The following is a 71,938-nucleotide window of genomic DNA, read 5'->3' as shown; positions in this document are numbered from 1 at the left end:
TTTCTTTGAGCTTTCATTATCAGCATCTTTCTCCAACCTTTTGTTCATCCATTCATTCATTCAATCGTATTTATTGAGCACTTACTGTGTACAGGACACTGTACCAAGTGTTTGGGAGAGTATAATAGAACAATAAACAGACACATTCTCTGCCCATAACAAGCTTACAGTCTAGCAGGGGAGACAGACTTTAATATAAATAAATAAATTTCAGATAGGTTCTTAAGTGCTGTGGGTCTGGAAGAGGGAGATGAATGAAGGGAGTAAGTCAGGTCATTGCAGAAGAGAGAGGGAGAAGAGGAAAAGAGGGCTTAGTCAGGGAAGGCCTCTTGGATGGGATGTGCTTTCAATAAGTCTTGAAGGGAAAAAGAGTAATTCACTATCAGACATGAGGAGGGAGGATGTTCCAGGCCAGAGGTAGGACATGGGCGAGAGGTCGGCAGAGAGGTAGATGAGCTCGAGATAAGGTGAGAAGGTTAAGATTAGAGGAGTGAAGTGTGAGGACTGTGTTGTAAGAGAGTAGTGAGGTAAGGTAGGAAAGAGCAAGCTGATTGAGTACTTGAAAGCCAATGATAAGGAGTTTTTGCTTGATGCAGAGTTGGATGGACAACCACTGGAGTTTCTTGAGGAGTGGGGAAACATGGACTGAACGTTTTTGTAGAAAAATGATCCGGGTAGCAGAGAGAAGTATGGCCTGGAGTGGCGAGAGACGGGAGGCTGGGAGGTCAGCAAGGAAGCAGATACAGTAATCAAGTTGGGGTAGGATAAGTGATTAGAACCTGACTTTCCGATCCTACTCATTCAACCCCAAGGGCCTGGTACCTTTTAATTTAGCTGCCATAATCCCAGAATCACTTTCCCTAATACTTGCATTAAAATATTATGAATCCTATTTAAATGACAACTTCTCAACAACCCCGCACCTCTCTCCTCCCGATGTCCCACTGTGAACGAGGAAGAATTTTGACTTGGGAAGGGAGTGTTAGTTGTTTGGCTTTGATTTTCTTTTTAAATTCCCTGTTGCTATTTCTCTCCGAACCCTTCAAGCTGGAAATGATGTAAGTTTCTAGATTTGAAAAGAAAAAAAACCCCATAAAAGAAATGCTGTGGAAAGCACAATAGAAACACAACCTTTTACACCTCCATGACCAATGGGACTTCTCCTATTTGGTAGCATGATAGTTGAAATCCCAGAGGAGACCATGGCTATTTGCTATTTATTGTTGCAGACAACTAGGTGACCAGAGGGATTTAAAGACATTTAGCAGAACATATGCACTTCATTCCCCAGTGCACGTGCCCTTTTGCAAATCCATCTTTACCTCTCAGTCCAGCCCCGGGCACTGGCCCTCCCAGGCAATGCTCCTGTGGAAATTATTGACACCTGTTAAGGAAGGAATGGATATTTTCAGAGTTCCTGTCATTTCCAGCTCGGCCTGCCTCCTCACCTCCTCCTTTCCTAAGGGCTCTGTCGCCCTACATCCCATTTGGCTTAAGGACAGAAACCGGAGCGGAGCGGGGAAAACCAGACAGGTTCCGTATCGAGCCCTGCCAAGGTTTCTTCAATCTGTTCTTCAGGGAAACCGTATGGTGGGATTGGGCTAGACGGAGAAGGCGCTCCACAGAGACAGCAGGGATAATATCTTGAATTTACAAAACACTTCTCTCTTCCAAAATGCTTTCACATTACGAAACTTATTTTTGTCCTCACGAACTTCCCTATCTTTAACGGGTGAGAAAACTGAGACCCAGAGAGGTTCAGTGCCTTCCCCAAGGTCACACAGCTTGGGAGAAGTGAGACCATAAGCCAGTTACCCTGGCTCCCCGTCCTATGTTCTATCCACTAAATCCTGATGCTATCAATGATTCCAGCATGGGAAACCTCTATCACTCCATCAGTTGATGGCATTTATTGAGTGCTTGCAAGATGTAGAACACCGTACTAAGCACTTGAAAGTACCTCAGAGTAGGTAGATACAATCCCCCCTCTCAAGGAGCTTATAATGTAGCAGGGGAGAAGGACCTTAAGATAAACTACGGTAGGAGGAAGCAACAAATCATAAGGATAGGTACTTAAATGCTGTGGTGACTGGGGAGGGGTGAGTATCAATTCCTTAAGGGTTACAGACTTAAGTGCATAGATATATAGAAGGGTGGATAAATAGGGAAGCAGTGTGGCCTAGTGGAGAGAGCACGGGCCTGGGAGTCAGAAGGGACCTGGGTTCTAGTCCCGGCTGGCTGTGTGACCCTGGGCAAATCACTTAACTTCTCTGTGCCTCACTTTCTACAACTGTACAGTGGAGATACCTGTTCTCCCTCCTACTGTGAATCTTAGGTGGGACAGAGACTGTATCCAATCTGATTAGCTTGTTCTTACCGCCGTGCTTAGAACAGTGTTTGACACATAGTAAGCACTTTAAAAATACCATAAAAAGGATGGTAGGGTGATGAGAGATTAGTCAGGTAAGGTTTCATGTGGGAGTTATGATTTTAGGAGGACTTTGAAGATGGGGAGACTGGTAATCTGTCAGGTATGAAGGAGAAGGGAGTTCTAGGCAAGAGGGAGAGTGTGAAGAGATTGATGGTGAAAGAGATAATAATAATTGTGGTATTCTTTAAGTACTTACTTTGCGCCTAACACTGTATTAAGCACTCTCATGGCTACAGGCAAATTGGGTTGGATATAGTCCCTGTCCCACAGTGGGCTCACAGTCTTAATCCCCATTTTACGGATGAAGGAACTGAACCTCAGGGAAGTGAAATGACTTGCCCAAGGTCACACAGCAGACAAGTGGCAAAGCCGGGATTAAATGACCTCCTGACTCCCAGGCCTGTGCTCTATCCACTACACCATGCTTAGATCGGTATTAGAGGAGCAAAGTGTGCGGGCTGGGTTGTAGTGAGAGAGGAGCAAGGATAGGCAGGGGAAAAGATTGCTGATTGAGTGTCTTAAAACCGATGGTCAGGAGATTCTGTTTGATGTGGAGATAGATGGGCAACCACTGGAGGTTTTTGAGGAGTGGGGAGCCAGGAAGCAACCCTGGAAGAAAAGATTGGATTTCTAAAATAACCCACTGCTGGCAGGATAGCTGGTGCTAATGCTTAACCACCACAAGACACTCAAGACCTGACCCGGAGAGCCTCAGGAGTGATGAGCGGAGAAGCAACATGGCCTAGTGCGAAGACCTCAGGCCTGGGACTCAGAGGACTTGGGTGCTAATCCCCTATATGCCACTCATCTCTTTTGTGACCTTTGGTAAATAACTTTAGTTCTCTGTGCCTCAGTTACCTCTTCTGCCAAATGGTGATTAAGACTGTGAGCTCCATATGGGACAGGGACTGTGTCCAACCCTCCATTCATGAATTAGGTCATATTTTATTGAGTGCTTACTGTGAGCAAAATACTATACTAAGTACTTGGGAGAGTAAAATATAACAATAAGCAGACATTCCCTCCCCACAAGGAGCTCACAATCTAGAGGGGGAGATAGCATTAATATAAATAAATTACAGATATGTACATAAATACGTATAATATATGTATTAATATATACCATAGAAAAAAACTGTTTGGGGCTGAATTGCCCCCGGTAGCCTCATTATAATGATTAGACAAAGACAAACGCAAGGATGACATATATATACATGTGGTATATATGTTATATATATGTTATAAATATATATATATATATTAAGCTCTTACAATGTGTCAAGCACTGTACTAAGTGCTGGGGTAGATATAAGATAATCAGGTTGGACACAATTCCTGTCACAAGGGGCTCACAGTCTTAATCCCCATTTTACAGATGAAGTAACTGAGGCACAGAAAGGTCAAGTGACTTGCCCAAGGTCACACAGCAGACAAGTGTCAGAGTCAGGATTAGAACCCAGGTCCTTCTGACTCCTAAGCTCTTAACCTATCCATTAGTCCACGCTGCTTCTTGCTAAGTGTATGTAACGAACAAGCACACACTGAGCCTGTTCAGTAGACCGTGTGGGTGGGAAGCAGCCTATAATAATAATTATAATAAAGATAAATGTGATATTTGTTAAGCGCTTACTATGTGCCAGGCACATAAGCACTGGGGTGGTGACAAGAGAACGAGGTTGGACAAGCCCCTGTCCCAAGTGGGGCTCACAGTCTCAATCCCCATTTTACAGATGAGGTAACTGAGACACAGAGAAGTGAAGCGACTTGCCCAAGGTCACACAGCAGAAAGGTGTCAGAGTCTGGATTAGAACCCATGACCTTCTGACTCTCGGCCCTGTAGTCTACCTACTAGGCCATGCCTTCTAGGAGATGCTCACATACACTGAAGGTGGTGAGACCAGCTGTGGGAAAGGCCACCTGTGGATGGAGACAGTGTGGTTATAAACTCTCAGCTCCAACCCAGGCTGCTGTCGGAGAACCGGGCTAAGGTCCATTGGGGACGTGAACTAATTTGATCTACTTCATGCTTGGATCAGAACTAAGGGCTTTCCACCCATTCATTCAATCGTATTTATTGAGCACTTACTGTGTGCAGAGCACTCTAAGAGCTTGGGAGAGTACAACAATAAACAGATACATTACCTACCCACACTGAGTTTACAGCCTAGAGCTGGGGAAATTGACATCAGTACAAATAAATAAATGATAGATCTGTACATAACAATAATGTTGGTAATTGTTAAGCGCTTACCAGGTGCAGAGCGCTGTTCTAAGCGCTGGGGGGATACAAGGTGATCAGGTTGTCCCTCGTGGGGTTCACAATCTTAATCTCCATTTTACAGATGAGGTACTGAGGCACAGAGAAGTGAAGTGACTTGCCCACAGTCACACAGCTGACAAGTGGCAGAGTTGGGATTCGAACCCATGACCTCTGACTCCCAAGCCCGGGCTCTTTCCACTGAGCCACACTGTGGTGCTGTGGGTCTCGGAGGGGCAAAGAACCAAGGGAGCAAGTTAGGGTGATGCAGAAGGGAGTGGGAGAAGAGGAAAGGAGGGGCTTTCCCTGCTGTCTGGCAATCTGGGGAGGATCCGCAACAGATCCTGTCTACCGGCAAGCTCGCGACGATTTTTTTAGAAGAATGATCTCGACAGCAGAGTGATACGTGGACTGGAGTGGGAAGAGACTGGAGGTAGAGAGAAGCAGCATGGCCTAGTGAATAGAGCACGGGCCTGGGACTCAGACGCTCATGGGTTCTAATCCCAGCTCGGCAACTTGTCTGCTGTGTGGCCTTGGGGAAGTCACTTCACTTCTCTGTGCCTCGGTGACCTCATCTGTAAAATGGGGATTGAGAGGGTGAGCCCCATGCACTGCCCTGCAGACAGTAAGTTCTCAATAAATAGAGAAGCAGCGTGGCTCTGTGGAAAGAGCCCGGGCTTGTGAGTCAGAGGTCATGAGTTCTAATCCCAACTCTGCCACTTGTCAGCTGTGTGACTTTGGGCAAGTCACTTCACTTCTCTGGGCCTCAGTGACCTCATCTGTAAAACGGGGATGAAGACTGTGAGCCCCTTGAGGGACAACCTGATCACCTTGTATCCCCCCAGCGTTTAGAACAGTGCTTTGCACATAGTAAGCGCTTAACAAATACCAACATTACTAAAAATATGATTGACTCAGGAGCCCAGGTAGATGGAGACCGGATACTTAAAATGAAAATATCAGACTTACAGGCTTCTAATGTCTTAACAGTAGTGGATGAAAACCAACCTGCTGAAACAGGACGGTTCTAGTGCAATCCTGACTTATTCGTAGATCTGTTATTTATTTACTGATTTACACAGATTAAGGTCTGTCTCCCCCTCTAGACTGTAAACTCACTGTGGGCAGGGAATGTATCTGTTTATTGTTATACTGTACTCTCCCAAGAGTTTAGTACAATGCTCTGCATACAGTAAGTACCTTCGAATGAATGAAAGTATAACTGTAGCTCCTTCTCTTTCTTGCAGCTGAGGCGGTGCCATCCAGGGTTTTAGAGCAGAGAGGGAGTGGTGGGAAAGCTGTGTGGCCTGCTGTGAATTCTAAAGTACCTCTGAGCTGGGATTTACAGTGCTCAGTGCCTGTGGAGTCTCTCTTCAGAAACCTCCCCCAGGCACTATTGACAAACCTACATTTTACCCCCCATCTGCCCACTTTGTGGGGCGAGAGGTTTCTGTCCCCACCAATTTCCCCTTTTTATTGGCATTTTCCTATCTCAACACAGGAAACGTATCGACAGAACAATCAACTGAGTAAACTGATGAAGGCTGCAGGTGTCCTAAATAATACTCAGGTTATACTGGGCCAGGATGCAGAGGAGGCAGGCCCCAATCTCTCTCACCAACACCTGCCTCCAGAAGCTGAGCATTCAATCATTTGAAAGCCGGCTCTGGCAGCCAGCTAGGAAAGACCACTGCCTCGGTGTGGGCAGGGAATATGGCTGTTTTATTGTTGTGCTGTACATTTCCAAGTGCTTAGTACACTGCTCTGCACGTGGTAAGTACTCAATAAATATGATTGATTGATTACGGGTCTCATAAGAAGCCCAAGGAGCAATGTGGTCTAGAGGAAAGAGCACCGGCCTGAAAGTCAGAGGACCCAGGCCCTGCCCTTTGTCTGCTGTTTGGCCTTGAACAAGTTACTTAACTTCTCTGAGCTTCAGTTACCTTATCTATAAAATGGGGATTAAGACCGTGAACCCAATGTTTACCTACCCCAGTGCTTAGTACAGTACCTGGCACAGAGTAGGCACTTAATGGATATGATAAAAAATACAGACACAGAAAGGACCCTAGATTTCAGATAAGCCTCTTGTCTGCAGGAATGAGGACTCTACATATGAGCTGGGCCAATCCAGCTGGAGGACATCTGACAGACCCCGCACTTCAAAGCCTTATTGAAGGCACATCTCCTCCAAGAGGTCTTTCCTGATTAAACCCTCCTTTCCTCTTCTCCCGCTCCCTTCTGGGTTGCCCGCACTTAGTCCCTTTATTCATCCTCCCTCCCAGCCCCCAGGACTTATGTACAAATCTATAATTGATATATCTAGATTTTTGTCTGTCTTCCCCTCTATCTGTATGCTCATTGTGGGCAGGGAATGTGTCTGTTTACTGTACTCTCCCAAGTGCTAAGTACAGTGATCTGCACGTATTAAGCTCTCAACAAATGTGATTGAATGAATGAACATGTGACAAGGCTGAACTGGGAGAGACGGGGAAAAAGATGAACTTGGAAGAAATCAGCTCCAGTTTGGGTAAGATAATTAGCCGAAGAAGACCACGGAGTTGCCGGGAACATACCTATAGGTGATTAGAGACCAGGTTTGGGCTCCAAGAGGAAAGTGATGGCCAGTGAGAATAGAAACAAAATTCACAATAGACTTGTCCGGCTAGGGGGAGAGTCTTGTTCCTCTGTATTAAAGGACTTTGAGTTTATCACCTTCTCAGATGGCCAATTAACCCTGAAAGTTTCCATTCCAAGAATGGTCAAAGTGACCCTGGAAGTGTCAGAAGTTGATTAAAAGTCAGTCGTCAGTCAACCGTCAACAATCCAGCTATCAGCAAAGCCAATCTACACCTATCCCAAAGCTAAATCTCTAACCCTAATTCTAATACCTGGCCTTAAAACAAAATCAAGATCGTTAACGGATTCAGGCAGAGAGGCCATCCTCTGTCCTGTTATTATCAGCCTCTGATCTATGGCCATGACTGGAAATAAAAATAGTGGTATTTGTTAAATGTTTATTATGTGCCAGTCACTGTACTAAGTCCTAGAGTAGGTGCACAAGGGACTCACAGTCTTAATCCCCATTTTACAGATGAGGAAACTGAGGCCCAGTGAAGGGACTTGCCCAAAGTCACACAGCAGAGAAGTGATGGAGACAGAATTAGAACCCAGGACCTCTGGCTGAGGACTGTGACTCCAGGTTACCATGGGAGCAAACTGAGGTGAAAATGGCCAGTTCACAAGTTAGCTTCCTCCCTACAGTGTCTTCTCTGATGTAAAGGAAGAGCAACAAGCTATCCTTCATACAACCAGATCGGTTTACTGGAGTGGAAAGCCTAAATCTCAAGGGATTTGACATCTCCATCCTAAAATGTGACCCATTCTATCCCCAAATGTATATTTCTTTTAGTGGCAACATTACATTCTACACATCTCCAAAGACACCCATTTTTCTATGATGCAAAGAATGTTTTCCATCCTCAAAAGAAAATATACCTAGGAAGAGGGAGAGATAGAAAGTGATTCTTCACTTGCAAAGATGTTACTACAGAAATTAAGATCCTTTTCATGTGGCAATTACTCAAGCAATATTATTTACTCCATTGCTGCTGGGTGCAGAGTACTTGGCTAAGAGTTTGTGAGTGTGATAATAATGATAATAATAATTATGGTACTTGTAAAGTGCTTTCTATGTGTCAAATACCCTTCTAAGCACTGGGGTTGGAGTCACGGTCCCTGTCCCACAATGAGCTCACACTTAATTCCCATTTTTTACAGATGTGGTAATTGAGGGCCAGAGAAGTAAAGTGACTTGCCCAAGGTCACACAGGAGACAAGTGGCAGAGCTGGGATTAGAACGCAGTACAGATCGAATTAGTAGGCATAATCCCTTCTCTCAAGGAGCTTCTATTCAACTCATAGCGACTTCACGGTTACATTCTCTCCAGAACATCTTAGTCCGTAGAGTTTTCTTGGTAAACATACAGAAGTGATTTACTGCTGCCTTCTTCCACGCGGTAAAAACTTGAGTCTCTGTCTTTGATCAACATTATGATCACTTGATCATCCACCTTAGCAAATGCCATAAAAAATTTAGCTGCTCTGGTTTTTATCGTTCTTACCCGTACTCTTAGTCTTTTAACTACTGTATTTGCAATTTATGTTTGCTCTTCTCCCATTTTGGTTTATAAGGTCTTGGAGGGAAGAATCTTGCCTTTTAATTCTATTGTATGTGAATGTGGTATATACTTCTGCTGCTGTTTGTCTTCTCCCCTTTGACTCTAAGCACCTTGAAGATAGGAATCATATCTACTGACTACTGTACTCTCCTAGCACTAAGTACTCTTTTGTACTCTCCCAAGTGCTTGATACAGTGTTCTGCACAGAGTAAAAGCTCAATAGATGCTATTGATTAATCGCTTGATTTGCTGTTGATGATGATGATGAACTCTAGAGGTTCATTCCTTGATCACTATTTTATTTTTATGGTATTTATGCTTACTATTTGTCAAACACTGCTCTAAGTGCTGGGGTCGGTATAGGTCAGTTAGGTTGGACATAGCTCTGCATGGACTCACAGTCTAAGTCAGAGGGAGAAAAGGTATTTAATCCCCATTTAACAGTTGAGGAAACCGAGGCACAGTGAAGTAATTTGCCCAAGGTCACCCAGCAGACAGCTGGCAGATCCAGTATTAGAACCAAGGTCCTCTGACTCCCCAGCCCACGTTCTCTCCACTAGGCTTCCCGTGCTGCTTATCACTAGTCTAAGATTCCTCGATTTAGCAAGTCACAAGCTTGCTTTTTTAATGGTATTTAGGTGCTTGCAATGTGCTAGGCACTGTTCTAAACACCGGGGGTAGATGAAAGGTAATCAGGTTGGACACAGTCCACGTCTCACATGGGGCTCACAATCTTAAATCCCCATTTTACAGCTGAGGCAGATGAGGCACAGAGAAGTAACCTGCCCAAGGTCATACTGCAGACAGGTGGCAGAGCCAGGATTAGAACCCAGGTTCTTCTGACTCCCAGGCCCGTGCTCTCTCCACTAGGCTATGTTGCTTTCTTGTTTTGCCACATTGAGGTTTACACCTTTAAATAGAGATTCCTGGATTTTTTAAAAAAATAGACAAAAGATAAAAGTCTGATTTCACAGCATAGGAATACTCTGAACTTTACTTGATATAGAAAGCTGCAACAGAAGCCCTGGTCGTTCTTGCCCAGGCCAGGAAATAAATAACCCAAACCCAAAGCCTCTAGACAGGCCCCTCGAGCAATTCCCCAGCACAGACATCAGGACATCCCTCTAATTACCCGTACGTAGCGATGCCATGAGCTATAAGAACGGGAGAGTTCTGCGCCTACCATCTGCTCCACGTGGAAGCTTCTGAAGGAAGGAGCACTTGAAGCTTCTCCTGGGGTTTGGATTTGTCAGGAAATTCCCACCCTCAAAATTCAGCGGTTTTATAGGTTTCTCCCTGGCTCATAACGCTACCGCAGCCTAACTTTGGTCGGTTTAAAATGGCCGATTGTTTCCTAAAGCTCACACATTTCTCCAAAAGGGAATCGTTGTTATAAAAAGTTTTACGACTCTAAAGGCTCTTCATCCTCCTGATTAATCTTATCCCACAATGTTCTGAAATGAAATGACTCCACAGTGTAGTAGAGTTTAGTCTCTCTCTCCACCATATGTCTGAGAGGAGGGATTAGCTGGTAAATATTTGAAAAGGGCAGGCTGTTGTTAGAATAAGAGGAGAATTATGAGTCCGTATGAAACTTTCACCGAGGCCTAACGCCGAAGCCACAGCTGTTGGTGCTATGACAGAAGAATCGACTCAAACGAATCGACTCCCTGAAAATTCCCAGGGAGACGGGGATTCAATCCTTTATTTTCAGGGTCTAAATTAATCTTTTAAGGCATAGGCTGGACCAGGGTGGCCAACGGCTGAGGAAGCTTTTTTTACCAACAGAAGGAATATAGATTACTGAAAGGTAAACTTTTTCACTGACAGATCAGGAGTGACGGAGAGCAGGCATTCCAGGCGGAAGGTGGATGGGATGGCACCTGTTCCATTGGGAACACGTGGAACTCAGATACTCAGTCACCAGGGACTTGGCCACTAGGTACCAGGAACCCACCCTCTAAAAAAAAAAGGCAGCAGCGGAGTCATGGTCATGGCGATGATGATTGTCCCAGAATTCCTCCTGTCTCTAGCCAGGGGTTCACCTGCCTGTATTTGTGAAAATCGAAACATTTTCACTGCCTTTTTGGACACAACCTAGGATTATCTGTAATTTGTATCGATGTCTGCCATTCCCCCCGCCAGATTGTAAAATTGCCATTGCAGGGAATGTCTGTTTATTGTTATATTGTACTTTCCCAAGCAGTACAGTGCTCTGCACTCAAGTGCTCAATAAATTCATTTATTCATTCAATTGTATTTATTAAGTGCTTACTGTGTGCCGAGCACTGTACTAAGTACTTGGAAAGTACAATTCAGCCACAGACAGAGACAATCCCTATCCAACAACAGGCTTACAGACTAGAAGGGGGAAGACAGACAACAAAACAAGTAGACAGACATCAATAGTATTAAAATAAATAGAATTATAGATCTATGCACATCATTAATAAAATAAATAGAATAATGAATATTTACATATATGCACAAGTGCTGTGGGGCAGGGAGAGGGGTAGAGCAGAGGGAGGGAGTAGAGGCGATGGGGAGGGGAGGAGGAGCAGAGGAAAAGGGGAGCTCATTCTGGGAAGGCTTCCTGAAGGAGATGAGCTCTCAGTACAGCTTTGAAGGGGGGAAGTGAGCTAGTTTGGCAGATATGAGGAGGGAGGACATTCCAGGCCAGAGGTAGGGCATGGGCCAGAGGTCGATGGCGGGACAGGTAAGAACGAGGCACAGTGAGGAGATTAGTGGCAGAGGAGCAGAGTGTACGGGGTGGGCTGTAGAAGGAGAGAAGGGAGGTGAGGTAAGAGGGAGCAAGGGGATGGAGAGCTTTGAAGCAAGAGTGAGAAGTTTATGTTTCATATTGGAGGTTGATAGGCAACCACTGGAGGTTTATGAGAAGGGGAGTGACATGCCCAGAGCATTTCTGTAGAAAAATAATCCAGGCAGCAGAGTGAAGTATAGACCGAAGTGTGGAGAGACAGGAGTATAGGAGACCAAAAAGGAGGCTGATGCAGTAAACCAGTCAGGATACTGGTTGTACCAACAAGGTAGCTGTTTGGATGGAGAGGAAAGGGTGGATCTTGGTGATGTTGTGAAGGTGAGACCAGCAGGTTTTGGTGACAGATTGGATGTGTGGGGTGAATGTGAGAGCAGAGCAAGGATGACACCAAGATGTGGGCTTGTGAGACAGCGAAGAGCCATCCACAGTGACGGGAATGACAGGGAGAGGACAGGGCTTGGCGGGGGGAAGATAAGGAGCTCAGTCTTCGATATGTTGAGTTTTAGATGGTGGGCAGACAACCAGGTGGAGATGTCCTGAAGGCAGGAGGAGATGAGAGCCTGGAGGAAAGGAGAGAGAACGGAGGAGGAGATGTAGATTTGGGTATCATCTGTGTAGAGATGATAGTTGAAGCCATGGGAGCGAATGAGTTCACGAAGGGAGTGAGTATAGAAGGAGAACAGAGGGGATCAAGAACTGACCTTTGAGGAGCCCCTACAATGAGGGGATGGGAGGCGGAGGAGGATTGAATGAATGAACAACTCAATTTTAGCTCCCTTTACAGATATTGGGGAATTTTCAGGAGGTCAGCAAACCTAGGCTGCACCTTTCTTGGTTGAGGGCTAGTTCACTGTGCCCCAGACTCTAGTTGGTGCTGACGAGAATCAGCATGGCCTAGTAGATAGAGAATGGGCCTGGGAGCCAAAAGGACCTGGATTCTAATCCAGATGCTGACTCGAGTCTGCTGTGACAAGTCATTTCACTTCTCTGTGCCTCAGTTATCTCATCTGTAAAATAGAGATTAAGACTGAGAGTCCCCATGTGAGACAGAGACTGGGTCCAACCCAATCAGCCTGTATCCACCCCAGCGTTTAGTACAGTTTCTGGTACATAGTAAGTGCTTATAAAATACCACCATTATTATGATCTCTAGAGGTTTCTTCCTCTATCACTATTTTATTTTTATGGTATTTGTTGAGTGCTTACTATGTGCCAACTACTGTTCTAAATCCTGGAGTAGGTATAGATTAGTTAGGTCAGGCACAGTTCCTGCACCTCATGGGGCTCACAGTCCAAGTCGGAGGGAAAACAAGATTTATTTCTGGATGCAGCACAGGTTTGCCAGCCGCCTGAATATCTCACAAGTGACCCCCATTTCCCATGTTCTCCCTCTGGCCTGGAACTCCCTTCTCCTCCATATACACCAGACCACCACTCTCCCCACCTCCAAAGCCTTATTAAAATAATAATAAAAACAATAATGATAATTATGTTACTTAAGTGTTTACTATGTGCCAAGGACTGTTCTAAGCATTGGGGTAGAAATAAGTTAATCAGGTTACACAGTCTGTGGCCTATATGGGGGGCTCGCACTCTTAATTCCCATTTTCCAGATGAAGGAACTGAGGCACACAGAAGCGAAATGACTTGCTCAAGGTCACACAGCAGACACGTGGCAGAGCCAGGATTAGAACCCAGATCCTTCTGACTCCCAGGCCCGGGATCCATCCCCTAGGCCATGCTGCTTCTCACATCTCCTCCAAGAGGCTTCCCCGACTAATCCCTCTATTCCCCAGCTCCCTCTCCCTTCTGTGTCTCTTGTGTGCACTTGGATCTGTGACCTTTGGGCATTTGGTATTCTCCCCACCCTCAGCCCCACAGCATATAAACAAATGATATATTATTGTATTACCGCCTGTCTTCCACTCTAGACTGTAAACTCGTTGTGGCAGGGAATGCGCCTACCAACTCTATTGTACTGTGCTTTCCCCAGTGCTTAGTACAGTGCTTACTTCATTGATTGACTGAAGAAACGGTGAGCAGTTAGTTGTCCAGTGGGAATGACGCATCTCTCTGGTCAGGAAGATGAGAAACACCAAGCCCTTGTCTCGCTCCTATTTGGATTGGAATAGAGAGGCCAGAAATAGGACTCGACTCCCAGCTTAGTCATGCATGGGGAAGCTTTGCAGTCTTCCGGTGACCTATTAATTCATTCAGTCGGATTTATTAAGCTCTTACCGTGTGCAGAGCACTGTACTAAGCACTAGGAAAAGCACAATACAGCAGTAGAGAGTGACAGTCCCTGCCCACAACAAGCTCACAGTCTAGAGGCCGGGGGAAGAGAGGTATCAATACAAATAGACATCAATATAAGTAAATAAAATTACAAGTTATATACTTAAGTGCTGTGTATTCAGTGATTTCTTTTGAACACTCCAGTTGTAAATATCTTTACATTTGTCTCCCCTATTGAAATGTAAACTCCTTGTGGGCAGGAAAAGTGTCACTTGGTTATTCTGTGCTTCCTAAGTGCCTGATAGAGTGCATCATATCAAGTGGATGTTCAATAAATGCTGCTGCTACTAAACAGTATTTGTCAAGCACTTACTATGTACCAGGCACAGTACGAAGTGTTGCGGTAGATACAAACTAATCGGACTGTACACGGTCCGTGTCGCACTTGGGGCTCAGTCTTAATCCCCCTTTTACAGATGAGGGAACTAAGGCACAGGGTAGTGAAGTGACTTGGCCAAGGTCATACAGCAAAGTGGCAGAGCTGGGATTAGAAAGCAGTCCTTCTGACTCCCAGTGTGTCAAGCACTTTACTAATCCCTGGGATAGATACAAGATAATCAAATTGAACACAGTCCCTGTTCCACTTGAGGTGCTCGGTCTAAGTAGGATTTAATCGCCATTTTATGATGAGGAAACTGAGGCCCAGAGAAGTTAAGTGACTTACCCAAGATCGCATAGCAGACAAATGGTGGTTCACGGTGAGAAGGGGCATGACTATGGGAAGCAGCATGGCTTTAGTGGATAGAACACGGCCCTGGGAGTCAGAAGGAGCTGGGTTCTAATCCAAGCTCCGCCACATGTCTCCTGTGTGATCTTGGGCAAGTCTCTTAACTTCTCTGGGCCTCAGTTACCTCATTTGTAAAATAAGGATTAAGACTGTGAGCCCCGTGTGTGACAGGGACGGTGTCCAACCTCATTAACTTGTATCTACTCCAGTGCTTAGAACTGTGCCTGGCACATAGTAAGCGCTTAACAAGTGCCTTTACTATTATTCCTGGGGTTAGGACACAGATCCTCTGATTCCCAGTCCCAGGTTCTTTCTACTAGACAACTCTCCTTTTCCAGACTCAGTCAATCCATCAGTGGTATTTATTGAGCACTTACTGAGGGCTGAGTCCAGTACTAAAGAGTTGTTCTCATCTCAACAGGGAGTCCCGGAGCAGAGAACAAAGAGTCCTCCCTGAAGGCTCTCTTCTTTCTATTTATCTCTCTCTTTTCCCCTCCCCTGAACCCCCCATCTGTCAGGCCGGAGCAGGGCACCTCTAGACCGTGAGTTCATTATGGGCAGGGAATGTGTCTGTTTATTGTTGCATAGTACTCTCCTAAGCACTTAGTGCAGGGCTTTGCACAGAGTAAGTGCTCAGTAAACACGGTTCAGTGCAAGAACGAATGATTTCGGCTCCTGAGCTTCAGGATGGCTGGCAACCAGGAGGGTCAGAAGCCCCTTCGCCTCGAGGATCCCCTCCAAAGATGCCAGCAGAAGTTAAATGCCATTGGAGCAGGGGTTGGCAGAGCTGTGGATCTCATCGCAGGGAGACCAGCTGAGCTCTTGGGCTGGGGGCGAGGGAAATGAGCTGTAATTCTCCTGTAGGCTCTGGTGGAGTGAAAATAAGCACATGGAGTGGCATTTGGGGACTGTCTTTTTAATCTAAACGATTTGATACAACTTTTTTTTTCATTTATCTTCCTGGAATCAGGCTCTGCAATTCTAAGATTGTTCTGGTTTCATTTCTCAGACAAGCAAGCAAGAAAAAAATGATCCATATTTGAATTAGCATCCTGATGGTTTCATAATCACCCAACATAGATTATTTAGGCCCATTTTCTGAGTAATTTTCTCATAAAAAAACCCAACATGCTAACAATCAGTTTAAGTGAAAACTAATTTTAACTGGAGGAGGAGAGGGATGATTATACAATCCATTTTCAAAAGAAATTGGTTTTGTTTTAGAACGAACTCAAGCTCACTCGATCTTGCTGGAAAGTGGTTCCTCCCATGCCCCCGGTCAAGTACTAAATGAATGATTCGCTACTGTCCGGCTGCTTCCCGCTCCTAGCAGCCTCTGGGAGCTGTGGGCTTCACAGAATGTGGACAGGGGTCTGGTTCCTCCAGATTTGGGCTGAGGACCCCTCTCTCAGAGCAGGATCGGGAGGAAAGCGAAGCCTGCATCTTCTTCTTTGTTGGTTAGTGGTATTTGTTAAGCGCTTATTACGTGCCAGGTAACTGTATTAAACACAGGGATAGAAACAAGTTAATCAGCTTGGCTACAGTCTCTGTTCCACATAGGGCTCCTAGTCTTAATCCTCATTTTACAGATGATGGAACTGAGGCACAGAGAAGTTCATTCATTCATTCAAACGTATTTATTGAGCGTTTTCTGTGTGCAGAGCAGTGTACTAAACGCTTGGGAGAGTACAATATAACAATAAACAGACATTCCCTGCCCACAACTAGCTTGCAGTCTAGAGGGGGAGACAGACCTAAATATAAATAAATTACAGATATGTATGTAAGTGCTGTGGGGATGGAAAGAGGGATGAATAAAAGGAGCAAGTCAGGGCTATGAAGAAGGCAGTGGGAGCAAAAGGAAGGGGGACTTAGGAAAGACCTCTTGAAGGAGATGTGCCTTCAATAAGGCTTTGAAGGTAGGTAATTATTGGTCAGATTTGAGGAGGGTGGTGTTACATTCCAGAGGCAGGATGTGGGCGAGGGGTTGGTGGTGAAAAAGATGAGATTGAGGTACAGTGAGAAGGTATTAGAAGAGTGACAAGCTAAGTGACTTGCCCGAGGTCGCAGAGCAGACAAGTGGCAGAGCCAGGATTAGAACCCAGGTCCTTCTGACTCCCAGGTCCCTACTCTATCCACTAGGCCTTTCTGCTTCTTCATCCAGGGAAAGAATGACCTGAGATGTTCAGGACATAAAAGTGTGAGCAGGGTCATCCAGCCCACAGTTCATTCATTCATTCAATTATATTTATTGAGCACTTCCTGTGTGCAAAGCACTGTACTAAGTGCTTGGGAGAGTACAATAAACAGACACATTCTCTGCCCACAATGAGCTTACAATCCTTCCTTGTATAAAATTGGATGGTTGGGGGAATCACATGTTGACTGGCCTCACTGCATCCCTCGATCGGTGGCATTTATCCAATCATTCAATCGGTCATTCAATGACATTTAATGAGTGCTGTGTCTGTGCAGAGCACTGTAATAATAATAATAATGTTGGTATTTGTTAAGCACTTACTATGTGCCGAGCACTGTTCTAAGCGCTGGGGTAGACATAGGGGAATCAGGTCGTCCCACGTGGGGCTCACAGTCTTAATCCCCATTTTACAGATGAGGGAACTGAGGCACAGAGAAGTGAAGTGACTTGCCCACAGTCACACAGCCGACAAGTGGCAGAGCTGGGATTCGAACTGATGAGCCCTGACTCCAAAGCCCGTGCTCTTTCCACTGAGCCAGGGTACTGAGCACTTGGGAGAGTACAATACAACAGTATTGTTGAGTACTTAGTGCATACAAAGTACCCTACTGAGTGCCTGAGGAAGGACAATTCAGAAGAGTTGGTAGACACAATCCCTGCCCGCAAGGAGCAGCAGCGTGATCTAGTGAAAAGAGCAAAGGCCCGTGCGTCAGAGGACCTGGGTTCTAATCCTGACTGCCGCTTGGCAGTTGCATTACATTTGGCAAATAACTTCACTCTCTATACCTCAGTTACTTCATCTGTAAATCGGGGATTAAAACCGTGAGCCCCATGTGGGTCATGGACTGTGTCCATTGTGATTAGCTTATATCTACTCCAGTGCTTGGCACACAGTAAATGCTTAACATACCATTAAAAAGAAGGATCTTACCATCTAGAGGGGGAGACAGACGTTAAAATAAATCTGCAGCTAGAAGAAGCAAATTAATATAAGGATACGTACATTTTCCTTATATATGTACTTATTTACATGCAGTTATATGTACGTTAAAGAAGCAGCGTGGTCTAGTGGATAGAGAATAGACCTGGGAGTCAGAAGGACCTGGATTCTAATTCCAGCTCCGCCTCCTGTCCACTGTGTTCCCTTGGGCAAAGTCACAACTTTTCTATGCCTCAATTACCTCATCTGTAAAATGGGGGTTAAGATTGTGAGCCCCACGTGGGACATGGACTGTGACCAACTGATTTGCTTATATCCCAGCCCTTAATACAGTGCCTGACACAAGGTAAACGCTTAACAAATACCATTTTTAAGAAAACGTACTGTGGGAGATAAGGGTGAGAACCTAAGAGCTTAGGGTCTAAGGACTCAAGCATGTAGGGGATGCAGCATTTGGGGAAAAATAGGGTTGGGAGATGAGGGATTAGTCAGGCCAGGCTTCCTGGAGATGTGATTTTAGTAGGGTTTGTTCCATTCATTCACCTACTTTTATAGTAATTATTGAGAGTCTACTGTGGCGAGAACACCACATTAGCCGTGAAGAAAAATACAACAGAAGTAAAATACACGCTTCCTGTCCTCAAAGTGATTATGATCTAAAGGGAAAGATGAGGAGAAATAAAATTGCAAATAAAGGGGGGAAGCACAAGCAGAAATTGTATATATAACAGGTACAAGCAAGCATGTGGAAAAACGAATAAAAAGTGGAGTAGGGATTAATATATGAATAACTGCCAAAGGTAGCTAGTAGCTTATGTACATAAGCCCCATCTAGCATCCTTAATTTTTTTTATGGTTTTTGTTATACCCTTACTATGTGCCAGGCACTGTAGTAAGCACTGGGGTAAATACTAGGTAATCTGAGTGGACACAGTCCATATCCCCACAAGGGGCTCACATTCTTAATCACCATTTTACAGATGAGGTAACTGAGGCACAGAGAAGTGAAGACCAAGAACACACACCAGACAGGTGACAGAGCCAGGATTAGAACCCAGGTCCTTCTGACTCCCACGCTGTGCTCTGTCAACTAAACCACACTGATTCTCATATTCCCTCCCCATCTTTCCCTTTCCCTCTAGTAATAATAGATTCCAAAGGTTCCCTTTCATTCCCTTTCATTCCGAGTGAAGAAGGGTCTCTCACCATTTTCCACAGTGGCTGTTTGAGACTTCTCCTTCCAAAAGCCTTCGTCCCACCTATTCCCCTGCAGGACTGCCCGGCCCCAGGACACCAAAGCAACAGATTTTGGGCTGGGACACCGTCCTTTCCCCATCTGAGGGATTCCGACCGCAACTGGGGACCTTTCTTGGTCTGGGCCCAGGACAATTATCCTCCCTTCCCTCTACCCCTCCTCCTGCAAGTGTCCTGTCACTAACTGAAGGCAGACTCTACTGAGACTGAGATCGTTCTAAAGCAAAACCAACTTCTTTTAAAAATGGATAATATAATCATTCCTTTCCTTCAGTTAAAATTAGTTTTCACTTCAACTGATTGTTAGCATGTTGGGTTTTTTAGGAGGAAATTAGAGAGTTATAGGTTTTGGAAGATTGCTCTTCCAGGCTTCAGTCTTGATTAGGCCCCACTGCAGTTGTATCCCAGGTTACAACCACACCGGCCTCACAGGCAACCTACCCAGGAGAGCAACCTGGATTTTTTGATGCCTTAATCCTTTCATTTGCTCCCGAAAGCCAACGTGCAACGTCCCACCCCTTCCCATCCTGGGCTGAACTTAGAGAAGCAGCATGGCGTAGTGGATAGAGCACTGGCCTGGGAGTCAGAAGGTCATAGGTTCTAATCCTGGCTCGGACACTTGTCTGCTGTGTGACCTTGGGCAAGTCACCTCATTTTTCTAGGCCTCAGTTACCTCATCTAGAAAATGAGGATTAAGACTGTGAGCCACACATGGGATAAGGTCCAGCTCGACATGCTTGTATCCACCCCAGCGGTTACTACAGTGCCTGGCACATAGTCAGCACTGAACAAATACCATCATTTTTATTGACCAATCAACTCTGATCAGGTCTTGGAGGAGGAAACTCTGCGCCCAGCTTGTGTCAAGACATTGAAGAGACCCCAAGAGCAGATGAAAGCTCGTTGTGAGTCGGTGCTCTACCCACTCTGCCATGCTGCTTCTTATTTATTCGGTGTTTATTGAGGCTTGCTGTGTGCAGAGCACGGTACAGTGAGCTTACAGTGCATCTATATATGGGAGGGACCTAAACTTGCCCCCCTTCCTCCTCCACCAACCCACTGGAAAAATGTCATCCCCAGGATGGTCAAGGTGAAGGTGTAAAGGTGCAGGCCAATCCTCAAGTAAATCCAATGGAGATTCCAGAAGCTCCCTAGCCCTGTCTCTATAATAATGTTGGTTTTTGTTAAGCACTTACTATGCTCAGAGCACTGTTCTAAGTGGTGGGGTAGATACAGGGTTCAAAACTCTGAAATGTCTTCCACGGGGAACTTTATGAAGCAGGGGGTAAGCCCAGTCTCAGCTGGGACCATTCCTCCCCGCTTGCCTGAGTTCTAATCCCGGCTCCCCCGCTTGTCTGCTGTTAGACCTTGGGCAAATCACTTAACTTCTCTGTGCCTCAGTTCCCTCATCTGTAAAGTGTGGGACAGGGACTGCGTCCAACCTGATTAATTCGTATCTACCTCAGCACTTAGTGCTTAACAAGCAGAATTAATATTATTATTATTGTTATCATTAGTCCAATCTGTACCAGCCTAAGCCTTCTGAATTAGTCAGAGGTGGGCTCCTGGAGACTTAGCCACTCTTACGTGGACCGTTGCTCCAGCCTTGAGATGAGTGCTTCGTGAAGCTAGACCCCCTCCCCTCCTCCCCAAAGTGTGAAGCAGCATGGCCTAGTGGATAGAGCACAGGCCTGGGAGTCAGAAGGACCTGAGTTCTAATCCCGGACTACCACTTGTCTTCTGTGTGATCTCGGACAAGTCACCTCACTTCTCTGGGCCTCATCTGTAAAGAAGGGAATTTAAGACTGTGAGTCCCGAGTTGGACGGGGACTGTGTCCAACCTGCTTATCTCATATCTACCCCAGTGCTTAGAACAGTGCCTGGTACTCTGTAAGCATTTAGCAATACCATAAAAAAGTGGCTTCTCAAGGAAACAGTGTATGGGAGGAAGAGGACAGGCAGTCACTGGACAGATGGGAGATGGGCTTCGAGTACCGGTCGGAAGGGAGCAGGTGGCTGTCAGGGAAGCTGTCAGGACCAAGCCGAGGCAAACCTGGAGCCGGGATGGCCATCTAGTGGGAAAACTGACTGAAAGCAACAGCCAGACCCACGCTGCAAAAGGACCAAGCATTTGAGCTCAGAAATCCTCCCACTTGCCTGTCACCCAGAGGCTGTGTTTTCGTAGAACGCTGCATTAAAGAAAACTCGCACTTACCCGTCCCAGCCCTGTGCCAGCGCTTAAATATCATTTCATTCCTTCATTAAATCGTATTTACTAAGCACTTACTGTGTGCAGAGCACTGTACTAAGCACTTGGGAGAGTACAATACAACAATAAACAGAATTATTCCCTGCCTACAATGAGTTTACAATCTAGAGGTGGGGAGACAGAAATACAAGTAAATAAATTACAGCTATGTATATATGTGCCCCGAGGCTGGGAGCGGGGGGAAGAGCAAAGTGAGCAAGTCAGGGTGACGCGGAAGGGAGGCCGAGAAGAGGAAAGGGGTAGCTTTTTCTGGGAAGGCCCCTTGGAGGAGATGTGTTTTCATTAAGGCTTGGAAGCAGGGAGGAGTAACTGTCTGGAGGTTTGAGGAGGGAGGGGGCTCAAGGCTAGAGGCAGGACGGGACGTGGGCCAGGCTGAGGCGGCGAGGTGGGCAAAATCAAGGCACAGTGAGAAGGTTGGCATTAGATGAGCAAAGTGTGCAGGCTGGGTTGTAGTAGGAAGGTAGCAAGGCGAAGTGGGAGTGGCCAAGGTGGTGAAGTGCCTTACAGCCAATGGTGAGGAGTTTTTATTAGATGAACCTTGGTTCACCAGTCAATGTAGTCCCCGTAGCCACCCAGGCAGGGCAATCGGAAGGAAGTTAACCTCATTCCAAACAACCGTGTAGCTAAAGCAGGCTCTGGAAACACGTGCTGCAGCAAAAGAGAAGGGCTGAAAACGATGCAGTCACACTAGTCAGGAGTGTTCCTGGTGAAAGGTGATGTCCAAGAGACAAAATGACCAGAAGCTGAGATTAAATTGAAGCTTAGAGTCGTTCAGATGGGAATACCATCTGCCCTGAGGGAAGTTATCAGTTAACAAATCAATATATCAGTGGTATTTATTGAGCACTGACTGCGTGCAGAGTGCTGTACTAAACGGTTTGGAAAGTGCAATATGATAGAGTTGATAGGTACGATCCCTGCCCACAATAAGCTTACATTCTACAGGGGGAGACAGACACTAAAGTAGATTAGGGATAAGGGGGAGTCGTGGGGGACAGATTGATTGATTCATTTATTCAATCATATTAGTTGAATGCTTACTGTGTGAAGAGCACTGTAGTAAGCTCTTGGGAGAGTACAATACAACAATAAAGGGACACAGTCCCTGCCCACAGCGAGTATATAGTTTGGGTGGGGGGGAGCCAGACATGAATATAAATAAATTAATAAATTACAGATATGTACTTAAGTGCTGTTGGACTGGGAGGGGGAAAGAACAAAAGGAGCAAGTCAGGACGATGCAGTAGGGAGTGGGAGAAGAGGAAAGCGGGGTTTAGTCAGGGAAGGCCTCTTGGAGGAGGTGAGGTTCGAAGAGAGTGACAGGCAACTGAGCATCCAGGGGTCAGGCTGGCAGTGGGGTGCCCCTCCGTGCCCAGTGGCCTGCATGGCCTAGTGGATAGAAACACAGGCGTGGGAGTCAGAAGGACCTGGGTTCTAATCCCACCTCCGTCACATATCTGTGTGTCCTTGGGCTAGTCACGTCACTTCTTTGGGCCTCAGTTACCTCATCTGTAAAATGGGTTTGAGACTGTGAGTTCCACATGGGACAAGGACTGTGCACAACCCAATTTGCTTGTATCCATCCCAACTCTTAGTATAGTGCCTGGCACACAGTAAGCGCTTAACAAATACCACAGTCAAGAGCTGCCCCCCTCACTCCAAAGCCATCATTCCAGGTCGGGCTTGGAGCATGAGCCCGGAGCAGCCAGAACTGAGATAGTCTGAGCAGGGAGAGCAATCAGGCAAGCAGTCAGTCAGTCATATTCACTGAGTGCTTACTGTGTGCAGAGCACTGTACTAAGCGTTTGGGAGAGTACAATATAACAATTGAACAGACACATTCCCTGCCCACAGTGAGTTTACCATCTAGACAGGGAAGATGAACATAAAAATAAATAAATATAAATAATATATTTATAAATTATATTTATATAATAAATATAAATAAATTATGGATATGTACAAAAGTGCTGCGAGGCTGGGAGGGGGGATGAATGAAGGGAGCAAGCTGGAGACACGGAAGGGAAAGGGAGAAGAGGAAAGGAGGGCTTAGTCAGGGAAGGCCTCTTGGAGGAGATGTGGTTTCAATAAGGCTCCCTGACTTCCCTGACTTCCCTGTCCCTGCGGACGGCACTACCATCCTTCCCGTCTCCCAGGCCCGCAACCTTGGGGTCGTCCTTGACTCAGCTCTCTCATTCGCCCCACGCATCCAATCCGTCACCGACGCCTGCCGGTCTCACCTTCACAGTATCTCCAAGATCCACCCTTTCCTCTCCATCCAAACTGCTATCGTGTCGGGGTCAAGCTCTCATGATATCCTGGCTGGATTATTGTGTCAGCCTCCTCTCTGATCTCCCTTCCTCCTGTCTCTCCCCACTCCAGTCTATTCTTCATTCCGTTGCCCGGATTATCTCTCTACAGAAACGCTCTGGGCACGTCACTCCCCTCCTCAAAAACCTGCAGTTTGCAGTTCATACGAAACAAAAACTCCTCACTCTGGGCTTCAAAGCTCTCCATCACTTTGCACCTCCTACCTCACCTCCCTTCTCTCTTTCTACTGTCCACGCCGTACACTCCGCTCCTCTGCCGCTCGCCTCCTCACCGTCCCCCGTTCACGCCTATCCCGCCGTCAACCCCTGCTCCACATCCTACCGCTGTCCTGGAATGCTCTCCCTCCTCATATCTGCCAAACTAACTTTCTTCCCCTCTTCAAAGCCCTACTGAGAACTCACCTCCTCCAGGAGGCCTTCCCAGACTGAGCTCCCTTTTCCCTCTGCTCCCCCTCCCCTCCCGCCCTCCCACCCTCTACTCTTCCCCGTTCACCTCCCTTCAGGACTGTGCTTAATTGTATATATTATTTATTACCCTATTTATTTAGTTAATGAGGTGTATATCTCCATGATTCTATTTATCTTGATGATGATGTCTTCTTTTGTTCTGCTCTGTTTCGCTTTGCTGTCTGTCTCTCCCGTTTAGATTGTGAGCCCGTCATCAGGCAGGGATCGTCTCTATCTGTTGCCGAATCGTACATTCCAAGCGCTTAGTACAGTACTCTGCACATAGTAAGCGCTCAATAAACACTATTGAATGAATGAATGAAGTAGGGGAGTAATTATCTATAAGATATGAGGAAGAAGGGCATTCTAGACCAGAGGCAGGATGTGGGCGCCCGGTCGGTGGCAAGATAGACAAGATCAAGGTACAGTGAAAAGGTTGACATTAGAGGAGAGAAGTGTTTGGGCTGGGTTGTAGTAGGAGAGTAGCGAGGTGAGGTAGGAGGGGCCAAGGTGATTGAGTGCTTTGAAGCCGCTGGTGAGGAGTTTCTGTTTAGAACAAACAGCAGCTCCGGGACAGAACTCCAGCCTCAGTGGCTTCCACCCACCCAGAGCCCTTGGGCCACAGTACCCTTCCGAGGGGTCTGAACCTCCGCAGAGCGGCCGGGGCAAAAGGCAGATGGGTGTCCGGGTCTACAGTTCTGTGGGCGTCCTGAGCAGTGGAACTGAACTCAGAGTTGCTGCAGTCACTGAGAGGAGGAAATGACTAGCAAGGGCCGGAACCTGGATAGACTGAGGCCTTCCTGTCTGGAACCAATCGATCAATCTTTCGTGAGCATTTATTATGTGTAGAGCACTGTACTAAGCGGTTTCCAGCTCCTTCCTTTTTTCCGGGCCCCCCAGTCTAACCGTAGACAGGCAAGGGTACAACTGGGAGGACCGGCCTTGTCTCCTCCAGGATCACGGGCTCTGATCCTGTCTCTGTTGCACTCACCGGCTCAAATCGCTAAAACGACAAAAAAACACCAACCACATCCTGAAAACAGTCATATTTTTTATGGTATTCGTTAAGTGCTTACTATGTGTCAAACACTGTTTTAAGCGCTGGGATAGACACAAGGTAATTGTCAGACAATCCATATCCCGCATGGGGCTCACAGTCTACACAGGAGGAGAAACATGTATTAATAATAATGATAATAATGATGGTATTTGTTAGGCGCTTACTATGTGTCGAGCACTGTTCTAAGCGCTGGGGTAGGTACAAGGTAATCAGATTGACCCACTTAGGGCTCACATTCTTCATCCCCATTTTACAGATGAGGTAACTGAGATCCAGAAAAGTCAAGTTACTTGCCCAAGGTCACACAGCAGGCATGTGGCAGAGCCGGGAAAAGAACCCGTGACCTTCCAACTCCAAGTCCCGTGCTCTAACCAGTGAGCCATCCTGTTTTACAGTGGAGGAAACTCTGGTACGGAGAAGTGACTTGTCCAAGGTCACAGGACAGATAAGTGGCAAAGCTGGGATTAAAATCCGGTTCCTCTGACTCCCAGGCCCAGATTCTTTCCACTAGGCCACAGTGCCTCTCCTTTGCCACACTGGGGTCTGGCTGAGAGGTCGACTGATTCATTGATTGGCTTTCACCGTGTCTGTTGCTTTTTCATCAGGGGTTGTGTGTGCCGGACTTGCGGTATTATCTCTTGGGCGACCAGGCTCCAGATACCATAGAGACCATTCAAGCCCTGCAGGATACAGCTAGATGGGTGGATCTCCCCGTCCCCTCGCAGCCTCGGAGTCCTGCCCCCTGGGTTGTGGGAAACCACAGCATGGCCTAGTGGATAGAACACGGGCCTGGGAGTCAGAAGGTCCTGGGTTCTAATCCCAGCTCTGCCACTTGTCTGCTGTATGACTTCTCTGTTCCTCAGTTACTTTATCTGTAAAATGGGGATTAAGCCTGTGAGCCCTATGTGGAATAGGGACCGTGTCCATCCTGATTATCCTATATCCATCCCATTCCTTAGAACAGTGCTTGGCACATAGTAAATGCTCAACAGATACTATTATTATTATCATCCACTCCCTGGACCAGTCAGCAGGGGCAAGTAGCCTGCCCTCCCAACCTCTAGTGCAATGGGAAGGCTTCGGCAGGATGTAGCCGGGCTATTTTGGTCCAACGGAAGAGGTACCCACACGATCAGCCGGGTTCAAACAGGTCATGCACTCTGAGGCAGGAGCCAAAATGCAGCTCCCCGTGAGACACGGGATGGATTGCCTCACGACACATGCAGGATGCAGAGTGATGGCCAGCCTTGTGACGCCATCCAATCATGCCGGTAAAACAGCGATATTCAGACTTAGTGGACCCTTCTAACTTCAACTCTGTTGCAGCTTTGGGCTTTGGAGCCACTTGGAGCCTGGCCTCGAGCCACGGAGCTAGTGAGACTTCAGGTTGAGTCTGCCCAGCCCTTCTCAGAGCACCGGCTCCCGCCTTTGATTCCATCCCTCCCGATCCACCTTCTTTCCTCCTCTCCCTTCTCCTCCTTCTCCTTCTCCTCCTCCTCCTCTCCCTCCTCCTCCTCTCCAGTTGCTCTCTCCAGGACATTCCCCACTGCAGTCTGCAACCAGCTCTTCTCCGCTTCCTCTCTACTTCCAGTTCGGGGGTCCCTGGCACACCTGGAGGTAGATCTCAGGGCCCAACAAACCCAGAGAGGGTAGTTGACCTTGGGGGCCTGACTGGCCACTTTCCCTAATAAAAATGATAATGATGATACTTGTTGAGCACTTACTGTGTGTCCAGTGCTGTTCTAAACGCTGGGGAAGACACAAGCTAATCAGATTGGACACAGCCCCTGTCCAGCATTCATTCAATCATATTTATTGAGCACTTACTGTGTGCAGAGCACTGTACTGAGCACTTATAAGACTCACAGTCTTAATTTCCATTTTACAGACGAGGTAACTGGGGCACAGAGAAGTGAAGTGACTTCCCCAAGGCCACACAGCAGGCAAGTGGCCTTGATTCTTTTTATTTGCTATTGTTTTAATGAGATGTTCTGCCCCTTGATTCTATTTATTGCCATTGTTCTTGTCTGTCTGTCTCCCCCGATTAGACTGAAAGCCCATCAAAGGGCAGGGACTGTCTCTATCTGTTACCGGTTTCTAACAGATCGTTTAGCACAGTGCTCTGCACAGAGTAAGTGCTCAATAAATACTATTGAATGAATGAAGTGGCAGAGCCAGGTTTAGAACCCAGGTCCTTCTGACTCCCAGACCCATGCTCTATCTACTAGACCATGCTGCTTCTCTTCCCTATATACTCTTCCCTGCACACAGAGATCCGGCTGGGCCCCAGAGAAATAGCATGTCCCAGTGAAAAGTGCACGGCCCTGGGAGTCAAAAGACCTGGGTTCTAATCCTGACTCTGCCAGGTTTTTTTCAGTTTTTTAATAGTATTTTGTAAGCACACACAGTGTGACAGGCACGACACTAAGCCCTGGAGTAGATACAAGCTAATCAGCTTGGACCGAGTCCCTGTCCCTCATGGGATTCACAGTCTTAATTGCCATTTTACAGATGGGGCAACTTAGGCCCACAGAAGTGAAGTGACTAGCCCAAGGTCACACAGCAGACGAGTGGTGGATCCGGGATTAGAAGCCAAGGTACTTCTATCTCCCAGGCCCAGCCTCTGTCCACTAGGCCATGCCGCTTGCTTGCTGGGTGACCTGGGGCAAGCCACTTAACTTCTCGGGGCCTCAGTTTCCTCAACTGTAAAATAGGGATAAAATACCAGTTCTCCCTCCTACTTAGACTGGAAGCCCCTTGTGGTACAAGGACTGTGCACAACCTAATTAGCTTCTACCTACCCCAGGGCTTAGAACAGGGTTTGAAGTATAGCAAGAGCTTAACAGATATTACCAAAAAAAGCAGTACCTTTCCTCTCTTCCTCCTCTAGACTCTAAGCCCGCAGGGAATGTGTCTGCTATACTGTTATATTGTACTCTCCCAAAGACTTAGTACAGTGCTCTGCACACAGTAAGCTCTCAATAACTATGATTGACTGACTCTTTTGCTGTCTGAAGCTGGCCCTGGTTACTCAGGACTGCTCTCTCTCTTAGCACTGCTCAATTGAAGCATTTATTACTATTGCTATATTTAATGTTTTGGGTTTAACAGTCATTGTGTTCTCATGACTTCCTTCTGTTCTATGTGTTGCCCGTCCCAACTTAGAAAGTGAACCCCTTGTGAACCAGGGGCCGTGTCTTAAATACGATCTTGTATTTATCTCCAAATGCTTAGAAGCGGCGTGGCCTAGCGGAATGAGGACAGACCTGCGAGTCGGAGGTCCTGGGTTCCAATCCCACTTCTGCCACTTGTCTACTAGGTGATCTTGGGCAAGTCTCCGTGCCTCAGGTACCCCATCTGCAAAATAAGAATTCAGTCCTACTCCCTTCTACTTAAACCGTAAACCACTTGTGGAACAGGGACTGTGTCCAAACTGATTAACTCCTACCTAGAACAGTGCTTGGCATACAGTAAATGCATAACAAGTACCATAATATGTAATGCTTTATCTAATCATAATAATTATGGTATCTGTTCAACGTCTACCCTCTGCCAGATACGGTTCTAAGTGCGGATGGATACAAGCAAATCAGGGTGGACACAGTCTCTATACCACACGGGGCTCACGGTCTCATCCCCATTTTACAGATATGTAACTAAGGCATAGAGAAGTGAAGTGACTCACCCAAGGTCACACAGCAGACAAGTGACAGAGTGGGGATTAGAACCCAGTACCGTCTGACTCCCAGGCCCCTGCTCTATCCATTATGAAGTGCTGCTTCTATACCGCCTTGCACGTGGTAAGGGACTAATACATACTAGGAGCCATAATAATAATGCATGTTGGTAACCAGAAATCAGAGAAGCAGCATGGCCTAGTGGAAAGAGCCCAGGCCCGAAAGCCAGAGGACCCGTGTTCCAATCCTAACTCTGCCACTTGCCTGCCATGGGACCTTGGCCAAATCACTCAACTTTTCTGATTGTCAGTTCCCTCATTTGTAAAATGGGGATTCAAAATCTCTACTCCCTCCTCCTTAGACTATGAGTCCCATGTGGGACCTGATCATCCTGTATGCACCCCAGCGTCTTAGTGTAGTGCTCGGCACATAATAAGCACTCAACAAATACATTTGTTCTTAGTATAAATGTCCAGAATATCGATCGATATTATTATTTATAACGAATATTGTAAAGATAATAAATGTTGTAATGACACAAAGGCTGCATTAATGCAGCTCTGTCCTAGAGCCACGAGAGGACAGCAAAGACCACTTTTTCATTCCCCGGCAAGGCCGCTTCATTCAGCAACATTTGCTTATTCCCAGTATTCCTGGTTGCACCGGCTGACCTAAAGCTTATTTCATTTTTCCGAAGCATTGACTGTCTACATCCTCCTCCCCCCGCCCCGGCTCTACAACTCCCCAGAGTCCTCAAAGCAACTGATAGTAATAACGATAATGATGATATCTGTTAAGCGCTTACTACGTGCCAGGCGCTGTTCTAAATCGCGGGGGTAAAAACAAGGTAATCAGGTTGTCCACGTAGGGCTCACGGTCTTAATCCCCATTTTCCAGATGAGGTAACTGAGGCACAGAGAAGTGAAGTGACTTGCCCAAAGTCACACAGCTGAGAAGTGGAGGAGGCGGGATCAGAACCCACGACCTCTACTGCCATTATTTCAGGAAAGGGAAACACCCTTGTCCCCAGACTAGATCAAGATTCCGACGGGCCTCATCTTCTCCCAGCCCAGACCAAGATTCCCACCCTCCTTCCCCTATTTCCTTCATGGGGTGATGTGTTTGTTAGTTTCATGGCACTTATTAAGCACTTACTATGTACCAAACACTGTACTGAGTACCGGGATAGGTAAAATGCTGCCCTGGGTCTCCACCCTCAGGATTAAAGATTTAGTCGATCCCAGATCTTCAACGAAGTCTCCAAAGGGAAGGAGCGTGGCTAGTTGATAAAGCACAGGCCTGGGAGTCAGGCGACTCGGGTTCTAATCCTGACTCTGCCACTTGTCTGCTGTGTGAACTTTAATCGAGTTGCTTAATTTCTCTGTGCCTCCGCTTCCTCGTCTATAAAATCAGGATAAAATAGCTCATGCTACCTAATGAATTAATTAGAGAAGAGAGATGGACAAGATGGTGATTAAGACCGTGGACTCCATGTGACTGTAAGTCCGTCGCTGGGCTGGGATTGTCTCTATCTGTTGCCGAATTGTACATTCCAAGCATTTAGTACAGTGCTCTGCACATAGTAAGCACTCAATAAGTACAACTGAATGAATGAATGTGGCACACGGACGGTGTCCAGCCTGATTAGTCTCTATCTACCCCAGGGATTACTACAGTGCCTGGCACATTGTAAGTGCTTATCAAATTTTGTCTTGTCTTATGATATCGAGTCGTCTGACCCATCGCGAAGTCATGAACAAACCTGTCCCAGAATGCCCCACCTCCATGTGCAGTTGTTCTGGTAATGTATCCATAGAGTTTTCTTGGTAAAAATATGGAAGTGGTTTACCACTGCTTCCTTCCGTGCAGTAAATTTGAGTTTCTGCCCTCGCCTTTCTCGCATGCCACTGTTTTTTTTTAAAAAGGTCCAAGAGCCCCAGAGCTGAAAACACCCCAGTTCAGTTCTTACTGACCTGTTAGCTCTTCAGAGACTGCTAAACCCATCCAAACCCTGTTCCACTTCTCCTCTCCATAAAAGCCTCTTCCCGTGGAGGCTTCAGGATTTTATGGAAAGATGGCCTCCCTGTTCATCTTCACTTTCCCAACACTGCTGGGAGTCAGAGCCCAGAGTCCTGGCACTAAGAGCAAGAGGGAATGATATCCATAGGTGCCCCTCCAATGTCTTCAGGGATTCTTAAGATCAAGGGACTTATCTTCTTTCCCCAGCTGAAAAACCAACGTTACCTCTTCTCAAACCTTTCCCCTACAATGCCCGTTCTGGGAGTGGGTGGTCTCAGGAAGAATCAACAGGTAAGTCACGCTGCAAAGGAAGCTTTAAAAAACTGGGTGTACCATCTTTCTGCCATAGCTCCCCCCAACACCTGAACTAGGCCATATTCAGACCAGAAAGGTCAAAAGTAAAGCCCGTCCTCTAGACTGCCCTCGTTGTGGGCAGGAAATGCGTCCATTTATTGTTCTATGTACTTTCCAGGTGCTTAATGCAGTGCTCTGCACACAGTAAGCGCTCAATAAATATGATTGAATTAATGCAGCTCTCTGCACACAGTAAGTGCTCAATAAATACAATTGAGTGAATGAATATGGTACAGTTACTCAACTTGCTGCAAATCAATCCTTCCAACCCAACGAAGGAAGAAGAAGAAAAATGCAAGATGAATGTAAAACTCTACCGTTATGCAAGGAGGCAAAGATAAGAAGATGAGTGGTTTAATGGAGTGTCTCACAGGTTGGAAACCAGTTTAACTCAGATTGCCACAAATTCAAGGCTAACAGAAAAATACTTTCACCTGCTACTGTGGTCACATCTGGTACACTGTTATTACAGATTCACCAATACAGAAAATGACATTGGTCAATTTAGAGGGCAGAGTTTAGGACAAATCCTTACCCTGAGTTCTTCCTGGGCTGTACACAGGGCTAGAGAACTCCTTATTAGATTCTTCCCAAAGTGAGATACTTGTGAGAGAATTTCCTTCAATCAGGGAATTCCTGGTTCTTGCTAAACTTGGCACTGGCCTCAGGCAAGACAGGGTGAAACTGTTCCCAGAAACCCAAGAAAGCAATGTGGCCTAGTGGAAAGAGCACGGGCTTGGGAGTCAGAGGTCCTGAGTTCCAATCCCAGCTCCACCTCATACCTGTTGGGTGCCTTTGGGCAAGTCACTTCATTGCTCTGGGCCTCAGTTCCCTCATCCAGAAAATGTGAACTCAATATCAGATATCCCTCCTACTTAGAATGTGAGTCTCATGTGGGACCTGGTTATCGTATATCTACCTCAGTCCTTCGTACAGTGCTTTGCACATAGTAAGCGCTTAATAACTATCCCAGTAATTACTATTTTACTAAAGAAGGTGAGAAAAGATTGTGGCCTAGTGGGTAGACCTGGGCCTGGGAGTCAGAAGATCCTGGTTTTACTCCCATCTCAACCACTTGTCTGCTGTGTGACCTTGGGCAAGTCACATCACTTCTCCATGCCTCCAGTTACCTCACCTGCCAAATGGGGATTAAGAGTGTGAGTCCCATGTGGGACAGGGACTGTGCCCAACCTGATTTGCATGTATCCGCCGCATTCCTTAGAAGAGTGCCTGGCACATAGTAAGTGCTTAACAGATATCACAATTGTTTCTTTTATTTGTCTTTTAGGAGCAGCCCAAAGGGTCAGTTTATGGGCCCAGCAAACGGGTAGCTCTTAGAATCCTAGAAGACTTGGGCTGGACAAGGCTCAAAAGTCATTTAGTCTTCACCTCTGCCTCTAACCTGGTCTCTGTTCAAACTCTTCCAGAAAGATCATTATAGAATCAAGAGGAATCAATCGCCTGCCTCAGGCAAGTTCATTCTTAATCCATCCATATACAATGAATTGTCATTGGTCTTTTGAAGATCTCCAAGGATAAAGATTCCACAATCAATCAATAACATTCATTGAGCACCTACTGAGTGCAAGGCACTGTACTAAGCACTCGGGAAAGTGCAAAAGCACTGTACTAAGCACTTGGGAAAGTGCAAACAGAAGCCAAGTGTTTGTTCTCTGCCCTCGAGGAGCTTAACCTCTCTCAGTAGTCCATTCCATCTGATAGAAATGTGTATCTGGAGAATGACCGCTACTCAGAACATCTGAGAACGTCTCGGGAGTGATTCATTTCGGCCATAAAATTATTGGTGGGGACTCCTAGTGGTGTGTGCAGTGCCTATAATCAATCAATCAATTATTGAGCAATTACTACATACAAAACAATGTACTAGGTGCTTGGGAGAGTACAATATAACAGAATTGGTAGACGAGCTCCCCGGCCACAGTGACTTTACAGTCTAAAGTGAGAAAACGAGAACTATAACGTTGTAGTCCCAGCTGGAACGAGAAAATGGGTCCTGCAATTCAGGCAAATTTGGACAACCTCATTTAGTCTGTGATGTGTTATTTAGTTTTTTTATTAGCACAATATTCAGATAATTTACTAACAGAGTAGATATTATTCCAACACTCATGAGACAAAACAGGAAAAACGCGAATTTACGGTTACAGCGATATGCGGGTGCTAAATAAATTATTTAGTGTAATGATAAGGATGAACAGAATGTTTTTTAAAAACACAGTAGTTTATGGTATTTCTTAAGCACTTACTAAGTGCCAGGCACTGTACTAAGCACTTGGGTAGATACATGCTAATTGGGTTGGACACAGTCCATGACCCATACGGGGCTCACAGTCTTAATCCTCATTTTACAGATGAGGTAACTGAGGCACAGACAAGTGAAGTGATTTGCCCCAGGTCACACAGCAGAGAGGTGGTGGAGCCAGGATTAGAACGTCAGTGTCCTTCGGACTCTCAGGACCGTGCTCTAACCAACTGGCCGCACTGCTCCTCACGGTAAACCAAGGCGTTCAAATTCAGATCACTCTGTTTTCAAAGACAGACTTTAGGAAGAGAGGGAGATCATCCTTCAGAAGGAGTGCAAATAAAAATAGAAATATGCCCCCCACGAGTGGCGTGGGGTAGGTGAAAAAAAGTGGGATGGGTACAACTAATCCTTGGAGAAATGTATTACAGTTCTCATTTAACTTCAAGGCTCTCCTTTAATGACTTGCTACAGCTCCCTAAGCAGTCTATTACTAACTGAAAATACCTCTACAAGTGAAGCTCTTCTAATCTGTAGAGACCTCATTTAAAGTTCGTGATTGTACCAGATGAGAGAATAAAAAGCAAATGGTCATAAATTGCAGCAAAAGGGATTTGGGTTAGACATTAGAGAATCTTCCGGGGCACCCAAGCTGCTAGAAACTGGAATTGGCTAATAAGTGGAAACTCTAATCCACCGGCACAGTCCGTGACACACTCATCCCCTTCCCGCTCATTTTTATCTTTGTAAGAACTAATGGTTCTCATTTCCATTGACAGGCTATCTCCAGTCTTCCCCCTAGTAAGAGTAATAGGAATGGTATTTTTTGACCGCTTACTGAACCTAGCTGCTAAGTTCTTGGGAAGTACAACAGGAACACAACGGAAGCAGTGTGGCCTAGTGGAAAGATCATGGGCCTGGGAGTGTAATCCCAGGTCTACCACTTGCCTGCCGTGTGACCTTGGGCACCTCGCTTAATTTCTCTGTGCCTCAATCACCTCCTCTGTAAAATGGGGATTAAATCCCCCTCCCTCCGATTAAAGATCTGTGCCCAACCTAATTATCTAGTAACTACCCCAGCATATAGAACACTGCTCGACCCATTGTAAGTACTTAACAAATACCGTAATTATTAAGACATGTTACCGGCTCCTAAGGAGCTTACACTCCAACAGGGAGAGACAAATAAAAGAAAATTCACAAGAAGTGGAACCAGGATAAAGAAAATTGAATGTTTCACCAAATATACATATACACATAAGTTTTGAGGATGGGTATTAATTAGTTGATTATTATGGTATTTGTTTAGCACTTACTATGTGTCAAGACCTGTTCTGACACTGGAGTGGATACAAGATAATCGGGTTGGACGCGGAACCTGTCCCACATGGGACTCACAGTCTACACAGAAAGGAGGCGGGATTATAAGTGCAAGAGTCAGCTTAAGTGGTCATAAAATTTGGGGTACTGATAATTAGTCGGAATGGTTCGTTGGAGGAGGTGGGATTTTCAGAGGACTTTGAAGACAGAGGAGTCTTTTCATGGAGTTCTTTGATGACAGGGAAGCACCTAATACAGCGATATATATATATATATATATATACCCTGGGGGTGCTCCATAAATACTGGTTGACTCAGACCATCCCAAACGTTTTCGGACTAGGATGGAATCGATTTTGCAGCCGTTTTTCTTGGGGGCGGAAAAATAGGTTAGTTAGCCTCGAGGGATCAATCGATCAATTGAATTTATTGAGCCCTTACTCTGAGCAGAGCACTGAACTAAACACTTGGGAGAGTACAACATAACAGAGTTGGCAGACAGGTTCCCTGTTCATAATGAGCTTACGGTCTAGAGGGGGAGGCAGACATTAATAGAAATAAATTCATGACAGTTATGTACAGAAATGCTGTGGAGCTGAGGGAGGGGTGAATAAAGGAAGCAAATTCAAGAGCCTTTCTAACAGAAATCAGTGATTCTATTTTCAACAGGAACAAGGAAAGAGAGCTCCCTTATCTGGAAATAAATGCAAAGCTGCCACTGGCTGCCACAGCATTAACAAAATCCACCTCCCCAACCTCCTCCCTAAGGAAATGTCAACTTCTAAATAGTAATAACTGTGGTATGTGTTCAGTGCTTACTATGTGACAAGCACTGTATTAAGCGCTGGGGTAGATATAAGCAAATCGGGTTGGTCACAGTGCCAGTTCCACATGGGGCTCTCGTTTTCAATCCCCATTTTACAGATGAGGTAACTGAGGCCGAGAGACGTGAACTGACTTGCCCAAGGCCACCCAGCAGACATGAGGCAGAGTCAGGATTAGAACTCGTGAATTTGGGCATGTGAGATTTGGGAGCATTGCAGCAGATCCTCCGTGAGGATGACTGCCTGCTGGAAAAGCACTTTTAAAAGACTGAATCGTCCTCAGCCTCTGGAGGAAAGGCACGTTGGAAACAACAGAGCCATAAATTAGACCAGTTAGGCCCAGCAGCATTGAATTGTTTGGCCACCAGGAACGGCACGAGTGACTGCTTACCCAGGAGAGACAGTGTATGTGGTTCTCTCCTTGACTGATCGGTTAAGGTATCCGTTAAATGCTTACTAGGTGTCAAGCACTGTTTTAAGCGCTGGGCTAGATACAAATTAATCAGGAGAAGCAACTTGGTCTAGTGGAAAGAGCAGGGGACTGGGAGTCAGAGGATGTGGGTTCTAATCCTAGCTCTGTCACGGGTCTGCTGTGTGACACTGGGCAAGTCACTTAACTTCTCTGAGCCTCGGTTACGTTGTCTGTAAAAAGGGGATCAAGGCTGTGAGCCCCATGTGGGAGAGGGTTGATTACCATGTAACCACCCTAGCGATTAGTACAGTGTCCAGCACATAATAAGCGCTTAACAGATGCCATTATTATTATCATTATTATTAGATTGGACAAAGTCCCTACCCCATATGGGGCTCACAGTCTAGCTTGTTGGGGCCAGGGAACGTGTCTCCCAACTCTGTTATATTGTACTCTCCAAAGTCTTAGCACAGTGCTCTGCACACAGAATGAACTCAATAACTATAATGGGTTGATTAAGTAAGCGGAAGAACAGGTATTTCTTCCCCTTTTTACAGACAAGGAACTGCGGCACAGAGAAGTTAAGCGACCCGTCCAAGTTCACACAGCAGGCAAGTGGCGAAGTCGGGGGTAGAAACCAGGACCTCTGACTCCCAAGCCCGGGTCTTTTCCATTAGGCCACACTGCTTCCCTTCCTGGCCAGGACAGCACGAAGCACTCACCCCAAGGTTTCAGAGCACTGCCCTAACGTTCAGGGAAGAATCCAGACCACTCAATCAATCATCGGTATTTACTGAGCACTTCCTGTGTGCAGAGAACACTGTACTAAGCACTTGAGAAAGTAGCAACTAACCGAGTTGGTAGACCACCATCCGGACCAGTGGGCGAAACCCATCCTGATCCGAGACTGGATGAGAGGAAGGGCTAATGTCTCACTAAAAGTTAACAGAGCAGCCTCAGCGACTCTGGCCGCCTGGCTCGGAAAGCCTATGAAGTGTCTCTCTTTGAAGGTACAGTGCTCTGCACATAGTAAGTGCCCAATAGATCCCATTGATTGACTGATGGATTGACTGAAGCTTCCATAGAATACTAGTAACATTGTTTAAGTAGTTTATCTGGCAATAGCCTATCCTTTGGCCAACTCAGGCACACACACATACACAAGATACACAACAAGGACAATAGCGGTTCAGTTGCCAGCACATTAACTGCACGGAGGTGATGATTGGTCCTGAATGAGCCCATTGCTGGTAGGGATTATCTCTAGCTGTTGCTGAATTCTACTTTCAAGCGATTAGAACAGTGCTCTGCACACAGTAAGCGCGCAATAAATACGACTGAATGAGTGACTGAGTGAAAAGTCCTTCAGAGTCTCACCTGTCATCCACCCTGGGACCTTCCAATCAACCAGTCAGTGCTATAAACTCAATGTGATGGGGGAACGTGTCTGCTAATTCTGCTGGATTTTGCTTTCTCAAGTACAGTGCTCTGCACAGAGTAACCCAAATCATGGTTTGATGGAGCATGTACTGTGCGGCAGGGCACTCTACTAAAGGGTTGGAAGAGTACCATACAACAGAATCAGAAGACACGTTCGCCGCCCGTAACGAGCTTACGGTCCAGAGACCAGCTTACAGTGAGCTCCGGTTCCGGGAAAGAGCGGTGAATTAAAGGCCGGGCTTTCTGCAGACACCTGCCGGCTTCGGGTTCCCACGGCTCTGCGGGACTCGTCCTAGAGGGCGGACGTTTCCTTCATATGACCTGCTCCGGTCCCCTCTTCAGGCCGACCACCCTGGCCGCCAGCAGGAAAGCTGACCCCGTGAGCAGCTCGGAGACGAAGGAGATCCACCCCAGCGCCAGAGACCAACCGAACTGGATGTCGATGTCCTCCAGGAGCTCCTTATCTTCCAAAAGACAGGCGGCTTCGTGGAAGGCGGCGGCTGAGTAGGCGATGTATATGCTGATGCCAGTCAGAGTGACCAGGGCTGGAGGAAGCAGGAGCCAATTTGGTCAGTGAAGGTGGGACAAAATCCTCGAAAGGTGGTGGCGCTTCCAAAATACGGCCCAGTGGTCCCGGGTGATAATAATAATAATAATTGCGGTATTTTGTTAAGCACTTACGATGTGCCAGGCACTCAACTGAGCACTGGGGTGGATACGAGCAAATCGGGTTGGACGTGGGCTCTGTCTCACGTGGGGCTCGCAGTCTCGATCCCCATTTGACGGATGAGGTAACTGAGGCACGGAGAAGTGAAGTGGTTTGCCCAAGGTCACACAGCAGATAAGTGGAGGAGCCGGGATTAGAATCCAGGACCTCCTGACTCCCAGGCGCATGTGCTATCCACTTCGTACACTGCTTCTCATGGTGTAGTAGGTAGAGCATGGGCCTATCTGATATAATCCTCAATACATCGCTTGGGGAAGCAGCGTGGCTCAGTGGAAGGAGCCTGGGCTTCGGAGTCCGAGGTCATGGGTTCGACTCCCAGCTCTGCCACTTGTCCGCTGTGTGACTGTGGGCGAGTCACTTAACTTCTCTATGCCTCAGCTACCTCAGCTGTAAAATGGGGATTAACTGTGAGCCTCACGTGGGACAACCTGATTACCCTGTATTTACCCCAGCGCTTAGTACAGCACTCTGCACATAGTAAGCGCTTAACAAATACCAACATTATTATTATTTTTTCCATGAGAGGAATAATAATAATAAATAAAAGCTATTAAGTGCTTACTATCAATCCATCATATTTATTCAATTTGAGTATATTTATCGAGCACTTATTGGGTGCGGAGCACTATACTAAGTACTTAGGAGAGTACAGTATAAGAGAGTTGGTAGACACGTTCCTTGCCCACGAGAAACTTATAGTCTAGAGGGAGAGACAAACGTTAATATAAATAAATTCTGGATATGCACATAAGTGCTGTGGGGCTAAGGTGGGGGTGAATAAAGGGAGCAAATCCAAGTATTGTGTGGCAAACCCTGTAATAATAATAATGGTATTTGTTGAGTGTTTATTATGTGTAAAGCACTATTATTAAGCACCGGGATAATTACAAGATAATCAGGTCCACCCTGGGGCTCACAGGAGAGAGGAGAGAGCACAGGTACTGAATCCCCATTTTCCAGATGAGGGAACTGAAGCACAGAGAAGTTAAATGACAAGGTCACACAGCAGAAGTGTGGTGGAGTCCGGATTAGAACCCAGGTCCTCTGATTCACAAGCTTGTGATCTTTTCACTAGGCCACATCGCTTCCCCGCGGAGGGACTGGCTTTTGATTTGGGGTGGGGGTGATGATGGAGCAGGGATTTTAGGAGGGGGATGAGGACTGGGAGGGTAAAGAATAAACAGACCCAAATCCCACACTTTGTGCTCTCTTCAGCCCTGACTGGAAAGATGAGGAAGATGAGGAAGTCTGAGATCCCGGCTCAAGCAGCACGGAGTAATGGATAGAACATGGGCCTGAAGTCAGAAGGTCCTGGGCTCTAATCTCTGCTCCACCACTTGTCTGCCGGGTGAACTTGGGCAAGTCACTTCACTTCTCTGGGCCTCAGTTCCCTCATCTGTAAAACGGGGATTAAGACTGTGAGCCCAGTGTGGGACACAGACTGTCCAACCTGATTAGCTTGTATCTACCCCAGTACTTAAATAGTGCCTGGCACGTAGTAAGTGCTTAACAAATGCTATTACATTATTATCATTATTATTTAAAAGCCTCTCAGAGCACCTCTAATGAGATCTCTGTGGTTAGGTCTATCATTTAGTTTATAATTAGAGACGTAACCTATGTCTGGATATTGGAATGAGAGGGGAGGATTACTCTTTGGCTTTTGCTCCAATCAATCAGTCAGTCAATAGTATTTATTGAGTGATTACTGTGTGCAGAGCACTGTACTATGCACTCAGGAGAATGCAATACAATAACATTGTTCCAGAGACAAACAGTTGGAGCTCAGCTATTCATTCATTCATTCAATAGTATTTATTGAGCGCTTACTATGTGCAGAGCACTGTACTAAGCACTTGGAATGTACAATTCGGCAACAGACAGAGACAGTCCCTACCCACTGATGGGCTCACAGTCTCATCGGGGGAGACAGACGGACAAAAACAAGACAACATAATCATGATAAATAGAATCAAGGGGATGTACACCTCATTAACAAAATAAATAGGGTAATAAAAATATATACAAATGAGGACAGTGCTGAGGGGAGGGGAAGGAGAGGGGAGGAGCAGAGGGAAAGGGGGCTTAGCTGAGGGGAGGTGAAGAGGGGGAGGGAGCAGAGGGAGCAGAGGGAAAAGGGGAAGCTCAGTCTGGGAAGGCCTCTTGGAGGAGGTGAGCTCTCAGTAGGGCTCTGAAGAGGGGAAGAGAGTTAGTTTGGCAGAGATGAGGAGGGAGGGCATTCCAAGACAGCGGTAGGACGTGGGGCAGGGGTCGACGGCGGGATAGGCGTGAACGGGGGATGGTGAGGAAGTGAGCGGCAGCGGAGCGGAGCGTGTGGGGTGGGCAGCGGAAAGAGAGAAAGGAGGTGAGGTAGGAGGGGGCGAGGTGATGGAGAGCCTTGAAGCCCAGAGTGAGAAGTTTTTGTTTCATGCAGAGGTTGATAGGCAACCACTGGAGGTTTTTAAAGGGGGGGAGTGACATGCCCAGAGCCCTTCCGCGGGAAGATGATCCGGGCAGCGGAATGAAGAATAGACTGGAGCGGGGAGAGACAGGAGGAAGGGAGATCAGAGAGAACGCTGACACAATAATCCAGCCGGGATATTATGAGAGCCTGTACCAGTAAGATAGCAGTTTGGATAGAGAGGAAAGGGCGGATCTTGGCGATGTTGTAAAGGTGAGACCGGCAGGCCTTGGTGACGGATTGGATGTGTGGGGTGAATGAGAGAGCTATGGAGTGCCTATAAATTATATATTACAAACTATATTAATGTCTGCCTCCCTGTCTAGACTGTAAGCACATTGTGGGCAGGGAATGTATCTACCAATCTTGTTGTTTTCTACTCTCCCAAACGATTAATACAGTGCTCTGCACACAGCAAGTGCTCAGTAAATACTATTGATGAAAATGATGATGACGACAATGATACCCTTGAGCTTTGGACGTTCAAACCCCAGTTTATCAAGTCTACCTGTCTCAATTCCATCCAGGGTTCACAGCCACCTGTTTCCTTTGCATCTGGCCGGTGGGCGGGAGAGGAATCGCCCCTCTCAGTTGGAGATAAACTGGCCAAATCCTTCAACGCTACTCTAAGGCCCTGAGTTCTCCCTCCTTTATTGTGTTTGTGCCCAGATTACATCTGCTTTTAATCCCCTGAAAGTCTATGTCCTTTTAATGAGTCGGGTATGGCTCCTCATAATGGTTTCGGCTCTTGAAAGGACTCAGTTCAATTGGCTGATGCAGGCAAGTTGCTTTCCCTAGGAAATGAAACCCTTGTGCCTTCTTTTTGAAGGTTCGGCATCCACTAATTTAACATCTGCACATCTCCTCCAAGAGGCCTTCCCTGACTAAACCCTCATTTCCCCTTTTCCTTCTGTATCACTCTTTTATTCATTCCACCCTTCAGCCCCAAACACTGAGGTATAGCCATAATTTATTCATTTACATTCGTGTCCATCTCCCCATGGAGACTGTAAACTCCTTGTGGGCGGGGAATGTATCTACCGACTCTGATATATAGTACTCTCCCAAATTCTCTGCACACAGTAATCTCTCGATAAATACAATTGCTTGATTGATTATCGATCGATTGTCCCTGTTGTAAACTGGCTTGGAACTTCACGCTGGGTTGGCCCTGTTCATATTTAGGAAAGAAAAATTATTTTAAAAAATCATTCTGGTTCTTCATTTCCAGGCACTGTCACTACTGCTTAAAAGGCAAAGTGGACAATTGAGGATGATAATGCTGCTTGATCATAGGGTATTTTTTTTCTTTCCAATTTCCCTAGATTGAGCAGCCATTTGTGACTAGGAAAATTGACTGCAGGAGGAAAAGTGGAAATCCCAACGCAGTTTGGAAATCATCCCCGCCCTGCTTTTGATCCTGGGTATGTAACTCTAAGCCAATCCCAGGAATTGGTACAATACCTCCAAAGAGGAAGAGCACACCAGTCAGGAGGAGGAGGAGGTAGGCTCTTGCGAGAATACTGATGAATCCGGTCATCCCACCAAACACCATCAGAATCAGGCTGAGTGGCAACAGGATCACAAATGCCCCATGCATCTCTGGAGAAAAACAGAAAAGAAAGCAGAGGCGAAAGGAGCTTACAGGCTTATTTCTCCCTGACTATGGGCTGAGGATTCAGAGTACGAAGCGATGTGGCTTAGTGGAAATAGCATGGACTCAGAAGATACAGGCTCTAATCCTTGCCCTGCCACTTGCCTGCTGGGAGATCTTGGGTAAATCATTTAACCTCTCTGTGGCTCAGTTCTCTCATCTGTAAAAATGGGGATTCAATCCCTGATCAACCTCCCACTTGGACTACGAGACCCATGTGGGTCAGGGACGGTGACCTACCTAATAATGATAAAATGGTCATATTTGTTAAGCCCAGGCACTGTACTCTGCACTGGGATCAATACAAGCAAATAGGGTAGGACACAGTCTCTGTCCCACGTGGGACTCACAATCTTAATCCCCGTTCGACAGATGAGGTAACTTGAGACCCAGAGAAGTGAAGTTGACTTGCCCCAAGGTCACACAACAGACAGGCGGTGGAGCCGGGATTAGACTGAGGTCCTTCTGATTCTCAGGCCTGTGCTTTATCCACTAGGCCATGCTGCTTCTGGCCCAATACTGGCAAAACGAAAAACACAATTATTAATATGGCGGGGCCTCCCTGCCAGAAATGACATTAGGAAGGGTAGGTGACAGTGAAATCTCAACACTAATCAATGCCTTATATTTTAACGTGGAAATTTCATTCTCCCCTCAAAAGAAGGCAGCTACTTTCCAGACAAAAGCATTCATTCTTCCCAAACTAATTTTGGTATTTGCCAAATCCTTGCTTCGTGCTAAGCGTTACACTAAGTGCTGGGGTAGATATAAGATAATCAGGTTGGACACAGACTCTGTTCCCCACAGACTCCCAGACTAAGTAGGAAGGAGAATAAGGTATTGAATCCCCATTTTACAAATGAGGAAACTGAGGCAGCGAGAAGTTAAGGGACTTGCCCAGGGTCACACAGCAGGCAAGTAGTAGAGTCAGGGTTGGAACCCAAGTCCTAGTACTCCCAAGCTTTTGCTCTTTCCGTTAGACCCCAAAACAAAAGAAGCAGATTTCACCTAATACGTCAATGATGGACTTCTCCTTCTTGCCATTTTGAATCAATAATATACTCTAATAGCTAGATTCAAATGTTTTGTTTGGCAAAAAAAGTGAAATCTTCCAAAGCATTAATTTTTTAGGATAAGGACAAACTCTCTGGTATTTGAGACCTACCGCCCAATGGTGAATCAAAGATACCCTCCTCGATGCATAATCCTTCCCAACTCTTGAGACCCTGAGTGAGCTTTATCCACTCATCTATTAATTCACTGAAAACTTTAGGGACAGAATAAACCTATCTCAGTTGCAGAGCCACCTCTGTGTTTTGGCTAGACATTTCCCCGCTTTTCTAGAGGATGCTTCATTTCCCTCCTCTGAGATTGCTCGACCTCTTTTTTTTCTCTCTCTCTGCATCAGTGTTTCTCCATGGTAACATATCGCCCTTGTGTAACATAGTTCTGTTGTCCAAGTTCCATATTTTTTAGATTATTTTCCCAACTCTGCCATTCCTCATAAATAAGTACAGCTCACCTTGCCCAGGCTTCTTGCTCTTGCAGGCACCCTTTGAAATTCTTATATATGCCCTCTTTTTGGCACTGGTGTCCCTAATAGTTATTGAGCACCGACTGAGTGCAGAACATTGCACCACGGTCAATCGGTCGATCAATCAATTGTATTTATTGAGCATATACTGTGTGCAGAGAACTGTACTATGTGCCTGGGAGAGTACAATATGACAGAGTTGTTAGACATGTTCCCTGCCCACGAGTTTATGGGCTAGGGAGGGAGCAGACATTAATATAATAATTTGCCAATATGTACATAAGTGCTATGGGGCTGTGGGGATTGCAGAAGGCAGTGGGAAGAGAGGAAATGAGGGATTAATTAGGGAAGGCCTCTTGGAGGAGATGTACCTTCAATAAGGCTTTGAAGGTACATCTCCTCCAAGAGGCCTTCCCTAATTAATCAATAAGGCTTTGAAGAAGGGGAGAGCGATTGCCTGTCAGATACAAAGAAGGAGGGTGTTCCAGGCTAGAGGCAGGACGCGGGCAAGAAGTCGACGGCGAGATAGACGAGATCGAGGTACAGTGAGTAGGTTGGCATCAGAGGAGCGAGGTTTGAGGGCTGGGTTGTAATAGGAGAGTTGTGAGGTATGCTGGGAGGGTTCAAGGTGATTGAGTGCTTTCAAGCTGATGGAAAGGAGGGTCCTGGGAAATATCCAAAAATTAAAGGCTCAGTCCTTGTCTGCTTTCAAGCAGTAGGTAGTCTAATGAGTGAGACAGCAAATATTCATTCATTCAATCGTACTTATTGAGCGCTTACTGTGTGCAGAACACTGTCCTAAGTGCTTGGGCGAGTACAATACAACAGTAAACATATTCCCTGCTCATATTGAGTTTACAGTCTGCGGGGGGAGACAAACATCAATTCAAATAAAAAACAAGATATGTACATAAGTGCTATGGGGCTGGGAGTGGGGAAGAAAAAAAAGGGAGCAAGTCAGGACAACAAAGAAGGGAGTGGGAGATGAGGAAAGGTGGGGCTTAGTCTGGGAAAGCCTCTTGGAGAAGAGGTGCCTTCAGTAAGGCTTTGAAGCTGGGGAGAGTAATCGTCTGTCAAACTTGAGGAGGGAGGGAGTTCCAGGCCACAGGCAGGATATGGGCGAAGGGACGGCAGCAAGATAGGCAAGATGGAGGCACAGTGAGAAGGTAAGCATTAGAGGAGCGAAGTGTGCGGACTGGGTTGTAGTAGGAGAGTGGCCACGTGAGGAAGGAGGGACAAGATGATTAAAAGGTAATGGTGAGGAGTTTTTGTTTGATGTGAAGGTGGATGGGCAACCACTGGAGTCTTTGAGGAGTGAGGTGACATGTCCTGAACATGTCCAGAAAAACGATCCGGGCAGCAGAGTCAAGTGTGGAGTAGAGTGGGGAGAGAGAAGAGGCTGGGAGATCAGCAAGGAGGCTGATGCAGTAATCCAGGCGGGATACGATGAGTGATTCTATTAACATCGTAGCAGTTTGAATGGAGAAGAAATGGAAGATTTTAGTGATATTGTTAAGGTGGGACTGACAGGATTGAGTGACGGATTGAATATGTGGGTTGAATGAGAGAGAGGAGTCAAGGATAACGCCATGGTCATAGGCTTACGAGACTGGAAGGGTGGTGGTGCCGACTACAGTGATGGAAAAGCCAGCGGGAGGAGAGGGCTTGGATGGGAAGATAAGGAGTTCTGTTTTGGATAGGTTTAAGGTTGAGATGACAGGAGGACATCCAAGTAGAGACGTCTTGAAGGTAAGAGGAAATGTGAGAATGCAGAGAGGGAGAGAGAGCGGGGCTGGAAATGTAGATTTGGGTCTCATCCGCATAGAGGTGGCAGTTGAAGTCGTGGGAGCGAATGAGTTCTCCTTGGATGGGATACCCCACAGCACTTACGTCCATCTCTTAATATCTGGTTCCTTTCCCTACCTGTAACTTATTTTAATGTCAATCTCTCCTCTTAGACTGTAAGTTCCTTGAGGGGAAAAAGGATTGTGTCTACTTACTCTATCGTACTCTCTCATACACCTAGTACATTGTTCTGCATATAGTAAGCACTCAAAAAAGAGCAGTAATTGATAGACCACAGTTAAGAATGAGAAATCAGAAATAATAGGGCTTAGCGAATGAATGAATTAAAAAAGAAACAAATATAGAGATAAATACATGAATGACTAATAGGATGGCATGACTGAAAAAATGAAGGCGATTAATCAGGAAGCAGGGTTTAATTTTTTGCCATTTTATGAATAAGCCTTGTACCGGTGACTTTTATTCACAGAGAACATGTCACCTCTTTGGAGAATAGCAAGCACTTGAGCTGCTGAGCTAGACATGGGTCAGAATAGTTATTTCTTCTCTTTCATAATGCAGGGACAGCTTTTGTTCCTTCATCTCATTACTCCACTAACGTCACCAAGAATCTCGTTTCGGGGAGCAACTGGAATTCTCACTGATGCATCCAATACTTTTTCAACAACTAAATGTGCTCCTTCATTGCCAGGAGGATTTAGCAATTTCCATCTTGATTCATTTCTCCCTAGAGATTAATTTCCAGTTGCCTGGAAACCTTAATTTGGGGTCCCATAGCCCAGCTTTCTAATTAGAACATACCCCTGGACTGGACCTTTATTGACCCTCCTTTTATTAACTCCATCTCTAATTTTAGTATCATTTGAAACGGGATCCTCTTAGCACCAGGGTATTAAACATATACAACCAACACATCCGGAGAATATTTTGGTCAGCATTACTTCCTCGGTTGGGAAAGGGCATTCAGCTTAATCACCTGGAGACGGGCAGTGTTGATATTAACCATGAAAGCTTAGATCTGCTTTCCATTCTGCTTCGACTATAGGAAGTTCACTTGGTTCTAGACTCCTCAAAAACTACCGAAACGGTCAGCTCGCTGCTGTCTATTGTTTGCTCCAAGCTTATATCCTAATAGTTTAAATAATCAATCGATCCATGGTATTTATTGAGCACTTACTGTGTGCAAAGCTGGTAGATAAGTTCCCGCACACAATCAGTTTACAGTCTAGGGCAGGTAACAGACATTGATATGTACATAAGTGCTGAAGGGCTGAGGGTGGAGTGAATATTAAGTGCCCAAAGGGTACAGATCCAATCCTACTTTTCTCTGCTCCCTGAGAAAGCTCCAGTAATTGACCGGCACCTCAGCTGTTTGTCTGTCTCGTTTCTGTAAATGGAGACCCAGGCCCCAAAATGCCAGCAATGTCTAACCATCCTTCTTCTCCTTCTCAGCCACTGGATGTGGGACCCTCAGATGGTGGACAGAGTAACTTAAGCTCATAGCAGACCTGGGGAAAGAAAGATCTCATTTCATCATTTCCTTTTTTCAGCTCAAAACAACGCTACAACTATGCCCCAGCATTTCCTAGACTATGATGCTCGCAGAAAATTCCAGAAAAAGACCAAACAGATAAGCGCACAGGCCTGGGAGTCAGAATAATAATAATAATAATAATTATGGTACTTGTTAAGTGCTTACTATGTGCCAAGCACCATTCTAAGCACTGGGGTAGATGCAGGGTAATCAGATTATCCCACGTAGGGCTCACATTTTTAATGCCCATTTTACAAATGAGGTAACTGAGGCACAGAGAAGGTAAGTGGCTTGCCCAAGGTCACACAGCTGACAAGTAGCAGAGCTGGGATTAGAACACAAGACCTCTGACTCCCAAGCCCGGGCTCTTTCCTCTGAGCCATGCTGTTTCTCAAGGAGCTGGGTGCTTCTCAGGTTCTAATCCTGACTCTGCTGCTGAATGACCTTGGGCAAGTCACCCAAATTCTCTGTCTCAGTTCCCTCACCTATAAAATGGGGATTAATACTGTGAGTCCCCTATAGGACATGGACCTGCTTAGCTTGTACCTACCTCAGAGCTGAGTACAGTGTCTGGCACATAGTGAGCACTTAACAAATACCATAAAAAATTTTCTTAAAAGCCCACCCTGCCAGGAATTTCAGGCTTCAGGCCTTCGATGGAATTAAACCAAGTGCAGAGGATGTATTAGGCAAAAGCATGATTACATCTTCTAAACCAAAAATTTTCCAGAAGGCGAATAAAAGAGATCCTTTCAAAAGAATGGAGCAAAATCCAGTGGGTCTTCCTTTCGGTATCTAAAAGATAAGATCGTGTAATGGAAGGACTCAATTCTTGAGCCGTCGATAAAGGCCACAAGTTAAATGAGAATTGTTTCACTTTTGTAAGGACCCAGTTATTTTAGGACTACGGAATCACTGTAATTTGGCCAAATTCTAGAATCAGATGCCATCAAGTGGCTGTGCTCTGAAAAGGAGGAAGTTTTTTCAAGGTAAATCTTCCATTCCTAAAAGGGAGTTTGGTGAATTGGAAAAGTACAGGAATGTGAGTTCTGAAGGATAAAGATCTCAGGAGAGATTCATCTCCGATAATGAGGGTCAATTTTTCTTCCTTCATTCTCTTCCCATTATTCCTAGTCACCCGATCCCATTGTATTTCACAGATGCATTTCTCCACTCCTTGAGGCTTATACGTTGCTGGGAAGTCACTCCTCAGAGAAGAATTATGGTCTAGCAGAGAGATCCCGGGCCTTGGAGGTAAAAGGATCTGGGTTCTAATTCCGGCTCTGCCATTTATCTGCACTGTGCCTTTGGGTAAGTTACTTCACTTCTCTATGCCTCAGTTACCTTATCTGAAAAATGGGAAATGAGACTGTAAGCCCCACGTGGGACATGGACTGTGTCCAACCTGATTTACTTGTAACTACCCCAACGTTTACTACAGTGCCTGGCACACAGTAAGTGCTTAACAAATACCATTTTTTAAAAAATATCTTGGTCAAGCTGTACTATCGGGTGCTCCCACCTCTCCAAGACCAATCCCGCCCTTTCATTTGTCATCAGCACCACTTTTCACAAAATTTCTCCAGTTTTCTCACCCCTCAGTGAGTTTGAGGTACCCTTGCCCTCCATCCCTAAATTCCAACATCTGGAATAACCAAAATTAAACTCTTCTCCCCTGGCCATTGATACAATAAGGATTAAGACTGTGAGCCCCACGTGGGACAACCTGATTCCCCTGTGTCTACCCCAGCGCTTAGAGCAGTGCTCTGCACATAGTAAGCGCTTAACAAATACCAACATTATTATTATTATTATTATTTACCCCAGAAGCTAAAAGGAAAGTCCCTTGCTTGACCACAAAGCACCTAGAGTAGCATCTATTAATAACTGCTATATCTGTTAAGAACCTTATATGTGCCAAGCACTGTACTAAGCGCTGAGGTGGCTGCAGGATGATCACTTCTGACCCAGTCCCTATTCTACATGAAGCCAACTGTGTTAGGGGGAGGGGAAAAAGGTATTTAGTCCTCATTTTACAGATGGGGAAACGGAGACACGGAGACGTTAAGTGACTTCCCTGAAGTTCCACAGTGGGCAAATGGCAGAACTAAGATTAGAGCCCAGATCTGAGAAACAGTGTGACTCAGTGGAAAGAGCCCGGGCTTGGGAGTCAGAGGTCTTGGGTTCTAATCTCGACTCTGCCACTTGTCAGCTGTGTGACTTTGGGCAAGTCACTTAACTTCTCTGGGCCTCAGTTACCTAATCTGTAAAATGGGGATTGAGAATGTGAGCCCCATGTGGGACAGGGACCGTGTCCAACCCGATAGGCTTGCATCCACCCCAGTGCTTCGTACAGTGCCTGGCACCTAGTTAAGTGCTTAACAAATACCATAATAATTATTATTATTATCTGACTCCCAGGCCCGTGCTGCACTTGCCTCTTTTCCAATGAAGTAGGGAGTCACTTTTTGCATCTTTTTGAGAGCTGCTTTTGCATCACTCATTATATGTCTGACCCTTGAGAGAAAGCCTGCCTACTGACTACAAGGAGAGGCTTTGTACTTCCATCGAAGAGAATTACAGGACAAAGTAATGGCTCCTATTACCAAGATGGGCCTGGCGGCACCTTGATTTACTGCTCTCGCTGAGGCACGCACAGTCTAAGCCTGTGAACCATAAAGGAGAAGGGCTCTGTCCTCCTGGGGAAGGGGCATTTAGACCCCACCCCCTTCTTGACCTGCAACAGCATCCTACTTTAACTCGTCCAGTGACTTGCAAATGCCGGGGTCTTCAGCTGGGCGGGTCACGAGACCTTCGGTGGCTGGGTCCTTTGCCATAATAATGAGAGTATCTGTTAAGCGCTTACTATGTGCCAGGCACTGCTCTAAACACTGGGGTAGATACAAGGTAATCAGGTTGTCCCACCTGGGGCTCACAGGCTTCATCCCCATTTTACAGATGAGGTAGCTGAGGCCCAGAGAAGTTAAGTGACTTGCCCAAAGTCACACAGCTGACAAGTGGCGGAGCGGGGATTAGAACCCACGAAGGCTGACTCCCAAGTCCGGGCTCTTGCCGCTAAGCCACGCTTCAAGGACAGCGACATCCCTGACTGTGTTCTTGAGTCCGTCCCAAAGTAAAGGATCCTCATTTTACGAGTCCCATGAAGGTGCTCAAGAGCTAACTGTTACTATTATCAAACTTGGGTGACCCACGGAGACATTAAATCTAATCCAGTCTGTTAAAGCAACAAGCTGGTTGATCGTCAGGGCCAGTTTCCCTCTCTAGATAGGAAACTCCGTGTGGGCAGGGAACACGTCTATCAACTCTGTTATATCGCACTTTCCCAAGCGCTTAGCATAGTGCTGTGAACATGGTTAGAGTTGGATAAATGCAGTTGATTAACGGATTGATTGATTGCTTTCCCTCCTTAAGCTAGACACCAATTCCTAACTCCTTCCCACAAGGACCGGCCTTTCAGAGAGTCATCGTCATTTGATCTTTTGAGTAGAGTCCTACCATCTTCCCTTCCCAATCTCTCATCATCCTACCCTATTTTACCTCCCTCCTGTATCACCTATGCACTTGAGCCCTTACTCCCTAACCACTTAAGCACTCGCCCCAACCCCACCCCCACAGCACTTCTGAACAATCGATCCATCAGTTGGATTTATTGAGCGCTTACTTTGTGCAGAGCACTGTATGAAGTGCTTTGGGAGAGTACAGTACAAAAGAATTGGTAGACTCCTTGCTCACAGTGAGTTTACGGTCTAGAGCTTACCGTCATTTAAGGGGATACAGCAGGGGAGCCGAAGAGACATGGGCTCGAATCCTGGCTCCGCCGCTTGTCTGTTTGACCTTGGGCAAGTCACTTCTGTGGGCCTCAGTTACTTCATCCATAAAATGGGAATTGAGACATCCCCATGTGGGACAGGGACTGTGTCCATCCCGTTTTCCATTTATAGTACAGTGCCTGGCACATAGTAAGTAAGCACTTAACAAATACCACTATAATTGCTATTATTATTATTAAGAGGTCCAATTCTCAGGCCTCAAAGTGTCAGGCCTACTTTTCTACCCAAGCCAGATGAAAAACTGTGAACGAGCTAAGCGGTTAGGGAAAGAGATCATGCGGTATTCCAAAGCACTTAACCATAAAAGTGATTGAGTTGTAGCAATAACCAACTAAGAATCCTATTAATGCTAATGAAGTCCTATTCTATCCAGAATCCCAAAGGAATTTTGATTCTTTTAAAGCTGTGAGAATTTAGCCGCTGTACTGGCAACTGACAGCTCTGAAGAATTAAAAGTTGAGTTTTGTCTCTGTATGTCCCTTTTTCATCTTGAGTTCTTGCAGGCACTGACTACTTTTGGGGGGATGTTTTTTTCTCTGCCAAGCACTCACTGTGGAAAACTTTTTCATCAATACTTTCCAAGTGGAGGTCCTGTGGGATGCTGCATGGAAGTTTGGTGATGACTTAATTGGTAACTACCTCAGGACTTAGGACATTTCTTGGCACATAGCGCTTAACAAATACCATTAAAGAAAGCTGCAAAAAGATAAACCTCTAATTCAAGAGGAGAACGAACTCGAAGGACTGTGGCTGGGCTGAGGTTTGTCCATCCCACACAGGAGGAAGCAAGATTGGAAACAAAAATGACATATTTTCGATATTTTTAAATATTCGTTAAGCGCCTACTATGTGCCAGGCACAGTACTAAGCATGGGGTAGATACAAGCTAATCAGCTTGGACACAGTCCCTGACCCACAGAGGGCTCACAGTCTTAATCCCCATTTTTTAGATGAGGTAAAGTAATTCAATCATAAGCACTGTACTAAGTGCTTAGAAAAGTACAATACAACAATAAAGAGACAATCCCTGCCCACAACGAGCTTACAGACTAAAAGGGGATGACAGACATCAATACAAGTAAGCAGATAGTATAACTAAATAAAAATACAGATATATATATAAGTGCTGGGGCCGGGGGGAGAAGGGGAAGAGCAAGGGGAGTGAGTCAGGGTGTCACAGAAAGGAGTGGGAGATGAGGAAAAGTGGGGCTTAGTCTGGAAAAGCCTCTTGGAGGAGATGTGCCTTCAATAAGGCTTTGAATGGGGTGGGGGAGTAATTGCCTGGTGGAATTGAAGAGGGAGGGCGTTCCAGGCCAGAGGTAGGTCATGGGGCAGGGGTTGGCGGCGAGACAGGCGAGATCGAGGCACAGCGAGAAGGTTAGCACCCGAGGAGCGAAGTGTACGGGCTGGGTTGTAGAAGGAGAGAAGGGAGGTTAGGTAGGAGGGGGTAAGGTGATGGAGAGCTTTAAAGGCAATGGTGAGGAGTTTTTGTTTGATACAGAGGTGGTAGGCAACCACAGGGGATTTTTGAGGCGGGGGTGACATGCCCTGAAGGTTTCTATAGAAAGATGATCTGGGCAGCGGAGTGAAGTACGGACTGGAGCGGGGAGAGGAAAGAGGTTGGGAGGTCAGCAAGGAGGCTGATGCAGTAATCCGGGCAGGATAGGATGAGTGATCGTACTAACCTGGTAATGGTTTGGATGGAGAGGAAAGGGGCAGATTTTAGCAGTGTTGTGAAGGTAAAACCAACAAGATTTGGTAACAGATCGGATTCATTCGATTGTATTTATTGAGCGCTTACGGTGTGCAAAACACCATACTAAGCACTTTATTGTCACATTAGAGCCGAGTGCCTGGTAGGTGGGCATGGAGAGAGAGGTGTCAGATGAGTTCTGTTATCCCTGTGCGGTGGGATTTTTTGGGTTCGAAGCAGGCGGAACTAGTTGCTGACGTAGTGCTCTGCACACAGTCAGCGCTCAATAAATACCACTGATGGACTGATTGAAGATTATCAGATGGGACACATTCCATGTCCCACATAGAGCTCACAGTCTCAAACCCCATATTACAGATGAGGTAACTGAGGTACAGAAAAGTGAATTGGCTAGCCCAAGGTCACACAGCAGACAAGTGACGGAGCCGGGATTAGAACCCAAGGCCTTCTGACTCCCAGGCCCATACTCTATCCACTAGGCCATGCCACGAGAAAGAACCAAGCGAGAAGAGCACCGGAGCAACTCGGAGTTCCAGGCAAGGTCAGACATAATTCAGGAAAACACTCAAATCCAAGATGAGGTAGGAAAAAAAAGGGTGACATGGGATGGGATATTCAAACGGACGTATCAACGTCAGTATTCTCACAATGTCACATTCCCTTCATACTGAGGCTATTTTTTAATCTGCCTCAATTTATTCAACAAGAACAAGGTAGCAAAACTGATTGAATGTTAGTACCGTCACAGAATCATCCAACAGCTGGAATCTTAGGACATTTACTTCTTGGGACCGGTTCAAGTCCATCATATTTGCCTCCCTTGTGTCTCCCTTTGAGAAGCAGCATGGCTTAGTGGTTAGAGCCCGGGCCTGGGAGTCAGAAGGACCTGGGTTCTAATCCCCGCTCCGCCGTATGTCTGCCGTGTGACCTTGGACAAGACACTTAACTTCTCTGGGCCTCAGTTACCTCAGCTGTAAAATGGGGATTAAGAGTGTGAGGCCCACGTGGGACAGGAAATGTGTCCAAACTGATTAACTTGTATCTACCCCAGTGCCCAGAACAGTGCTTGGCACATAGTAAGCGCTTAACAAGTACCATAATTATTATTATTAACACGGGACACACACCCAATTCTCCGATTAGCATTATTAGCATTGGCATTTGGCGAAATATCACATTAAAGAAGATGCACAGTTCAGTTCCCGCCTGGTCCAGAGCTGGCATCTCTGCCCACTCACGTGCACAGAAGCAGTGTCTCCTATTACACGGCACGCCCAGCCCAAACAGGTCCGTGACATCAAATGATCGTTCTCCAAATCCCTCATCTAATTCCCCCTGGAGTGTAAGCTCGTTGTGGGCAGGGAACGTGCCCATTTACTGCTATATTGCACTCTCCCAAGCATGTAGTACAGTGCTCTGCACACTGTAAGCCCTAAATCAATACGATTGACTGACTGATTCCATTCTTGCCAAAACACATGCTGATATCCCACATTATGGAAGAACTGAGCATGCTAGGTTCACTGGTAATCACCACTCGCTCCTTTTTCATATGGTATTTGTTAAAGCCTTACTATTATAATAATTATATAAATTATTATAATAATTATAATACACTTATTATAAGGCCAGGCACTATTCTAAGCTCAGGGGTAGATATGAAAAAGGTAATCAGGTTGGGCACAGTCCCCGTCCCACGTGGGGCTCACAGTCTTAATCCCCATTTTACAGCTGAGGTAACTGAGGCCCAGAGCAGTTAAGTGACTTGCCCAAGGTCCCAGCAGACAAGTGGCAGAGCCAGGATTAGAACCCTGGTCCTTCTGACTCCCAGGCTCATGTTCTATCCACCAGGCCGCACTGCTTCTTCCTGACAGATATTCGAAGATAAACATGTTCTTTCTATTTTAAAAGCTCATTACCAAATTATTTTAATGTTTGTGAGAGAGGCTAAAAAAAATCCCCAGAGCCTCCTACGAACTGACCGAGCCGAAATGTTTCACAATATCCACATCCTCGAGTTTGGATTTTGGAGCTTGGATCTGGTCTTGAAGAACTGAGGTGAGTCTTTAGCTAAATAGAAAGAAACCTGACAGATCAGTGAAAAACTGGGTTGTCATTTCAGTTAATAAGTCCAAGTAAACTGTCTTGGCTTCCAAGAACTTGAAAACAAGTAAGAAAAAACAAGAAAAATATTGTGAGAGGATAGGAGTTATGTAAAAATCTACAAGGGTTTTCCAAACTTGGCCTTCCTACATTTCTAAACTGAATGTTATCAAACTGCAAGTTTTGGGATGAAAAAACAAAATCATTTCTCATTTGAAAGTTAATTAGGTATCCTGGTGCCTGTTCGAACCTTGTTGGCGGCCTGTGATTTTTTTTCTCAACACATTCTAAGCTGGCTCGGTGTGTGTGTTAAATTAAACGTCTGGGGAAAAGCAGACTCCCTGAGGGGCAGCTGTGAAACTCCAGCGGTAAAGCTGTTTTCTTCTTTTTATTTCAGATTTTCAGGGCAATGTTTCAGGACATGAATATTGATTTCTACCCAGCACCACTTTAAAGTAAATCCGTCTCTTCAAATTCCCCCAAATGGGTTTATATTTCTAGGAAGGCCTCCTTTTTGGAGGCTTCATACTAGTCTGGTCTGGAACCGATCCGTTAATCAGTGGTGTTTATTGAGCATTTACTGTGCAGAGCACTGTACTAAGCGCTGGGGAGAGTACAGTACAACAGAATTGGTAGATGAACAGAATTGGTAGATGCTTTCCCTGCCCGCAATGAGGTCACAGTCTAGAGGATCGTAAGGACAGGCCTGTTGGATATGTCTATTTTGAGTTGGGCTCTCCTAGAGTAAATTCATCCTGTTTTCAATACACCAAATGGTTCATTTGTCTCATAAGGCAGAAGTAGTCGTAACAGTAATAATAATAATAGTATTTGTTAAGTACTTATTATAATAATAATGTTGGTATTTGTTAAGCGCTTACTATGTGCAGAGCACTGTTCTAAGCGCTGGGGGAGATACAGGGTCACCAGGTTGTCCCACGTGAGGCCCACAGTTAATCCCCATTTTACAGACGCGGTAACCGAGGCACAGAGAAGTGAAGTGACTTGCCCACAGTCACACAGCTGACAAGTGGCAGAGTCGGGAGTCGAACCCATGACCTCTGACTCCGAAGCCCAGGCTCTTTCCACTGAGCCACGCTAGGTGCTAAGCACTTTGCTGAGAGCTCTAATGATCAGGTCCCACAAGGGGGAGAGAGAACAGCTACTGAATCCCCATTTTGCAGATGAGGGAACTGAGGCCCAGGGAAGTTAAGTGACTTCCCCAAGGTCACACAGCAGGTCAGCGGTGAAGCCAGGATTAGAACCCAAGTCCTCTGACTCTCAGGTCCACTCTCTTTCCACTAGGCCCCATGTTGCTTTTCATGATACTGATAATGATATTTACTGTGCCCCTACTGAGAGCAGTCTACTGTTTTCTGTGCTTGGGAAAGTATAACAGAACCAGAAAAAGAAAACAGAGGAGCAATTGACTCACTGTAGAGTTCAGTACCAGTAAAATCCTTATAATTATCTCATACCACTCCTGGATTGGTCTCTTACCCCCAACAGTGGCTAAAGAAAGCATAAAATTAATGAAATGCTTTCTTTAAAAAACGATTAGTCGCCCGACAGAATTTATTAATTAGTGTGTACCTCATGATAGTGGGAGATTTCAGACTGTAAAAACCTCATCTTTTACAGCTCTGCAGCAAATGTTTGCAGAAGGAATAAAAAAAATTCTCAAAAGGAAATCACGACCTAACACTAATAAAAATGTGTTTCTCTCTCTCTGCCCCATTAGAGAATATACTGTTCTCCAGCAGGAACTTGAAAAGCAAAAAATTTTGCCTCCCTAGTACTAGCTCTGGTCAGATGCAATAACGGTGCTGCTCGAATAAGCTCGTACACCCTTTTTTTTTTTTGAAGACATCAGAAGCCCTAGCTAATATGGCTGAAGTTCAGCAACATTTCCATGAGGCTTGGAAAGTCTCAAGGAAACGATGACTATTTTCAATTTTGAACAGTTTGGCCCGAAGCACTAGACCCTTAGAGAAACATCACCGTTCTTTAAATTGTCACATCTGTTTCACCGTGATTCCTGGTGTTCTTTTTTTTTTTTAAAAAAAAAAAACCTGTTCCTAATTAATCCTCTGAATAATAATAATAATAATGGTATTTGTTAAGCGCTTACTAGGTGTCAAGCACTGGGGTTAGTTACAAGCTAATCAGGTTAGACATGGGGCTCACAGTCTCAATCCCCATTTTACAGATGAGGGAACTGAGGCACAGAGAAGTGAAGTGACTTACCCAAGGTCACACAGCAGACAGGTGGAGCCGGGATTAGACCCCAGGTCCTTCCGACTTCCAGGCCCGCGCTCTATCCACTAGACCACGCGGTTTCCCGAGATACCAAAAGCCTGTTGTGGTGGCCAAATTCAGTTAAGAGATTTAAACTGGATGGTACAATTAAGTCAGACCTGCCCCTTTCTGATCTCTAAGCTGCACATCTTCAAAGATGCTATCCTGACACGTGTCAGTCACACAGCCATCTAAGAGATGGCTTATTAAAAAGATTTACAATCTAGTAAATCAAGCCTTCAAAAAGGCTACCCTGGGGCCCCCAGCCATCTGAGAGATGAGGGCCTCTTGTCCTCCACTAGAGATCAGCAAACGAAGGCCGCCGGCGGGATTAGAACCCCTGTCTCCTGAACCCAGGGCCCTTTTCTCCAAGGCACACTCTTCAAATGTGGAAGTAAAACACCGGCAAGTCTGACCAATGCCACAGAACAGTTCATATGTCAAAGGACAGAGCCCCTGGTCCAAGGCTCGCTCGCCATCAGAATGCACTGCCTCTCTATTCAACATGAGCAATCTGGCGATTCCTGTTTCTCTCACCAGTATATTTCAGAAAACCCCCGATAAGAAACAACAGCACGTGTCAGACATAACTTTCTTTACTTCTTTTTGGAAGATTTACTCTTGCCAATCCAGAAGCTCCATCCCTCTCTTAAACTCCAGTTCATTGAAATGCACTGAAATTAAAGAATGACTATATTTAAAATCGTAATCACAGGTGCCCACCTTTCATTTTGATGTGGGGGTGGCACGGGGGGAGAAAAGGATGGGGATCTCGGAAAGGGAATATGCCAGGTCCGGGGGCTTGGGAGGGTCCGAGGAGCTCTGAAAACCCAACAGGTGACAAGATCCAATTTGGGGTCTTTTCCGCTCTGCTTGGAAGCTCTCAGATAACCGTCAGAGGCTTCGCAGTGAGCGAGGTTGGGAGTTAAATCCTAAAAGTCACAGAGGAGAAAACAAGAACAACTGCCCAGACAACTGTGGATCTGATGGAAAGAGCCCCCGATCTGGGAATAAGGAGATCTAAGTTCTAATTCTGCCTCTGCTACTCACCTGCCATCTGAGTTTGTGCCAGTAGTTTAGTAATCCCAGATCCACCACCTATCTCCTGTGTGACCTTGGACAAGTCCCTTACCTTCTCTGTGCTTCAGCTTCCTCATTTGTAAAATGGGAATTAATTACCTGTTCCTTTCCTCTTCCTTAAATACCTCTTCCTTTCCTGTTCTGAGGCCCATGTGGGAAAGGTAGCATTTGACTTGATCATTTTATATCTACCCCAGTACTTAGAAGAGTACTTGATTTGTAGTAAGTGCTTCACAAATAGTATTATTATTATTATTGCTATTATTATAATTCTTCAGGAACCAATTGAGTCAGTAGTTTCCATAAGTCCCAAGGAGTTGGCACTTAGGATCATAATAGAGAAATAAATAGTATTTATTGAGAGTTTGTTGTGTGCAGAAAACTGTAGTAGGCATTTGGGTGAAAACAAAAGAGTTAAAAGGTAAAATCCTCAAAGAATTTACAATCTAGTTAGGGAGTCAGATTCATAGTAATAATGTTGGTATTTGTTAAGCGCTTACTCTATGCAGAGCACTGTTCTAAGCGCTGGGGTAGACACAGGGGAATCAGGTTGTCCCACGTTGGGGCTCACAGTCTTAATCCCCATTTTACAGATGAGGTAACTGAGGCACAGAGAAGTTAAGTGACTCGCCCACAGTCACACAGCTGACAAGTGGCAGAGCTGGGATTCGAACTCATGACCTCTGACTCCAAAGCCCGTGCTCTTTCCACTGAGACACAGTGCTTCTCACATGGCATGGGATGGCATGGCATGGCATAATAAACACATGGCATGGGGAAAAAGAATGGGCAGATGATGTTTTGAGGGTAAGGACTGTGTCCCCCAACTCTATTGTATTGCACTCTCCCAAGACTTAGTAGAGTGCTCTGCAAAGAGTAAGTGCTCAATAAATACCATTGATGGATTGATGGATCAATGAATATGTGGATGAGTGAATATGAGTAAGTATTAAAATGAGAAGCAGCACGGCCTAATGGCAAAAGCATGGGCCCGAGGATCAGAGGACCTGGGTCCTAATCCCTGTTCCGCCAACTGCCCGCTGTGTGACTCTGGATAAGTCACTTAACTTCTCTGGATCTCAGTGTCCTCACCTGTAAAATGGGGATTAAATGCCTGTCCTCCCTCCTACTTAGACTATGAGCCCCATGTTGGACAGAGTCTGTGTCCGACCTGATTATCTTGTTTCCGTCCCAGTACATGGTACGGTGCCCGGCACATGCAGCATGGCCCAGTGGATAGAGCCCGGGCCTGGGATTCAGGAGGACCTGGGTTCTAATCCTGACTCCACCGCACGTCTGCTGGTTGACCTTGGACAGATCACCTCACTTCTCTGTGCCTCTGTTCCCTCATCTGTACAGTAGGGATTTAGAGAGTGAACTCCATGTGGTTGCATAATATTCTACCCCAGCGCTCAGTACAGTGCCCGGCACAGCGTAAGCACTTAACAAATACCACAGATATTATTATTATTATCATTACATGGTAAGTGCTTAACAAATATTATATTGTTATACTGTTATTATTAGAGTATGTGGATATATTCCCAAGTGCTTAGTACGGTGATTTGCGCACAGTAAGCGCTCGGTAAATGCGATCGAATGGCACACGGACAGGAGTGCTCCAGATAGCTGGGAGTGTTGAGGTGGCTATTAGGGCTAAGGGGATGGGGGGGGATAACTCGCAGAGATGAAAATCTAATCTAGGAGGGCCTCCTTGAGGTGGTGGGATTTCAGAAGGCCTTTGAAAATTAGAAGGACCGAGGTCTGGGAACTTCAGTTCATTTACAGATTCTCTCTTGCCCAAACTTTCACAAGCATCAGGGAATTCACTGAAGTCTCCCAGTGCCTGCCATTTAAAGAGAGGGATGATGGATAGCTGCTGTCCCCAGTTTCACACTAAGATAGCAAGGACTGCGGTCCATCATTTTACTTTCAGGAAGAATCTAAGGTGATTTTTCTTTTCCTCACAGGAAATATTTCATATTCATCTATTGTATTTAGAAACACCCCCGGGCTCCGTAGAGCCTGTCAATGCAATTATCTTTCTAAATCCCATTTTCTTTCACGTCCACTATCTTGTCAACCACTTGAGATTCCAATTTCCAGGCGATCGTGAAGATCGGCTTTTTATTTTCCAAGTCAATGAGAGCTCCCTAATCATAGTCTGTACTATCTCTGGAACAGCATGTAACTAACTATAGAAGCGTTTCTTAAAAAGCTTCCGAAGACTTGCTTAAGAGAAGTTTAGAAGGAGGAGCGTGTCGGGGTGTTGGCCTCTACCCAGGAAAGAAGCAATTTAAGTTTGCCTTAGTTAACTGACTTACTGGATGAAGCAGCAATCATTGTTCATTCTTTTAGAGGAGATTTCTTGGATTTTCACCCCACCCCCACAGCATTATGTACATAACCATCTGTAACTTATTTTAATGTTCATCTCCCCCTCTATCTAGTCTCTAAGCTCCAAGTGGGCAGGGATTGTCTATACCTACTCTTCTGCATTCTACTCTCCCGGGCGTTTAATATCCGACGATTTCTCTCCCCACTTTCAGAGCCTTATTGAAGGCACATCTCCACCAAGAGGACTTTCCTGACTAGGCCGTCCTATCCTTTTCTCCCACTCCCTTCTGCGTCACCCTGATTCGTTCCCTTCATTCACCCCAACTCAGTCCCACAGCACTTATGTACAGATCTGGAATTTCTTTATATTAATCTCTGTCTCCCCCTTGAGACTGTAAGCTCGATACGAGCGGGGAAGGAAGCTGTTATATTCTTGTATCGTATTCTCCCAAGCACTTAGTTCAGTGCTCTGCAGACAATAAGCACTCAATAAATACGATTGATTGGTTGGTTTTGTACAGTGCAACTGTAATAATAATGGCATTGGTTAAGCGCTTCCTATGTGCCAAGCACTGTTCTAAGCTCTGAGGGGGATCTAAGGTCATCAGGTTGTCCCACGTGGGGCTCACAGTCTTCTTCCCCATTTTGCAGATGAGGTCACTGAGGCCCAGAGAAGCTAAATGACTTGCCCAAAGTCACACATCTGACAAGCGGTGGAGCTGGGATTAGAACCCACGACCTCTGACTCCCAAACCCGGGCTCTTTCCACGGAGCCAACTGTACAAAGCAAGGGCTCAACAAATATCATTGATTGATTGATTGATTGATTGCCCAGCCCCCTCTGGGAACGACATCTCTTCTTTTATTCCTCTGATGTATCATTTCCACCCACCGTCAGCTCTCACAAACAGAATTTCTCCCCCTCTACACTGTAAGTTCCCCGTGAGCAGTAGTAACGTTGGTACTTGTTAAGCACTTGTGCAGAGCACTGTTCTAAGCGCTGGGGGAGACACAGGGTCATCAGGTTGTCCCACATGAGGCTCACAGTCTTAATCCCCATTTTACAGACGAGGGAACTGAGGCAGCGAGAAGTGAAGTGACTTGCCCGCAGTCACACAGCTGACAAGTGGCGGAGCCGGGATTCGAACCCGTGACCTCGGACTCCCAAGCCGGGGCTCTTTCCACTGAGCCACGCTGCTTCTCTGCACGCTGCAGAGATGCGGTCTACCCACTCTGCGGTACTGTATTCTCCCAGGTGCTTACCCCAGTGCTCTGCAGGCAATTAAGTGCTCCATAAATACCATTTATTGATTGACTGATTGATTGAAAATCAGGCCGTTCTTCCTAGGGTGCAACCCCCTCCCTCGGCTTCTTATTCTGACCTCTGGAGATTCTTTCGTGGTACTTGTTCAGAGCTCCCTATGCACCGGGCTCTGTACCGAATGCTGGGGTAGATGAGAGCGTGGCTCAGTGGAAAGAGCACGGGCTTTGGGGTCGGAGGTCATGGGTTCGAATCCCGGCTCGGCCGCTTGTCGGCTGTGTGACTGTGGGCAAGTCACTTCACTTCTCTGTGCCTCAGTTACCTCATCTGTAAAATGGGGATGAAGACTGTGAGCCCCACGTGGGGCAACCTGATTCCCCTGTGTCTACCCCAGCGCTTAGAACAGTGCTCGGCACATAGTAAGCGCTTAACAAATACCAACATTATTATGATATTCAAGTTGGACACAGTCCCTGCCCCTAGGGGGAGGAGCCACAGTCTAAGTCTCGGGAGGACAGCCTTCCAGGGAAAGCCGGGTTGTCCCCGATGGGATGGAACACCTTCCCTGGACCCTGCCTCACGTGGCTGGGAAATCTCCTCTAGCGTGTAATCTCGCTGTGGGCGGGGAATGCGTCTGTCTTACTGTACTCCCCCGGGCACAGAGGACAGTGCGCCGCACACGGTAAGCACTCAATAAATACGATCGGCCGGCTGACTTCGCCTGTAGACTGTAAGCTCGTTAAGGGCGGGGAACGTATCTGCTAATTCCGTTGTACTGCTTTGAACTCTCTCAAGTGCTTAGTACAGTGCTTTGCACTTAGTAAGCCCTCAGTAAATATGATCGACTGATTGGGAACATCAGCAGGGTTAGGCTGAGCAGCTCGAGGTCTTTCCTTTAGTCCCGTCCCGGCCACCCCGAGGAGTAGCTTGGAGCCAGGAGGAAACAGAGAATGTACAATTCGGCAACAGATAGAGACGATCCCTGCCCGTTGACGGGCTTACGGTCTTTACGCCCCTTTTTCTAGGGCAGGGGACAAAATCGGGCCAAGTGTTCTGATAAAGGGATGACAGGTGCAGATATAGGCCTGTGTTTCTGATCGATTTGCAGCCTGTGATCAACTGTGAACCCCAGATCTTTTTTCTGCGGTCACTGTGCCTATTCAGTTATTCGTACTGAGTTGTTTCTCATTCCCAACGTACTACCTCGACCTCGTCCCATCTGAATCTCCTCCTGCTTCTGTTAGACTCTTTTGCCAATCTGCCCAAATTACTTTGAATTCTATTCCTCTCTTCCAAAGTCCAGTCACTCTGGAAGTATTTCGAAACCTTTTCAAGGGTTGAATCCTGAGGACAGTTATACATTCCTCTGTAAATCATAGATCTTCTTCAGGGAAGGAGCAGCATGTGCCTTCTCTGCAAAGAACTGCCTCGTTCCATGGCGGGGTGGATAGAGCACGGGCCTGGGAGTCGGAAGGACCTGGGCTCTAATAGCGGCTCCGCCACCTGACTGCTGGGTGACTTTGGGCAAGTCGCTCCTCTGTGCCTCAGTGACCTCATCTGTAAAATGGGGATTAAGATTGTGAGCCCACTGTGGACCAGCGACGGTGTCCAGTCGGATTATCTTGTCACCACCCAGCACTTAGTACAGGGCCTGGCACGTAGTAAGCGCTTAACAAATTCCATTAAAAAAAAAAAGGCTTGGAGATCTTCTTTTCCACAACAGAATTTCTCCCGCATCCGAACCTCTTTAACAGAAAACTTCCCGCATCTGAAAGTGAGGGCCATCCACCACTACCATCTGTACATCTGATGACTGTGCTCTCTCACCGTGGGCAGAGAATGGATGCGTTTACTGTTACATTATACTCTCCCAAGCGCTTAGTACAGTGCTCTGCCCACTGTGAGCACTCAGTAAATATTATCGAACGGATGAACGATTGTCTAATCCTGATCGGGAATCCCGTTATCTGATAGAACCGTCCCCAGAACTAAGTCACACCCTCGAAATGCTGCCTGCCCCCGATGATGCACTAAAGCCACTAAATGATGATCTTGCGGTTAAAATCCTTGAGCCGCATGGCCAAGGCATGAGGAGTCAAGATCATCACGAAAAGGTGCAAGGCCCCACGAGGCAGAACAAAGTCTCCATTCCGACGGGGCCGTCCCGTTCCAAGGCTAACGGCTAGCGACGGAGAAAAATTCAGGTCGGTGGCTTCCACGGTGTGGCTGTCACACAGAACACATTTAACCAGCTGTCTGGGTGTCTGCGGAAATCCCCCCAGCGAGTAAATGAGTTGCCTAGACAGAACTGCTCGGATTCCATCCCTCTATTCTCATCTTCAATCCCGAGTCATTTAGGAGGGATAGCGGTTCAGTAGTTCAAAAAATTATAGAATGACGGGGAATTGTAAGTGTTGCCTAAGGAGCAGCACTGGGGAGGGGGCTGCCCTGTGGCGGTGGTTGGTTTGGTGGTGACCCTCGCCACGATGAGCCTGGGAGTGGGGAGGATGGAGAAGGGGAGGGGAAGGGAGAGGAGAGGCCTTGGCGTATTATTAGCACATGTTTGGGGCAGGATTTGTGGTTAGTGAAAGTATTCGTAGGCACCTGCTTGCACACAGGTACGCGCCGCCCCCAACCTCTCCCAAACCCGGCCACGCCAGGATCAGTCAGATCGGCTCAAGCCCAAAATCCAGTTGCTCTTCTCTGACTGTAATCTTTTATTAACAAGCGCCGTCGAGTCGTTTCCGATTCATAGCGCCTCTATGGATATCTTTTCTCCAGAACATCCGGTCCTTTGCCACCACCTGTCACCTTTCTAACTGTTCCTCCGTTATCATGGTTACCGTCCCTCTCCATCTAGCTGCCGGTCTGCCTCTTCCACGTTTTCCCTGAACTGTTCCTACCATTAGTGTCTTCTCCAGGGAATTAGTCTTCCTGATTATGACCGTAACCTACAGGGGGATAATAATAGCGGTATTCGGGAGGCGCTTTACTAAGCGCCAAGCACTAGCTTAGATACATCTGTAAAATGGGGATTAAAGACTCTGAGCCGCACGCGGGACAACCTGATTACCTTGTATCTACCCCAGCGCTTAGAACAGTGCTTGGCACGTAGTAAGCGCTTAACAAATTCCACAATCATTATACGAGATAATCAGGTCCCATCTAGGGCTCACGGCCTAGGTAGGAGAGAGAACAGTTTTTGAATCTCCATTTTTGCAGATGAGGGACCTGAAACACAGAGAAGTTCAGTGACTTGCCCAAGATGCGAGTGGAAGAGCTTGCAAGGGGAAGAGTCAAGACCATAAATACAAATTTAGAGGCGAGATGAAGACATGGGATAGGACTGGGAAAAGAAGGAAAAGAAAGAAAGAGAAAGGAGAAAAAAAGAGAGTAATAATGTTGGTATTTGTTTAGCGCTTACTACGTGCGGAGCACTGTTCTAAGCGCTGGAGCACTGTTCCAAGCGCTGGAGTCGGGGGTAAGGTTAAGACTGGGAACGATGCAGCGAAGACTCGCCGCTCCGCGGCTGCAAATGGACCCCTTGAGAATTCAGGGCTTTGTTAGTGATGCTATAATACAACCATTCCATTCAAAGGCAGCGAAAGGGGAAGGGGAAAAGAAGAAAATAGGGAAGACTATCTCGGAGCGTGTCGTGCCGACAACGCTTCCTAGTAACCTGGGGGATACGTTCTCTAAATATTAGTGAGGACGAAGGCACTGATCAAGTTTGAATAAAATAAAGACATTCTAGCGATCGCATCTAGAATTCAAACTGGCAAGCTCCTGGAATCTTCAACTAATTTAGGAGACATTTGCGGTAACTCTGACATCCTCCTCAAGGTGCGCACGTTCATCCAAGGCTAAGATGAGAACTGGAAAAATTAAATACCAGACGACGGGAAATCATCAGGGCCACTTCACCAGCGGGGACAAGAAATTCCTGCTCCGTAATCTCTTCCAGCCTTGGGCAAAGTAGAGATAGAGGGGAATGTGGTGTCACAGCAACCCAACCTCCCCGTGCAGCCCGAGTTCATAGGGCCGTTTGATAGAATAAGGGTATTCAGATCGATGAAGTGAAATAATAAGGCATAACAGCTCTCACATTCTGCCGCTTCCTCTCGGCACGTTGTAGGTCTGCCGTGCCTCGGAGGGGGGAAAGCAGGGAAACTTTAGGAGAATCTGATGGCCCTGGGATTCCTTGGGATAGTAGTCGCAGTAAGAGTATTCATCGAGGGCCTCCCTGGTGAGGTTCGCTGAACTAGGCGCCCGGGAAATGCCGAATAAAGAGGAAGCAGTGTGATCTAATGGAAGGAGCACGGGACTGGGAATCAGGAGCCCCGGCTTCTAATTCCGACTCCGCCACTTGTCTGTTGGGTGACCTCGGATGAGACGCTTGTCTGTGCCTCAGTCGCCTCATCCATAAAATGTCGTCCCTCCCTATTAGGCTCAAAAGCCCCACTTGGCACAGGGGCTGGGCCTTATCTGCTTATATCGTAGAGAAGCAGCGTGGCTGGGTGGAAAGAGCCCGGGCTTGGGAGTCAGAGGTCATGGGTTCGAATGCCGGCTCCGCCACTTGTCAGCTGCGTGACCCTGGGCGAGTCACTTAACTTCTCTGTGCCTCAGTTACCTCATCTGTAAAAATGGGGATTAAGACTGTGAGCCTCCCGTGGGACGACCTGATGACCCTGTATCTCCCCCAGCGCTTAGGACAGTGCTCTGCACATAGTAAGCGCTTAAAAAAGACCAACACTATTATTATTATTATTATTATTATTATCTAGTTCAGTGCTTGGGACATAGTAAGCATTTAACAAAGCCCAGAACCATCGTTATGACTTTTTTTTATTTTTAAGAAGAGTCACGTCCCCCACCCTCAAGAAATTTAGATACCGACAGCGGCCGGGAAGTGGAAAATCGGTACGTTTCATATCGTCTGTTCCCTTCTCCACCCGCTTCATTCTCTACACCCTACGGGAACCCATGAAAAGGTCCCTTGCATTCAGGAACTAGAACTTTTCTGACAAGGAAAGAGGTTAGGCTGCATTCAAAATTCTTCTGTGGAAAAGACTGACTCTGGGAAACCATCCATCGCCTTAATCAATCCATCATTCCATCCCTACCTGCAGAGCACTGTACTAAGCACTTGGGCGAGTACAGCACAACAGAATTAGCGGGCACGTTCCCCGTCCATAACGAGCTTACAGTCTAGAGGGGAAGACAGGCATTGATATGAATAAATTAGAGTTCAAATATATAATTTAAAGATGCGGGGCGAATACCAAACATCCAAAGGTCACAGATCCAAATGCCTAGACGACGCAGAAGGGAGAGAGAGCTCGGTGGGGAAAAGAGGCTTTATTCAGAGAAGGCCTCTTGGAGGAGATTCTCCCCCTCTAGACTCCAAGCTCGTTGTGGGCAGGGAATGTGCCCGTTTATTATTTTGTGCTCTCCCAAGCACTTAGTACAGTGTTCTGCACACAGTAAGCGCTCAGTGAATACAATCGATTGAAGGAATGAAAGGAGAGGCGACCTTAGCCTTAATTACAGATTTCCAAATCGCACCCAGCGTGGAAATAATATCCGCGCACGGGTCGGAAAGTCTGAACCTTTCCTTACCCTTAGCCTGGGACGGATCTCAAAGCTTCATCTGAGCTTCCCGCACACGGAAGCGACACGGGGTAGTGGCCAGAGCACGGGCCTTGGCGGGCAACACGTCACGGGTTCTAATCCCCGCTCCGCCATTCGTCTGCTGGGTGACCTCGGTCACGTCATTCACTTCCCCGGGTCGTCTCAGTCAACTCACCGGTCGAACGGGGATCGAGACCGGGAGCGCCGTGGGGGGCAGGGGCCGTGTCCGACCCGATTTGCTCGTACCCATCCCGGCACTTGGTACGGCGCCTGGCGCGTGGTAAGCGCTTAACGAATACCGTCGTTCTACTTATTATCGTTAAACCCCATCCCCGGAGGATCCGGCACTCACTGAGCAGCTGCTTGTGGGAGTCGGTGACGTTGGCGTCCGGCCGTCGGAAGGGGTTCATCAGGGGGACGCACGTGTTGGGAACTGTCGGGGCGGGAAACAACCGAGAGGGCCCGTCGGCCGGTGGAGCACGTCCTCCCGCGGACCGTCCGGGGCGCGGGGCGAGCTGAATCCGGCCCCCCGGCCTCCTCCCCTGGCTCCCGCCCGCGCTGCCCACCCGGGGCCGGGGCCCACCCGACGACCCTCCCTCCCGTTCCCCGACCCAAGGCCTCGACCGCAGGTCCTCCGGCCCTCCCTCGGGCCTTTCCCTTCATCTCCCTGCCTCCGGACCCTCTGTTTTCCTTCCCCCATCTCTCCTCAGAACCTTTTCCACCTGCCCTAGCCCCAACACCTCCCTCCCCCAGGTCTCTCCTCTCCCGTCCCTCTGGAAGACACCGAGCTCGGCGCTCTCCCGTCATTGATTTGTGTTGGCCGAATGGGTCTCTGATGCTGTCTCCTGCCGGTGGTTGTGCGGGAGATGGGAGTGCGTGTGCGTGTGTGTGTAAAACGTGGTTTGAAGGGTACCCAGAGAGGATACGTGATCGGATGTGTAAAATGTGGTCGGAAGGGTATCTAGAGAGGATGTGTGATTTCGTGCGAATGTGTGTGTAAAGTGTGGTCGGAAGGGTAGCTGGAGAGGATGCGTGATTCCGTGTGAATGCGTGTGTTAAGTGTGGTCGGAAGGGTACCTAGAGAGGATGTGTGATTGTGCGTGTGTAAAATGTGGTTCGAAGAGTAATAATACTTTTGTTAAGCGCTTATCATGTGCGGAGCACTGTTCTAAGCGCCGGGGCAGACACAGGGTCATCAGGTCGTCCCACGTGAGGCTCACAGAACTGAGGCCCAGAGAAGCAAAGCGACCTGCCCCCGGCCACACAGCTGACAGGGGGCAGAGCTGGGAGTACCCAGAGAGGAGGCGTGATTGTGCGCGCGTCTTCACGCGTGTCTGTAAAACGCGATCCGAAGGGTACCCGAAGAGGATGCGCGATCGCGTGCAAGCGTGTGTCTGCGTACGTGTGTAGAAGGCGGCAGGAAGGCTACCCAGAGAGGACGGGGGATTTTGTGTGAACGCGCGTGAGTGCGAAACGCGGCTGGAAGGCTACCTGCGGGGGATGCGTAATTGTGCGCGAGCAGGCGTGAGCGGGCGTGTAAAGCGTGGCCTGAAGGGTAGCTAGAGAGGAAGTGGGATGGTGCGTGATGGTGTGGGGAAGGGGAGAGGCAGCCGGCCCCTCCCAACCTCAATTCATTCAGGAGGATCTATCGAGCGCTCACTACGTGCAGACCACTGTACTGAGCGCTGGGAATGGACAATTCGGCAACAGATAGAGCCCAGCCCTGCCCACTGAGGGGCTGGCGGCCCGCTGCCTCCTGGCCGCCCACCCTGGCAGCCTGGCGGCCCGACAGCCCGGCGGCTCCCTCCGACCCCCCGGGCTGCCCCGGGACCCTCCGGCGGCAACCCCCCTCACGGTCAATCGGGGTCCCCGGGACCCTCCGGCGGCGCCCCCTCCCGGCCAATCGGCACCCGCGGGACCCTCCGGCGGCGCCCCCTCCCGGCCAATCGGCACCCGCGGGACCCTCCGGCGGCGCCCCCTCCCGGCCAATCGGCGTCCCCGGGACCCTCCGGCGGCGCCCCCTCCCGGCCAATCGGCGTCCCCGGGACCCTCCGGCGGCGCCCCCTCCCGGCCAATCGGCGTCCCCGGGACCCTCCGGCGGCGCCCCCTCCCGGCCAATCGGCGTCCCCGGGACCCTCCGGCGGCGCCCCCTCCCGGCCAATCGGCGTCCCCGGGACCCTCCGGCGGCGCCCCCTCCCGGCCAATCGGCGTCCCCGGGACCCTCCAGGGGCGCCCCCTCCCGGCCAATCGGCGTCCCCGGGACCCTCCAGGGGCGCCCCCTCCCGGCCAATCGGCATCCCCGGGACCCTCCAGCGGCGCCCCCTCCCGGCCAATCGGCGTCCCCGGGACCCTCCGGCGGCGCCCCCTCCCGGCCAATCGGCGTCCCGCCCGGCCAATCCGCCGGGAATTAGAGACGCCGCGCGGCTCAGTGTGGCCCGAGCCCGCGCTGGGGAGTCCCAGGTGATGAGTTCGAATGCCGCCGCCGCCTCCTCCTCCTCCGCCGGCCAGCCGGGTGACCGTGGGCCAGTCCCTTCGCTGCTCGGGGCCTCAATCCCCCAGCTGGAAACCGAGGAGGAGGCGGCCCGGGAGCCTCCCGGGGGACCACCCGAGGTCCCCGCAATAATAAATAATCCCGATAACGTGGGGGTCCGTGAAGCGCGCTTACCCCGTCCTAAGCGCTGGGGTGGCCCCCGTGGGGCCCCCCGCCGATTCCCCATCTCCCGGAGGGGGCCGCGGAGGCCCAGAGCGGCGGAGTGACTTTCCCACGGTCACCCGGCCGGCGAGTGGCGGAGGCGCGATTCGAACCCGTGACCTCCGACTCCCCAGAGAGAGAAGCGGCTCCGGATCGCCCCGAACAGCGCCCGGCACAGAGGAAGCGCTTCCCCCGCCGCCACGTGGGCGCCCCCCGCGTGCGTCCGTCCGTCCGTCCGTCGTCTCCTCCTGCGGGCCCTCCGGGATTTCCCCCCTCACCCCGGCAGCTCCTCCACAGCCCCGAGTGGGAGCCGAGGGGCCGGGTCCGGTTGGCGGGCGGCGGCGGTCCCGGGGGTCCCGGGGGTCCCGGGGGTCCCGGGGGTCCCGGGGGTGCGAGGCGGGCGGTGTCGATGATGTACCAGAAGTCGGTGGCGAGGGCCGCCGCCAGGAGCACGAAGCTGAAGGCGCCCGACAGCGCCGCCGCCCCCGCCACCGCCCCCAGGCGCAGCCGCATCCCCCCCGCCGGGCCGCCCCCCGACCCGCCACCCGCACGCACGCACACACGCGCGCACACTCCCCCCTCTGACGCCCCCCAAGTACACGCCCCCTGCCACCCGCCCCCAAGTACACGCCCCCAAGTACCCGCCTCCTGCCCCACGCCCCCAAGTATACGCCTCCTGCCCCACGCCCCCCAGTACACGCCCCTCGCACACGCCCCCCAAGTACACGCCCCTCGCACACCGTCCCCCGTCTGACGCCCCCCAAGTACACGCCCCTCGCACGCCGCCCCCCCCCCCCCGTCTGACACCCCGCACAGGCCCCCTGCCACCCGCCCCCAAGTACACGCCCCTCACACACGCCCCCCAAGTATACGCCTCCTGCCACACGCCCCCAAGCATACGCCTCCTGCCCCACGCCCCCCAAGTACACGCCCCTGCCACACGCCCCCAAGTACACGCCCCTCACACACACACCCCAAGTATACGCCTCCTGCCACACGCCCCCAAGTACACGCCCCTCACACACACACCCCAAGTATACGCCTCCTGCCACACGCCCCCAAGTATACGCCTCCTGCCCCACGCCCCCAAGTACACGCCCCTCACACACACACCCCAAGTATACGCCTCCTGCCACACGCCCCCAAGTATACGCCTCCTGCCCCACGCCCCCAAGTACACGCCCCTCACACACACACCCCAAGTATACGCCTCCTGCCACACGCCCCCCAAGTATACGCCTCCTGCCACACGCCCCCAAGTACCCGCCTCCTGCCCCACGCCCCCCAAGTACACGCCCCTCGCACACCGTCCCCCGTCTGACGCCCCCCAAGTACACGCCCCCTGCCACCCGCCCCCAAGTACACGCCCCTCACACACGCCCCCCAAGTATACGCCTCCTGCCACACGCCCCCCAAGTACACGCCCCTCGCACACCGTCCCCCGTCTGACGCCCCCCAAGTACACGCCCCTCGCACACGCCCCCCAAGTACACGCCCCTGGCACACCGCTCCCCTGTCTGACGCCCCCCAAGTACACGCCCCTCGCACACGCCCCCCAAGTACACGCCCCCGGCACGCCGCCCCCCCCGTCTGACACCCCGCACAGGCCCCCTGCCACACGCCCCCCAGTACACGCCCCTCACACACACCCCCCAAGTATACGCCTCCTGCCACCCGCCCCCCAAGTACACGCCCCCGGCACGCCGCCCCCCGTCTGACACCCCGCACAGGCCCCCTGCCACACGCCCCCCAAGTACACGCCCCTGGCACACCGCT

General features: G+C 47.7%; 1 protein-coding gene across 2 annotated transcripts; it reads right to left on the bottom strand.

Moving 5' to 3' along the window:
* Positions 1-36,671: 36,671 nt before the first annotated feature.
* Positions 36,672-70,675, bottom strand: TMEM114 (transmembrane protein 114). Of its 2 annotated transcripts, XM_029057984.1 has the most exons (4): positions 70,441-70,675; positions 67,823-67,903; positions 42,132-42,269; positions 36,672-38,024 (listed from the first exon to the last, which is right to left on the bottom strand). In XM_029057984.1, the coding sequence occupies exons 1-4, from the start codon at positions 70,673-70,675 to the stop codon at positions 37,792-37,794; spliced, it is 687 nt and encodes a 228-aa protein (XP_028913817.1). In that variant the 3' UTR covers positions 36,672-37,791. The 2 variants fall into 2 exon arrangements, with proteins under 2 accessions (XP_028913817.1, XP_028913818.1); XM_029057985.1 differs by lacking the exon at positions 42,132-42,269.
* Between the last annotated feature and the right edge of the window lie 1,263 nt (positions 70,676-71,938).

Source organism: Ornithorhynchus anatinus, chromosome 2 (assembly GCF_004115215.2).
Source record: "Ornithorhynchus anatinus isolate Pmale09 chromosome 2, mOrnAna1.pri.v4, whole genome shotgun sequence".
Classification (NCBI taxonomy): Eukaryota; Metazoa; Chordata; class Mammalia; order Monotremata; family Ornithorhynchidae; genus Ornithorhynchus; species Ornithorhynchus anatinus.
Note: the sequence above shows the minus strand (reverse complement) of the source record. Positions and strands in the feature narration are given on the sequence as shown.

Excerpts from the sequence above, each read along its gene's own strand:
- TMEM114 (XM_029057984.1), bottom strand. The coding sequence starts at position 70,675 with ATGCGGCTGCGCCTGGGGGCGGTGGCGGGGGCGGCGGCGCTGTCGGGC. Across the intron at positions 42,270-67,822 it reads CTCCCACAAGCAGCTGCTCA|AGATGCATGGGGCATTTGTG; the intron begins GTGAGTGCCGGA and ends GTTTTTCTCCAG. Across the intron at positions 38,025-42,131 it reads TGTGCTCTTCCTCTTTGGAG|CCCTGGTCACTCTGACTGGC; the intron begins GTATTGTACCAA and ends TGCTTCCTCCAG.